Source organism: Vigna unguiculata, chromosome 1 (genome assembly GCF_037176805.1).
Source record: "Vigna unguiculata cultivar grain cowpea cultivar isolate G323 ecotype 2 chromosome 1, ASM3717680v1, whole genome shotgun sequence".
Lineage (NCBI taxonomy): Eukaryota > Viridiplantae > Streptophyta > Magnoliopsida > Fabales > Fabaceae > Vigna > Vigna unguiculata.
In genome coordinates, this window is record NC_140792.1 from 44,731,033 (window position 1) to 44,802,200 (window position 71,168).

The 71,168-nt window shown below is 29.1% G+C and overlaps 8 protein-coding genes and 4 non-coding genes across 14 annotated transcripts; 4 read left to right on the forward strand and 8 right to left on the reverse strand.

Annotated features, from left to right (window-relative positions):
- The first annotated feature begins 2,039 nt into the window (after nt 1-2,039).
- Nucleotides 2,040-6,159, forward strand: LOC114191959 (Zinc knuckle (CCHC-type) family protein). 2 transcript variants are annotated; one of them, XR_014995649.1, is made up of 6 exons: nt 2,040-2,186; nt 2,708-3,040; nt 3,519-3,972; nt 4,367-4,662; nt 5,150-5,787; nt 5,877-6,159. XR_014995649.1 is itself a non-coding variant. In XM_028081446.2 (6 exons), the coding sequence occupies exons 2-5, from the start codon at nt 2,738-2,740 to the stop codon at nt 5,486-5,488; spliced, it is 1,392 nt and encodes a 463-aa protein (XP_027937247.2). In that variant the 5' UTR covers nt 2,040-2,186; nt 2,708-2,737; the 3' UTR covers nt 5,489-5,512; nt 5,877-6,159. The 2 variants fall into 2 exon arrangements, 1 of the variants encoding a protein (XP_027937247.2); XM_028081446.2 differs by having other exon boundaries at nt 5,150-5,512.
- A 1,810-nt stretch (nt 6,160-7,969) lies between these two features.
- LOC114185316 (putative pre-mRNA-splicing factor ATP-dependent RNA helicase DEAH2) lies at nt 7,970-12,554 on the forward strand. The gene is made up of 7 exons (XM_028072979.2): nt 7,970-8,364; nt 8,563-8,765; nt 9,547-10,631; nt 11,033-11,158; nt 11,257-11,495; nt 11,612-11,730; nt 12,047-12,554. The coding sequence occupies exons 1-7, from the start codon at nt 8,089-8,091 to the stop codon at nt 12,171-12,173; spliced, it is 2,175 nt and encodes a 724-aa protein (XP_027928780.2). The 5' UTR covers nt 7,970-8,088; the 3' UTR covers nt 12,174-12,554.
- Nucleotides 12,555-15,794: 3,240 nt separating this feature from the next.
- LOC114191078 (putative glycerol-3-phosphate acyltransferase 2) lies at nt 15,795-17,631 on the reverse strand. The gene is made up of 2 exons (XM_028080244.2): nt 16,953-17,631; nt 15,795-16,868 (listed from the first exon to the last, which is right to left on the reverse strand). Exons 1-2 carry the CDS (start codon nt 17,586-17,588, stop codon nt 15,975-15,977), a joined length of 1,530 nt encoding a protein of 509 aa, XP_027936045.1. The 5' UTR covers nt 17,589-17,631; the 3' UTR covers nt 15,795-15,974.
- A 2,509-nt stretch (nt 17,632-20,140) lies between these two features.
- NFU1 (NFU domain protein 1) lies at nt 20,141-21,463 on the forward strand. The gene is made up of 2 exons (XM_028069682.2): nt 20,141-20,719; nt 21,024-21,463. Exons 1-2 carry the CDS (start codon nt 20,255-20,257, stop codon nt 21,210-21,212), a joined length of 654 nt encoding a protein of 217 aa, XP_027925483.2. The 5' UTR covers nt 20,141-20,254; the 3' UTR covers nt 21,213-21,463.
- A 972-nt stretch (nt 21,464-22,435) lies between these two features.
- LOC114182731 (myb-like transcription factor family protein) lies at nt 22,436-29,481 on the reverse strand. Of its 2 annotated transcripts, none has more exons than XM_028069667.1 (17): nt 29,223-29,481; nt 29,057-29,143; nt 28,891-28,956; nt 28,510-28,569; nt 28,364-28,420; nt 26,640-26,769; nt 26,457-26,524; nt 26,288-26,380; nt 26,142-26,189; nt 25,233-25,394; nt 24,875-24,985; nt 23,897-23,992; nt 23,672-23,743; nt 23,503-23,563; nt 23,371-23,405; nt 23,192-23,259; nt 22,436-22,962 (listed from the first exon to the last, which is right to left on the reverse strand). In XM_028069667.1, exons 1-16 carry the CDS (start codon nt 29,331-29,333, stop codon nt 23,200-23,202), a joined length of 1,317 nt encoding a protein of 438 aa, XP_027925468.1. In that variant the 5' UTR covers nt 29,334-29,481; the 3' UTR covers nt 22,436-22,962; nt 23,192-23,199. The 2 variants fall into 2 exon arrangements, with proteins under 2 accessions (XP_027925468.1, XP_027925475.1); XM_028069674.1 differs by having other exon boundaries at nt 23,156-23,259.
- Nucleotides 29,482-32,729: 3,248 nt separating this feature from the next.
- LOC114178153 (gibberellin 2-beta-dioxygenase 2-like) lies at nt 32,730-37,461 on the forward strand. The gene is made up of 3 exons (XM_028063898.2): nt 32,730-33,444; nt 36,178-36,523; nt 36,902-37,461. The coding sequence occupies exons 1-3, from the start codon at nt 33,059-33,061 to the stop codon at nt 37,190-37,192; spliced, it is 1,023 nt and encodes a 340-aa protein (XP_027919699.1). The 5' UTR covers nt 32,730-33,058; the 3' UTR covers nt 37,193-37,461.
- Nucleotides 37,462-39,615: 2,154 nt separating this feature from the next.
- On the reverse strand, nt 39,616-41,137 carry LOC114178159 (transcription factor MYB78-like). Its single transcript, XM_028063910.2, has 3 exons — nt 40,770-41,137; nt 40,554-40,683; nt 39,616-40,463 (listed from the first exon to the last, which is right to left on the reverse strand). Exons 1-3 carry the CDS (start codon nt 40,933-40,935, stop codon nt 39,929-39,931), a joined length of 831 nt encoding a protein of 276 aa, XP_027919711.1. The 5' UTR covers nt 40,936-41,137; the 3' UTR covers nt 39,616-39,928.
- A 2,764-nt stretch (nt 41,138-43,901) lies between these two features.
- Nucleotides 43,902-44,002, reverse strand: LOC114165555 (small nucleolar RNA R30/Z108). Its single transcript, XR_003599731.1, has one exon. It is a non-coding gene; the product is annotated as a small nucleolar RNA R30/Z108 (small nucleolar RNA).
- A 122-nt stretch (nt 44,003-44,124) lies between these two features.
- On the reverse strand, nt 44,125-44,234 carry LOC114165376 (small nucleolar RNA Z107/R87). Its single transcript, XR_003599697.1, has one exon. It is a non-coding gene; the product is annotated as a small nucleolar RNA Z107/R87 (small nucleolar RNA).
- A 2,918-nt stretch (nt 44,235-47,152) lies between these two features.
- LOC114165563 (small nucleolar RNA R30/Z108) lies at nt 47,153-47,253 on the reverse strand. The gene has a single exon (XR_003599732.1). It is a non-coding gene; the product is annotated as a small nucleolar RNA R30/Z108 (small nucleolar RNA).
- A 129-nt stretch (nt 47,254-47,382) lies between these two features.
- On the reverse strand, nt 47,383-47,492 carry LOC114165382 (small nucleolar RNA Z107/R87). Its single transcript, XR_003599698.1, has one exon. It is a non-coding gene; the product is annotated as a small nucleolar RNA Z107/R87 (small nucleolar RNA).
- Nucleotides 47,493-54,063: 6,571 nt separating this feature from the next.
- Nucleotides 54,064-55,736, reverse strand: LOC114180991 (transcription factor MYB2-like). Its single transcript, XM_028067302.2, has 3 exons — nt 55,399-55,736; nt 55,157-55,286; nt 54,064-55,012 (listed from the first exon to the last, which is right to left on the reverse strand). Exons 1-3 carry the CDS (start codon nt 55,553-55,555, stop codon nt 54,508-54,510), a joined length of 792 nt encoding a protein of 263 aa, XP_027923103.1. The 5' UTR covers nt 55,556-55,736; the 3' UTR covers nt 54,064-54,507.
- Between the last annotated feature and the right edge of the window lie 15,432 nt (nt 55,737-71,168).

Consider the following 71,168-nt stretch of genomic DNA (forward strand, 5'->3'; position numbering starts at 1 on the left):
TCAAGAATATGAAAAAATGAATGACAATATCATTTAGATATATGTATTTTCTATTATAATGATAACTATATTAAATTATGTATTAATTTTCACTGAATTAGTGACAAAAATGTTAAACATATAAATTGAGTATATTATTTTGGCTCCTCCAAAAATTTTGGCCACGATCCGCCACTGTCCATGGTGTTTTTTGTCCCAGTCAAAAACACTTTAAACTTTATCTACATTTCCTTATACATTTGTAGTATAATATTGTAAGATCTAGGTTAAATTTATGTTTTGAAGAGTGTAGGTGTATTTATATCATTGTGTATCTTTATGTTATTCTTATTTATCTTTTAGTAGTGTGATTCGTGATCCTCGAGAGTAAAGATAATGATTTTTTTAATTAATGATGCATTTTTTCATTATAAGGAAATATCTATTTAACCACAAACTTTAGTGACAAAAAATTGTTAGTCACTACAATAACAAATTTACAAAATAAAAAAATTATTGGTTACTAAAATAATTACTATTATGAATAAAAATTTATAATTGGTTTTTAAATTGATTTTTAAAATTTAGATAATAAGTCTTTGGCTACCAAAGAAAATTAATCACTAAACATTGTCTACAAATGTTTTTTTATAGCAAAAGAATTAGTTTAAGGTAAAATACAAATTTAAATAAACTTAATATTGTTAAAAATATGTAACAGAAATACCACTTTTAATAAAAACATAATTATAACATCTATATAAAAGTTAAATTTAATCTCAATTTGGAGGGGACGAAATTAAATTTGTTTTAAAAGACTTAAGATTAAAATGGAATCAAAATAACAAAAATATAAATTCAGTTGTTGTTACACATCTTAAAAAATATAGATCTAATTGAAACTAATAAAAATCTATAGAACTATTTTAACCTAAATTTGGCCTAATCGAAAACATAGGTTATAGGAACATAGTGTATTAAAGTTCTTGATATAAAATTGATGGAAAATGATAATTTAGCTATTTTTTTTAACAACAAACTTTCGATTTAGATAAAAAAAAAAGTATTATTTGATTATTTTATTTTAGTTAAAAAATAAAAATAAATTGATATATTTTAATTCTATTTATAGATTTTTTTTTTAACTTTATCAAAATTTTATTTTTTCAAAACATAATTTTCTAAAATTGATATTACTTTATTGATCTAAAGTGTTAGTTTGCTGTACATATCTTATAAAAAGTGATATTAAATTTGTTTATCGATATTACTTGACTTTTTTCTGAAGTGATATATTTATCATTTTATTAATAATCCATTTACTTTAAATATTAAAATAGTTTCCTACAAAATATAACACTGTTATACGATATTATGTATTCTTAATTTAAATTTTTTAGTTCAAGCTCATATTACTTAACACTTTGACTAAGTTGAAAAATCCTCCCACAATATGTATTTTTTGGTTCACAGTACTGTAAATTTTAAAAGAATTATCCACTTAAATGTGAATATACATTGACATATTATCAGTAAAATTGAAAGAATTTCGGAAAAGAAAACTCATGCACGTAAATTTTATATATATTTAGAAAAAGAATTGAAGAACAATATTCCCCTATACTATATTGATGATAATAAAAACATATTTTTATTTTTAATCATCTAACTAACAATAATAAATGTTATTTTTTAATATTATTATTGATATGTTCTCATATGATAAATATTCTTCAAATCAAATAGCATATTATATATAATAATTTAATAAATACATATAGCTAGTTTCCATATGTCTGTATGGGATGCACACTTACGTAATAGTTTATAAATAATAATAATAAAATTTATTTTTAAAATAACATTGAACCCGTGCAAATAAAATAATTTTGTATTATATTTAATCATAAATTATTATAATGTTTTGATTTACATTAATTATTTAAATATTTTATAATTTCTGTGATTGATTCGGAGTTTTTTTCTTCTTACATTTCTAGTGTGTTTTTTGAGCTGCATTTTCGGTTTATGATTATTATATATTTAATTATCTAAACATTTTATTTATATTTGGAGAAATGAATTCGGGTCGGGTTTGGGTATGCAACCCTAGGTAGAAAAATGTAGATATGTGGTCATTTCAGTGATTTATGGAAACGTAATCAACATCTCGCAGTGTTGGAGGATCATCTTCTTCATCCCGCACCGTAAGTCTTCTTCTCTCCTCAAATCAAATATCTTAACAATACCACTTCATCTTTTTGACTGCATGGTTTTTCTGCTTTTGCGCCTTTTATTTCAATGTTCGTATCGCAATCTCTCGTTGTTGCTGTTTCGACGCTTTTCTTCCCCTCAATCTTGTTATAGAGCGTTTTTTCGAATCAATAGTTAATCGAGGGACTGATAATACTGGCTTACGCACTTGTTCATGAATTTATGTTTGTCGCGGATTATTTATTGAACACATTCCTTTACAATAATTCTTGATGGTTTGTTATGCTATAATAATAGTTGGCTTGCATGTGTGCTAATTTATGGTTAGAGTTTGTTAAAATCTATCTGTTCCATTACAGTCGCACTTAGCTGAAATTGATCCACACAACTGTGCATAATTCTGTGAAGTTTACCATAAAATTTGTTCATGTTATGAGTACCTTTTTCTTTTAGTTTTTTTTTTTTCTTTATTTTAGTGAGTTTGAGGGTTGCTGCTTCATTTTTGGAAATGCAGGAGTTCAATTCAGTTAGTGTATATTTTTTGATGGCAAATAGACCTGATCCAGATATTGATGATGACTTCCGAGAGCTTTATAAAGAGTACACTGGCCCTCCAGGTTCTGCTGCTACGAACACGCAAGAGAGGGCAAAACCAAATAAGAGGTCTAATGCAGGGTCTGATGAGGAGGATGAAGGTCGGGACCCTAATGCTGTTCCCACTGATTTCACCAGCCGAGAAGCTAAGGTTTGGGAGGCTAAGTCAAAGGCTACTGAAAGGAATTGGAAGAAAAGGAAGGAGGAGGAAATGATATGCAAGCTTTGCGGAGAATCAGGGCATTTCACTCAGGTATGACAAGTTCCTCTACATCTCGATTATCAATTCTACACTCTGCCTGCCAACAGTTTCTATTTATATGAGCACTTACATGTATATTACACTTCACAAACCTACCCAGTGCTAACTGGTTGACTTTTAAGGTATTTATTTCTTGTTACAATTGACAAGTTCCAACAGATTTTAGTAGATTGGAGGGGTAAGAGATATTAGTTGTCCATATTAGTTTTGGGCACTAGTATCCGTATTCATGGTTTCTTTTAGTTCTTGTTGATGCGGTAGAAACAAAATCACATGCTGACACTTTATTATTTTGAAGGAAAGGGGGAGGCCATCTATTTTTTATTTTAGCATGATTGACTTTATTTATCATTTTAGGGCCTCGCGGTATTGTGAACATGATTTGTATATAGAATTGTTAGTCAACTTGAAAAAAAATATTATGACCACTTTCATTATTTGATTAATGATATTGTACTTCACAATGTAGGGCTGCCCATCTACCCTTGGAGCCAATCGCAAGTCTCAAGATTTCTTTGAAAGGATACCTGCAAGAGACAAAAATGTACGGGCACTTTTCACAGAGAAAGTTTTAAGCAAGATTGAAAGGGACATTGGTTGCAAAATTAAGATGGACGAAAAATTTATCATTGTCAGTGGTAAGGATAGATTAGTTATGGCAAAAGGTGTTGATGCGGTACACAAGATTCGAGAAGAGGGTGAACAAAGGGGATCATCTAGTTCTCAAATGACCCGATCAAGATCACCTGAGAGAAGTGAGAGAAGTCCGGTTAATACACGGTTTCAACGCTCTGAGCCCCAAAGGTCTCATTCTGGGCCACGGAATACATCTCAATTTCAACAAAGGTTTGGTAGGCAGGAGAGGGCTGTTGAAGACCGAATCCGGGAGGATGTTCAAAAGTTTGCTAGAGGTTCTCCACAAGGTAGGGACAGCATAGGATCTGTTTACAGCATCCTTAGAAAGCTGGTAATCTCATGTTCGTAGCCTGATAGGATTCTGTACACTAGTACTTCTATAGTAAAATTTATTCTGGAAGGGCCTGCATTGTATTCATTTTTCTCTTGGTTGTCATTTACTTGCAGCAAGAGGTAAGTTCTTAGCCTTCAAGCATTATCTCCGTCCTGAAGGGTTTCCTCCATTACGAACATATTTACTGAAAGGATTGGCTCCCATGGTTTCAGTATGAGAATATAGAGATAGTTTTTGAATTAAAGCTATGTTAGCATCTTGAATCAAGTGCAATTTGTTGAATTAAAGCAAATCATCTATGTTGGCATCTTGAATCAAGTGCTTAACATACTCTTCATTTCATGAAGCTTTTGGAAATAGTGGAGCTAGAGGTCGATCAAGCCAGTCAAGATCTCCAAGGCAGGCCCCTTTTACAGGAAACTCATATAGTTCTTTTGATGGTCGTAACCAAAACATGGGTGCTTTTAGGAATGATGGCTGGGATCATAGAAGAGAATCTGGTATCCAGCCTGGTCATCAGTTTGATTACAATGCCTCCCCACAGACTTTGGAAGAGTTAGAGTTGGAGTATAAGAACGAGGCAGCAGAGCTGATGAAAATTCGTGACAGAGAAGAAGATGAAGAAAATTTCAAGCATCGGGAGGTATGGTTACTTGATGCGTGCTATTTCGACATCTTAATCAGAATTAACTATCCTTCATTCTTGCACGTTCCATCTTACTGAAAGAGCAAAGTATTGAAACCTTTGGTATTATTGGGAATTAGGTTAGCCAGCTGCTATATTAGAAGTGTTTTGTGTGATAATATTTTTATTTCAGTTAAGTTAGTGGAGTCCCAAAGAATCATCTTCAGTGCTGATGTTGGTATTTGTGCTTTGATTATGAGAATAATAATTTGTAAAAGGCAACTGCTTGTAACTACCTGAACTTTGGTTCTGTGATTTCTTGCAACTTAGTTTGTATAGCAAATTTTTATTATATATATACCTTGGTTTTGCAAGGGAAGAAAGGTAAAATCGGAAGATATGCTGTGTCTTTAGTACTGAGATTTTAATTGCCACAAATTATTATTTTTTTGCTTTTTTATACCACTTCATGATTTTTAATTTTGATTTTATTACTGGAATGAAGGCTATTAAAGATTTGAGGGAGAAGTACATGAGCAAAGTTGGCTTGGTAAGGGCTACACATGCAAAACAGTGGGAAGATTTCCTTCAGCATGATGCGCAGAGGTTTCAACAGCAGGCAGTTCAACAGATGTCTTCTGGTTATCGAGGTTTTAAACAGCAGAGCTTTCCTGAATATGATGGGTCCTCTGTCAATCCCCCTCCCTATCCTGGGACGAATATACCATTGGATTCAAGGAACAGGTTCTCAGACAACATGGAACCTTATACTACTAGGCCTCATGATAATTTTGGTGAATTTCATAGGCGTGGAGATTTTGCAAAAGCTTACAACAGATATTAAAATTCTCTATATATCAATCAAGTGGTGAGTTATTCTACTCAGTCTGTCAAACCTACGTAAAAATAGAATTTAACATAGTCTAGATCTTTGGGTTCCTCTCAACTGTACAGTAAAACTTATTGTCTCATTTTAGTAAACACCACTAATCAGATTTGGTCATATGGATCTGGGCTCAGGGTTGGATTGATATTCTGTTTAATTCATTTAGAGTATATATACGTGTACTAAGGACCCACAGTGTGATATTGTCACATAGAAGGTGCTGATTTTGTAAAGACCATAGATTGTAGTTGACAAAGGTATCATTGCAGTTTATTATAGTGGATATTGCAGATTTTTTTATTCTTTTTCAGTCATAAGCTTTAATTTTGCTTCAAAAAACTTTCAGGGTCCAGATTGCTCGAGTAGGCAGTTTAATGCAGTGGAGGACATAAGGTGGGTAAGCATGTTGATTAATCTTAGGATTGGGATGGACATTCATTTCAGTTGACGGATCCAGTTTTGTTTTGATATATAGTTGCTCAGTCTTGTTAAGAACTTTGCTGTTAGTTGTGATGCATTCGGTTATTTTCCTTAACTGGTAACGTGCTACTGCATCTTGGATTGTGTTACGAAAGATCCTTTGAAAGATTGTTTGATTTTAGTAGAATGAAATTTACGTTTTGTGACGACGCAGGTATTTGGTGTACCCTTTATGGTGTGCCATACTGATTCTCTAGGTTTGTTTTTTCATTCTTGATGTAAATTTCATAGTTATTATCGAATGATTTTACCCACAACGAAATTGTTTTCTACAATAAGTGGTATCAAAATGTGTTTATTTTTAGTCTCAAATTTGGCATAAAAGTCATGAATTTTTTATTACAATTTAAGGAAGTATTTTCGAAAAGCGGGAATGATTAGAAAAAGGTCGTTCAATTGTGCAAAGGGGCATTAACAACTGAAGATTTCGAATCCTGGCCATAAATTTTTACTTCACGAGTATGAGACGATTTAGAAATATATATTTTTAAAATGTATTCTGAATTATGCCCTCCAAAATGTACTTCTGAATCTAAAGTTACATTTAGATTACAATCCAAAATATATATTTTTTAAATGTATTTCAAATTCTGTAAAAGATAATGTACTTTTGGATCCGGGTTTGTAAACGTATTTCAAATTCTGTGATACAGAATGTACTTTGAATCCGGAATTGAATTGGAGATTGCACAATCTCAAACACATTTAAAATGTTTATTTTTCAATGTGCTTATCGGATGTCGAAAAAAAAAATGGAATACAGTAAACATTAGCTTAAAGATTTTTTTTTTCACTTGACCGAATAGTTTTGTATTATTTAATGAATAATTTTGTTTGTTTAGAATCTCTTATCTAAAATGATACACATATTATATTTTTATTTTTTGAATAAATATAATTTTCGTTAAATTGTTACGAATTAAATTTAGACAAATTGTAGTCTATTTTGGTTTTAATTTGCAAAAGAATAGAAAGAGCGAGTTTCCACAATTTCAGTCTTATTTCATAAATCTAAATATGGGTTTCTTTTACTTGGTCCTAAATGTATATAACTTCCATTAATTCCCAACCATAATTGGCTATTAGACTTTATAATTGCTATACAATAACTAGAAGAAGAGTTTCGTTAAGGGCATTATTTTTTAATTTTTTTTAAACAGGACCTTGACATTCAATTTATACCTTGACCGAAAGTCCATGTTCGGTTGTTATTATTTCTGGATCGGTTGTTATTATTTCTGGAAGTTCACATCCCGTATTGCATTTTAGTTTTTTTAATTTAATTATTATTATTTTTATATATTTTATATATTTTATTAATTTATTGTTGCTTATAAAATAATATAACAATAAATAAAATTATAAAAATATAAATATATACTAAAAAAATCTATAAGGCATTACAAAATGAATTAAACAAAATAAAAAATATATTTAAAAAGTATAAATAAACATTAATTTTTTTAAACATAAATTATAAAATAATTACAAGAACAATATTTAACCTAAACTTAAAACGCAAATTACTAACCTACAACTAGTAAAAAAAATAACTACAAAAAACACATATAATAAACAATTTAAATCAAGCCATAAAAAATTTTAAAAAATTAAGATAAAAAATTTAAATTTAAATATACAAATAAATAAAAGCATTCAAATATTCGTAAAATAATGAATTAGATGTATATCATATGTCCAATTTCGGAATGTTGTTGTATGAGGTGAAGCGAGTGGGGTAAAAGTGTAAAAGGCAAAAAGGGTAGTTTCGAGATTTTAGAAATTGTTGAGGGTGCAAAAGAAAGGTTGGATGTGTAGGGAGAAGCCCCGAACATTGTTATCCAAAAAATGGTTTGGCCCATGGGAAAGAGAATTAGACGCCCATTGGGCCGTGACAAAAGATAATGAAAAACCGTGGGCTGAATTGTAATTACAGAGATTTCATCTTCCTCGCTAGCCATCAGCATTAGGTCTGGTCGTTTTATAATTACACACAAAAGCTAAGCCCTAGCAATAGCATCTTCGTTCCTGCACCAATTTGGACGGATCGGAGTTGGGGGATTAGGGTTTTGAATTTGATGGGTACGGAGAGAAAGAGGAAGGTGAGCTTGTTCGACGTGGTAGATGAATCTGTAGCGAAGATAGCGAAAACAAATGGCGGCGCCAATAACAGCGTTGCCAATGCTCTCATCAATCGCTGGAACGCAAGGCCTTACTCTCAAAGGTACTTCGAGATTTTGGAGAAGAGAAAAACCCTCCCCGTTTGGCACCAGAAAGAAGAGTTCTTACAAGTTCTCAAAGATAACCAGACTTTGATTCTTGTCGGTGAAACTGGTAGTGGCAAAACCACTCAGGTTTGTTTTGTCCAACTTATTTATATTTATAGATTGGTTATTTGTAGTATCATAATGTCTTGTAGCGTGCTTTAGGGCAATTTTTTTGTTTTATCTTGATAGACAAATGTTAGGACGATAAATGTGTTGTCTAGGTTTTACTATGTGTATATGTCGCTAATTAATGAAAGGTTTATTTTTTATATTTTGGGGTCGCAGATTCCTCAGTTTGTTTTGGACGCTGTCGAGTTAGAGACTCCAGACAAACGTAGGAAGATGATGATTGCGTGCACTCAGCCTCGGAGAGTGGCTGCGATGTCTGTTTCGCGTCGTGTGGCTGAAGAGATGGATGTAACCATCGGGGAAGAGGTTGGTTACAGTATCAGATTTGAAGACTGCAGTAGTGCGAGGACAGTTTTGAAGTATGTTTAGCTTGCTATGATATTGTTTTCTATTATTCTATTATTAACAAGTCCCCGTGATCAAGGATCCTTGGTCTGTGTGTCTCAAAAACATGTTAGCCTCTTAAAAGATATTCATGCCTTAAGAGTCTGTTTGGTTCGACACGGAGGACGGGAGGGATTTTAATTAGATATTATGTTTGATTGAGAGGGGGGAGAGGAAGCATTTTAATGTGTGTGTGTGGGGGGGGGATAGCTCTGTTTTTAATTGGTTCACAATGGAGTGGGGCGTGATTTTAAAAATGAATTTAGTTTCACACGTTATAATTTTGATGTTGAAAAAGTAAATAGATTCTCTTTTCAGTACAATTGTCATGTTTTAAGTAACCATACCCTTTTTTCATACTATTTCTATATATATTTAAATGATTAAAAAATGCATATTGAATTCAAAATATCATGCTATTATTACTTTGGTTTTATGGCGAAGGTATAGGTAGTATATATAGATAGATAGATAGATAGATATCTATTCTATGTATTATCAAAGAAAAGAATCATTGGCACCAAGCGTGAGGAAATGCAATGTTGATAAATTGAACCAAACAAAAAATTCTAAAACCATTCTCCCTCCCCCGTCATTTTCCTCCAACCAAAACTATATAAAGGATTAGTCATTGGCTCTTGTTATGGAGATACTGCGGCACAATATTTTATATTAACTCTAAGTTTGATATGCTTTGTCTATACTTTTGTTTTCTTTCTGCATTATTTCATCCGGTCTCACAAGTGGATTTCACAGGTATCTAACTGATGGTATGCTCTTAAGGGAAGCAATGACAGATCCGCTTTTGGAACGGTACAAGGTTATTATTCTTGATGAGGCTCACGAGAGGACTTTGGCCACTGATGTGTTATTTGGCCTTCTGAAAGAAGTGCTTAAAAATAGACCTGACTTGAAGTTGGTTGTTATGAGTGCTACTCTTGAAGCTGAAAAGTTTCAGGGCTATTTTTTTGGTGCCCCTCTCATGAAAGTTCCTGGAAGGCTACATCCTGTTGAAATTTTCTACACTCAGGAACCTGAAAGGGATTACTTGGAGGCTGGCATTAGGACAGTGGTACAAATACACATGTGTGAACCACCTGGAGATATACTTGTCTTTCTGACTGGAGAGGAAGAGATAGAAGATGCTTGCCGCAAAATAACAAAAGAAATTTCTAATCTGGGAGATCAGGTGGGCCCTGTCAAAGTGGTACCCCTGTATTCTACCCTTCCTCCAGCTATGCAGCAGAAGATTTTTGAGCCACCCCCACCCCCACTGAAGGAGGGTGGAGTTCCTGGAAGGAAGATTGTGGTCTCAACAAACATAGCAGAAACTTCATTGACAATTGATGGCATTGTTTATGTCATTGACCCTGGCTTTGCTAAGCAGAAGGTTTATAACCCACGAGTTCGTGTGGAGTCTTTATTAGTATCACCAATATCAAAAGCTAGTGCACATCAGAGGTCTGGGCGTGCTGGAAGAACTCAACCAGGGAAATGCTTTAGACTTTATACAGAGAGAAGTTTCAATAATGATCTTCAGCCACAGACCTATCCAGAAATTTTAAGATCAAATCTTGCCAATACAGTTCTTACTTTGAAGAAACTGGGCATAGATGATTTAGTGCATTTTGATTTCATGGACCCGCCTGCTCCTGAGACATTAATGCGTGCATTGGAAGTGTTGAATTATTTGGGTGCACTGGATGATGATGGTAACTTAACTAAGCTAGGTGAGATTATGAGTGAATTTCCCTTGGATCCACAGATGTCGAAGATGCTTGTTGTCAGTCCTGAATTCAACTGTTCAAATGAGATTCTGTCAGTTTCTGCCATGCTTTCAGGTAATTTTCTTTTTTTATTTACATTGTAGTCTGTCCAGTATCCCCCATAATGTTAAGACAATGTAGTTATGCTGGGACCCATTTTGAAATGGACTCCCTGCTGTTGTGCTTGTGCAAGAGGATAATCTTGTGAATATGTTGGGGGATGTTTGACTGCTTACACGTGTGCTTAGTTGCACATGAATGTGGTCAGATAGGTGTGTCCTGTTAGGTTGTCATCAGCAACTGTCTTCTCTGGGTTCCATGCCCCCGGTTGGCATGCACCATAGGATTCTAAGTAAGTGCTGATGCATTAGTTGCAGTTTCTCAGTATTCTCATGAAGCAAATGGTGTGGTGTCGCCTCTATGCATCTGCTGACCTACCGTGGACCTCCTCTGTGATAATCAATTTCTTTCTTTAGTACCCAATTGCTTTGTCCGGCCTAGGGAGGCTCAAAAAGCTGCGGATGAAGCTAAAGCTAGGTTCGGGCACATTGATGGAGATCATCTCACGCTGTTGAATGTCTATCACGCATACAAACAAAATAGTAAGTAGTTATTTTTTGGTAGCTCGTATTTTTATTCAAGAACAGGTTACATTATAGATTTTTTATATTAACTTTGTTAATTGTAAATGTTTTTTCAGATGAGGATCCCTCTTGGTGCTATGATAACTTTGTTAATCATAGGGCATTGAAAGCAGCTGATAATGTTAGACAACAGTTAGTGCGTATCATGTCCCGGTTTAATCTGAAGCAATGCAGCACTGACTTTAATAGCCGCGACTACTATGTCAACATAAGAAAAGCTATGCTAGCTGGGTATTTCATGCAGGTAGCTCATTTGGAGCGTACAGGACACTACTTGACGGTGAAAGACAACCAGGTTTCTTAAGATGAACTGCGTTTTGTCTTGTGTTTTGTTTTTGACATCATAGGAGCTAGACTGTCAGCTCTATTATTGTACTTTTATGATTTCTAACGTTTATGTTCTGTTCGTAGGTGGTGCATTTGCATCCATCAAATTGCCTGGACCACAAGCCTGAATGGGTAATTTATAACGAATATGTTCTTACCAGTCGGAATTTTATTCGTACTGTTACAGACATACGAGGGGAATGGTAAGATTCTTTCTTTGTTTATGGATTGTTGATCCTTGTTCCATCAGATGCAAAGTCTTTAATACTTGTTATGTTTAGTGATGTTAAGTGAAATTCTGATGAAAATGGGAACTCGTATTCATTCAATTAAAATGGAAACTGCACGATGAAAACACTTAAATATAGTATTCAGACAGATACAATTTGTGACTGAAGTACATCATCAGAATTTAGAGGGGAGGGAGTTGGATTTGTATAGAATAGTGTTTTTTCTTAATATGATTTTGGGTCGTCTAGTATTTTTCCTTTTCCTGACATGCTATTCTGATTTACACAGGTTGGTTGATATAGCACCACATTACTATGATTTGTCTAATTTCCCCCAATGTGAGGCAAAGCGTGTTCTAGAGAAACTTTACAAGAAGCGAGAAAAGGATAAGGAGGAAACTCGGAGTCGCAGATAAAAGTCTTAGTAGCCATCCACACTTTTTTTTTGCTTTTGGATTTGGATTGGATATTTCCTCTTCTGTCACTGAGACTTAGATCATGATTCCTCGTAGCACTTTTGCCATTTACCACCCTTTATTATTAAATCTGAAAGGAATACTGATTGTCAGTAGTGTAGTTAAAAAGGAGCTATAAATTTATGTACCATTGCTAGAGTAATAGTGAACAATTTTTTAATCACCGTCCATCTTCTGTTGTATCTTAAGCCCAAATTTGTTTTTGGATTTTATTCTCGTTAAAGGATAGATACCCCTTATATGTCTGGATGTCGGAATTCATTATTTGAATGGTAGTATCATATATACTAAGTCGAGAGTGTTTATTATCACTCTAATTTATCTTTTTGGCTATTCTTTTATTACTACTTGTATTGTTACTCGTTCTCTCACTACTCGGTCGTCACAGAAATGTGGCCAGTTTCCAATTATCGTGCAGTGTTACAGCATATACAATGATGCACTCTTATAAGCAACTACACAAGATTCTTTATTTCATTATGCTCCATTGTGAAGAGTTGGAGTTTATAAATAAGAACCTGTATAAGAGTTAGCTATTGGAACTGGTTGTAGGATTTTAGTTAGATTTGCCAGAGGTAAAATGCGAGTTACCATCTAAAATTATTAGATTAATAATGTGGGAGTATATTTCTATATGAAAATTTGTGATCCTCTATATGAAAATACTTGTGTTACATCATATTTTTATTTTTATTTTTATATTTAAATTTTTTATTCATTTTGATCCTTATATTTTTTTTTAATTGAGTCTTTTTTTATAAAAGATTTCATATAATATATTTTATTATAAAAATAGAAATTAAATTTAATAAATCAATATAAAACCAAAACGAATCAAGACTTAATTATAAAGACTAAACTACTATTTAAATTTTTTATAATTATATATTAATTTACGTAAATAATAAAAAGAATGTAGAATTTAAATGCTATTGTTTCTTAATTATACGTGTCTTTACTGAAATGCATACCTAGACGTTAACAACCAATTCAATAATATTAATTAATAATAATATGATAAAAAATTACTCGTAATTCAAGAGATGATGTTTTACAATAAAAGTATATACTGTATCGTCGACAAATCTTTAAATATATTAATTGAGAAAAAGATTGATATCCAGTTAATAATCATTATAAGAATTTAAATATATAATATAAAATAATAATAAATGTACTTAAATGATTATATTTTTTGATATTTTGAAAAAAATATGAACCACATATTTTATGCAAGGAGGTGTGGATATATAGAATGATATTTTTGAAAATAATGGCATAGTATATGAGAGTAAGATTTGACGACAACGGTCACAAATTAAAATATTAGAGCACACCCCACTTCATTTAATTTGATATCAATTTGATGTAACGACTCTAACTGTCATGTCGGATTACGTAGCTAGTAAGAACCAGATAATTTAATTTAGGAATGAGTTATTTAAATAAAACAAAGTATAAATATTTAATAAATTAAGTTAAACTATGTATAAATAGAAAAGCTTAATTATTTAATTTTCATTTTATAAAAACTATTATCTATCTAAAATGAATTTTTCTCTATTTTTTCTTCGTCTTATTGAGTTATGATCATTTTTATTTCAAAATCCTATTTGTCTTTGGGGTGCTAAAAAAAGAGGAGAAAATAATTTACAGATTATTATTTTTTAGTTTAAATTTCTCTTTATTTTTTATTTTGAATTAGTTACATATTGAGTTATTTGAATGTCTAGAAATAGATATTTGCAAAAAAAAAAAAAAAAACTTTATAGATAAAGATGTAGTGACACTTTGGTGATATGAACTTTCTGTGTTTAAATACATTCATTATCTGTAGTAAATAAGGTTATATGTGTTGGAGTAAAAGGGTTATTTTTGTTTAAAAATTGATGGAATTACGAATTTTAGGTTAATAAATGGTTTATTTGGAGTAATTTGAACTTAACTATATTGTCAGAATCTTGGTATAATGGAAAAACTATACACCATAAGATATCGAGTTCCTTAGAGATATTTTTGAATAAGAGTTAAATGAGTAAAGTTGGTTTCGAAAAGTCTAATAAAGGTGTTGATTTAATAATTCAATGTGAATGAATGTTGTATTTGAGTTTGACTTATCAAGACTAATAAAGCTTAATGAAGGGAGTACGATGATTAAACAGATTATAATTGTATCATATGATATTTTTCACTCAAGCAAATTTTTTGTTGATTAAGTGGAATTAAAACCGAGAGTTTAAGTTGATGTTAAGTCAATTTTCGCTATAGAAAAATTACAATAAAAAACCATCTTATCAAGGGTCTATTTTTGTTCAAGCATATATATGTTTATATGTTTGATCAAGTGAAGGAAAAGTATTTATTTTTTCTATTTGTTTTAAAAGTACTAGCGTAAACACAGGCGTATTGCGCATGTGTGTAAGCATTTTTTACATATGTGTGATATTATATTAATAGGTGATAATATTGTAATGTTATTAAATTAATATATAAAATAAAATTATATTTATTAAAAATAAAATGAAATATATAAGTAAAAATGAGAAAATAACGATTGATAAATAGAAAAAAAAGAGAAGAAACAGAGATAGACGATTATATAAAAAAAAGTTTGTAAAAATAACGGTCAATTTTCAAAAATTTAATAAATAGTTATATTTTAAAGGATAAAATTGAAAATTTAAAATATGGACATAAAAGAGGAAATCCTCATTATATATTGTTATAGATATTTTTATCATTAAATGACATACAAATATATAAAAAAAGATATTGAATTGTATATTTATTTAATTGATTTACTGTTTTTATTTAAATAAATTATGTTGTATAGAAAATATAGTTTAGAATGATATATTTGTGTGAAATGTATGAATTTGAGGTTTCTATATGAGGTGATATATGTGGATTATAGTTTCAATTTATATATCAAACATAAAAACCTTGCAACATAAATTCTGGCTTCAATGATATTTTAAGTGGAGGTAGATTAAAATATTAAATTGTGAGAAACTAAATGAAAGTTTATTGTATTGTTTATAGAGGTCTTAAAAATAAATTAAAAAATGTTTAAATATGTATATATTTTAAACCTACGTACAATTAATGGTCTATGTTAAGATTTACATATACTTCAAATACTAAAAAGAGTATCAAGTGTTAGTTTCTGAATGTTACAAGTCTTCTATAAAGCATTAGTACATATTTCATGTATATATAGTATATGTATATAGATACAGACATATCTATATTTAATATTTATTGAAATGATGATAAATTGAACTGATTTATGTATTTGTTGTTAACATATATTTTTTATTATAGTTTAGCTTCGTGTGATGACCGATGTAATGAGTGTGTATCTTCGAGAATAATTATTAGATGATTGTGAATGGGTGATTGAGTTTAATATCTATTCTAGTTCTAATTAATGATTATTAATTATCTTATTTAGCCTTCTAAAAATTATTTATATAAAAATGGGTCAGCACATAAGTATTGGTGGTTAAAAAATATTTAATAATTTCTTAGAACTGAAGGAATGATATTATAATCCAGGAATAAAAATAAATAAAAATATATATGAATAATGCTCGATTCCAAGATAACAACGAAGACAGATGGCGAAAACACAAGGACTACAAGTCAAAGACACTCTTTCCCAAACTTTTATTTTTGTCTAGTTTCCATCACAAACGGTAACACGAGGCAATAAGCACATGCAACAATAAAACGTTTTGATCATACAGTCCTACCAGTTTTTGTGGTTGAAACCGCACCCTCGTTACCTGCTAAAACCAAGTACTTGTCTTTTCGGTTAAGCGTGGTGCATTCAAATCCCAGAACCCTCCCAATTTTCCTCGATACTTCATTCGCCACTTCAAATCTCGCTTCCTCACTCATTCTCCCACTTCGTAGTGAAGGTGACGACACATTCTCAAGCAGCTGAACAGAGTAACAAGGTGTCGGATTCATCATGAATAAAAGTGGGTCCAAACACTTAAGACCCCCTGCAGTTGTGCCGTGAAACATTGTCACTCCACAATCCATAGCCACAGGAACTATTTCCTCGCACAGTTCCGAAAACAAAGGACTGAACCTTAATAAATACGCTTCTCGACACGTGGTTCCTTCCGGACACACAACCAGGTCACCGTCTTTCAGCAACCTTTTCATCATCTCTGCATCCTCGTCGCGGTTCCTCGTCAAACGCACCGTTTTTATCGGTGCGAGTATCTCAGACATTTTGCTTAAACTATATGTCACAGCCACTAGGTCTCTCTTTAAAGTGAAGGCTAGGTAGAGAGGGTCCAACAATGTTCTGTGGTTGCATGCGTAAAGATTACCCTTCAGTTTTTGTTGGTCTTTGGTTTTTTTTGGCTCTGATGTTGTGAGATGAAGGCCTGTGAATGCTAATAGTGGTGATGAGATGTTGTATGGAAGTGAAACTCCAATTATGATCCTAATCAACGCAATGAAGAAGCCACAAGGAACCCACGTGAATAGTGCAAGAGTGGTTAGTGGTGTGGGTTTGAAGGCTAATCTTCCGTCGTGAAAGATTAATGGCTTGGGGTATTTGTCTTTTGCTAGGGTTTTCCAGTTTTTCTTCTCGGCTTCTGTCACCATATACACCTCCTAGGTTTTGTCCACAACAGAAAAATCAAATAACAAACAACAAAGAAAATTGAATTGATTGGGAACGGAGTAAAAAAGACAAACCTTGCACGAAGAAAAGAAGGAGTGGCCAAATTGTTTCTCGGATCCTGATACACCAATCATGTGGGAACAATTTATTTTGCCATCGTGAACAAGATCCAGATTATCATGCATGCAGTTTCTCTCTTCCATCAACCCAACGTAGAAGCCATTGAACAGTTTCATCTCCCTTCCCACAACAAAATCAACCTCCAAATACTCCTTCAAGAAGCTTTCCACCATCACTCTTGGCAACTTGCTCAACCCCACTTTTCTGCGACATTTTTTCAGCACCTCGAACATTTCTGATCCAACATCCTCCAAGAATAACTTAGGCAAAACGGCCCTTCCCACTCTGCAGCTATCTTCTTTGATCCCAAAGAAGCATATCATAACCATGATCTTTAGACTCGTTTCATCATCGACTAAACAAATAAAAGGGTACACCAGAAGCAGAACCATGGCTCTTAAGAGCCCTCCTGCTTCAAATGCAACGAGCATGAAGTATGGGAACATTGAAGAAGATTTCAGCAATGTACCTTCTACATCAAAGACTAGAGTGTGGTCATTGAGATCTGAACGATGAAGCAGAGAGTGGAAGCTCTGGTATTTGAATAGACGAGTTGCAAATGTGATGTTACTAACACTTTTTCGAACCATCTTTTAATATGAAAAGAGATTTGAAGAAAACTCACTCATCGCCATTATAGTAACTATACTGTGTATATATACTTGCGTCAAGACAATAACACCTTCGAATTTTGCTATTATTACCAAAGTATCCTATTGGAGTTTGTTTCCTCTTATGGTGACTAATTAAGAACTTACTGGCAGAACAAGTGCGGAATAATTTTATTTCATTTTGAAGAAAACCGATACATATGACTTCATAGTTAGGAATCTCTACAAATTTGGAATGTATGCCCTAGGAAATAAAATTTTTAAGCGTTACAATTTATTTATGGCACTCAGGTTACACTCTTAAGTTCTCAACCAAAAAGAGTTATGTCATGACTAATAACTATAATTTTTAATCTAATAATAAATATTCGATCGTAACAATCGGTATCAAAACAAGGTCACAAATTTGATTATCAGTGAAAAATTGTTACAACTTGGTAGGTCTAGTCATAATTCAAGATAGAAATTTTCCTAACTAATGAGTATAGTTTTTAATCTAGTGATAACTTATCGATCTTAATAATTAATAGAATTAAAAAAATATTATTGGATTTTTTAATACTATCTTTGCATTAAAATTATATTATATTGATACCTTAAAAAAAAACACTTATATTTTTAAATTTTTTAAATATTAATCATCGATACATCTTGAAGATACAGCAAAGCGAAGAAACCATCCAACACAAAATCCACATTCCCTTACTTCTCCGGAAAAGATATGGGCCATTGATTTGCAAGCACACCATACGTTATTTCAAGTAGAAATATATTAATGATTAAAACTATTTTATAATTATAAAATTTCAATTGAAAAATATTGTTATACTTTTTGTATTTATAATTTGTTGTCAAAATTGTCATTATCAAAAAAAGTTCTCTTACTAATTTAATAATGATAATTAATTTATACTTTAGTATGATTTGTGGTGTGACAATCTATACACAACATTAGTTAGTGTCCCATGATTTTTGGGACCAAATATGAAAAGGGGCAGGGTTTAACATTTAACAAATATATATTTCTTTAATATGATATGAAAGAATATGATAAAATTCACACTCACTGTTATTATTTTTTAAATTTGAGGACCTTCTCTGTCTGGAGAGAGATATTACTTTCTTTCCTGAATTTTAAATAATAATAGAAAATTAATAACAAGTGGTTCAGTTTTCAGGTTTTCATCTACCACGTACGTGACATTTAATATTTAGGTATTCAGTACTCTGAGTAACATTTAAGTCTTTTTTTCTTTATATATTTAGTAATAATATTTGAGACTCATAATATAACGTAAGGTTTTTCTAGACACTCTCCAAGTACAGAAAATTATATTTTAATTATGTGTAATCATATAAAATTTTTAAGTATTATTTTTAATTAAAATAATTTCATTAAGTATAAAATTATTATTATATTTAATAGAAAAATTTTAAAGACACATTCATTTAGAACTAAAAACCAATTAAATAATATTTCGATTATTCTACATAGGAAAGGATGCCCAACAACTATTTTCTTAACATAGGAAATACGTTAAATCGTTTGAAAAATATATTTTACCTATTTTAAATTTATTATTCAAACCCAAATACCATGCTACTGATATAGAGACATATAGTCACCGACATATGTAATATATTGAAGATGGACAAATATATAAAATTAAAAAGAAAAAATATTTTATTTTTATATATAGGTTCATCGTCATATATACATAGCACATGGAGTTAGGACAAGTCAACAATTTTTTATTTTCACATACTCTTGTAATTTTGAATACTCTCTTTAAAATTTAGAGTCGATTTCAAATCTTATAAATGCATAAAATCATTTTATATTTTTAAAATTAATGCATATAACTTCATTAAAATTTAAATTAATAAATTTTAATCTTAAAATCTTTTACAATGATATTATAACTCAAAATATTTGTACTCAGTCAAAACATTTACGTCACTTTTTTATATCACAATAATATGTTTAAAATCTTACGCTAACATACTTTTTTTTAGTTAAGGTAAATCTAAAAATGGTCTTCAGTTTATATATATAATATCTATTAAGAAATTTGAATGTATCAAGAATTTGAAATTTTAGTTTATAATTTTCAGTGTTGAGGAAAACCCATATTGAAATAAAATGAGTTTATACTACAGGGATTTATGCATTTTTTATCAGCCAGAGGAAACATATCATAGATAAATTACAAAAGGTACTAAAGATAAACCTCTCCCCAATTCTCCACCTTCTTCTTTCTTAAAACGACATCTTTGTGTAATTCTGAATAGGTTTTTAATTTTCATTTTAAAATGTATAATATAAAATGTATTTTTTATTTATATTCTATAATAGACAATTTCAAATATAAAATTATATTTCAGATTATAAATTCTAAAGTACAATCTTTATGTTATGGAATACAACTTTTACATTTGGATTGTGTATTGCTGAAGTTAAAATGAAAGGAGGGTAAAATTGAGATTTCAAAGTGTACAGAGGTGCAGGAAGAAAACCATATGGAGGTGCAGGAAGAAGCTAAGCAGGCCGGTTAACACGAAAGACTAAAACCCAAACTTTAACTAAGTTGGGCTAATAGGGACGCACTTCTATCTTTGCTGTGATTGTTTCTGATTCTGCATTTATGGCCATGGCAGCTCCAACTCTGACCTCAATTCCTTCAAGAACAACCTTGAATCATCAAATCCATGGCCTTCAACTAAAATTCTCAGTTTCCACTTTCAATCCTCCAATCCAAAATAGAGGAAGGAGCGTTCGAATCCGATTATCATCTTCCCCCAATCACAACCAGAATCAGTCCTCTCCCGGATTATACTCCGCAAAGAAATTCGAGCTCACCGCATCCAACGTAGACCTGGTTCTCGAAGATGTTCGCCCTTACCTCATCGCAGACGGTGGCAACGTCGACGTGGTCTCCGTCGAAGACGGCGTCGTATCTCTCCGTCTTCAAGGAGCGTGCGAGAGCTGCCCCAGCTCCACCACAACCATGACGATGGGAATCGAGCGCGTTCTTAAGGAAAAATTCGGAGATGCCGTTAAGGACATTCGCCAAGTCTACGATAACCAACCCAAGGAAACTACCGTCGAGGTCCGTTTTATTTATTTTCACCAATGAAACCAAGAATAGAATAGAAAACTTTTAAAATCCGATTTTCAAAATACGAATTCACTTTTTAGTTTACAAGTTTAATTCAGCGTAGTGATTATCAGAATTTATTCAAACATGTGGTGGTCATAATTGCAATTTATAGGATACTTACTCATTAATTGACATAATTGAACTTGGTGAACTGAAACACACAACTGCAATAATGAAGAACATTAGGGTATGAAATTAAGATGAAATGAGTTTGAAGGTTGTTACCTTTGTGGTTTGTATTGCGGTGGAGCAGGCTGTGAACAGTCATCTTGATGTACTACGACCGGCCATAAAGAACTACGGAGGGAGCGTGGAAGTGTTATCCGTTGAAGGTGAGGAGTGCCAGGTTAAGTACGTTGGACCTGACTCCATTGGATCCGGAATCAAAGCAGCCATCAAGGAGAGGTTTCCAGACATTCTCAATGTTACCTTCTCTTCCTAGCTACCACCAACATCATCATCATCATCACCTTCTCTGCAACTATGTCTTAATCTGTTCTTCACTTGTAAACCATCATCCTCAAATAAATGTAGAGTTACCAGTAGTGGAGGGAATATAGCAGTTCTTTTCATTGTTTGACTCTTAAGTTTGGATTGGAAACTTCCTCTGGTAAATGTACTACACTTCTTATGTATGTATGCTATTGTCTCTTCTTTTCTTTGGAATGCTAAATTTTAATTGATTGGTGATTAGTTTTTACTTTTGTATGAATACAGCTATTTTGATATATGATAAGTTTTTAGAGATAAATTATGTAATAAAATAATTGAAAGACTAAAGATTTCCATGCTTATAATCTTCAGAACTTCTTTAGTGATTTTTGTCCTTTAAGAACTAAATTGGGTCAAATATTTTTTCTTAGATTAATTGGGCTTTTATTCTTGGTATTTCTTACAAAATACAGAAAAGAAAAAAAACAGTTCGGTTTTAACTTCAAATATAATCAATCAAAACATCATGACATGCACTATTTTTTTCACATATCTCATCTTTCTCACTCCCGTAATGAGAAGCACAGTGCCCACACTTCAAAAAAATCAACATCAGAGTTTTGATGTTAATTATGTTCCCAAGAATTGTTGCTCGTATTAGTATTATCCCATGGTTTAAAAACAGTAAATAAGTAAACATTCATTAAAAATACAATTTGTCTCCCCTTTCCTTATCTTACTTCCGAACATTCTAGCATAGTGATTTTACTAATTTCCTCGTGTGCGAACTCAAAAATTAACTTGCATTGAGAAAGCGAATATCTTTAGTGCAGTTTCTTTTCTTTTGTTAGTGCAAAATTTGAAGCAATGATTACCATGCGTAAGAATACGGCTCATGGCTACACAACAGGACACATTATTACAGTGTTTATGTTGTTAACCCACCAACAGGCTTGCAAGAAATACCTGAATAAAATCTTTCGCTTAACAGATTAATATTTTAACCCGTCAATAATTATTTGTTTGCGTGTTTTCAAGAAATACCTTAATTATTGCTCGTCACTTGTATTCTCATTTTATATTTTCTTTTCATATTTCGGTAGCTTCGATAAGGGTTGTCTGCGGAGAAAAGGAGTCAAGAATATAGAACAAACAAAATCATTCCAAACAAGGGAAAGAGAAAAGTTCATCAATCGGCTACACCTGGCCTTAGTTCCTATGCTATTCCATGAATTTTCCAAGACAACAGCAAATTTAAATTAAATTATTTTCATATAGTTTGAATTATCACAACATTTTTTTCATTGGATGTGCAAGTGTGCAAACGATTAGAAACATACATGAACCGATGTAGTCGTTCCAATTGCTCCCAATTTCAGCATTCATAAGCCTTCAGAGACATCCGGAATTTCCATTTCTAAACTTATATACATGCATATCCAAATTAGAAGCCATTTTTGTACCTGGTATGTGGTATCCCTACAAAGCATTATCAGCGTGAGAAATAAAGTCCAGCTTCTCAGGACATGCTAAAGATGGGAGATTCATTCATCGCAGGGATCTCAAGTTTCTCTTTACATTGAAGACCAAGAGTGGCATAGTCTAAAATTGCAGGCCGAAGTAAACAGAACTGCAGTTGGACTAAATATACCACAATCAGAATTTCCAGGTGTTGAGTTCAAAGCCAGTTGCCACATTCATAATTTTGATTGAAAAAATTCTTGGAATTGAAACACCTTTTTTTTTTTCTCGGTTGCCACCTGGGGAATAACATGCAAAACACTTTTCAATAAATACAATGCCTCAACAAGCCTTGTTGTGCTAGTTAACAATAGAACAGAAAATTGAAGAAACAAGTACCATAAGGATGCTGAAGAAGCAAAAATATTATATTACAAAAGCACACAAATGGTAAGGATGAATGCTAAATTATAAAAGAACGATACAAACTACCAGTGTGAATCATCTCTGAAAAATATAAGCTCTCACCAGAGGAACTAGAGATCTGTAGCCTTTAGTTTTCTAGGTCTTTTATGAGCCGATGGAGCTCCAGGTGCCTGCAAAAATTATAATTTGAACAGATCAATAATAATGCACTACGAAAATAGTCCACATGTAAGCGGGAATCAAGCAGTGAAGAAAATATTTAGACAAACTTTGTAGTGTACCTTACGCTTTTGGTCCTTTTTGCCAACCCTTTCCACTGAAGCCATATTTATAAACACGGTTAATAATAAATAAACAAAAAACTCATCAATTACAGGAAATTAGGTAGAGCAGGTGCAGACAAAATCTATTACCTCCAAAATTCATTGCATCTGGAATGAATGTCCGATCCTGATCCCCAGCACGATGTAAATGCTGTCAGTAGTTTTCAAATCACAGATTCATGGTTAGGGAAACGAAATAGGATAAAAACAACGAAAGCAATAGAAGGGTAAATAGAAAAATAAAAGCCAGATTTCTAACCTTAGGTGTGCCAGGTGTTTCACCATATGACCCATCACGAAAAGAGGAACCTTCAGCCTCTTTATATTGAACCTGAAACAAATATTTTAGCAAGTAGTTAAATAAAAGAAATTGGCGGAAAGCAAGCCAATATTGATTTTGCTACTCCTTGAGAAAAATAAAGCTAAGAAAGGCATATGGACATTCTAAACAGCGTAATCCCCAAAACCACAGTAGCAAGAATACCTGTTTCTGGAGATTAAGCCAAGTTAGTATTTCTTTTCTTAACTCAAGGTGCTCCGCACAAACAGCTTTTGTTGGAACTCTTGGTTTCAAGTTGACCTGCAATCATAGTAGAACTAATTAAAAAGGAAGTGCACATGTGTGTGCCCTGTGCACGGATCACTTCACAGTAATTAAGAAATTTTAGTTAGTCATTAAATTTGTCAACAATGTGTATTATTTTTCCAGAATTACCCTTAAATTATTGGGATCGCATTCTCTTAATCTCTTTCTACCCAATTAACTAATGTATTTTCACTTAAGTAATGACTATTTGCATCCTATAAAGAGGTAAAGGGAATGAAAGAGGCAGCTCTGACTCGTGATTACCCTTTCGTGATGAGTCCAAGAAATTAATTTACTGCATTTATTATTTATTGACTAGAAAAAACTGTCTAGTAATTAAGGGCAACTTTTGAAAAAAAAAAGTTAGTTCAGTAAAATAGTTTGGAAGGGGCCTTAAGCATACTAAAAGGTTCCCTTGAGACAGAAAATATGGAAAAAGTGCTTAAGAGAGATTATTTAATTTCTCGGCTAATTCATTCATTTATAGGAACCCCTACATCAAAGATGTATGAAAAGTAATGATCAACCTACACATATATGTAACCTGTTCTAACAAGTTAACCATTCAACTAAGTCAAACAATTATGATAGGTTCCTATAGAAAAACAAAGGAAGTACTAATTAGTACTCAAAAGATATTTGTTAAGTAATAAACAAGTGCAAAGTATTTAACGGAAAGTACAACAATTAATACAAAGGAAACTTAAAAGCGTTTATTTTTCATTAAATAATGTTCATTTTTTAATCCTTAACAGGTGTCTAACGTTTCCTTTATATATTGTTACAATTACATATCAGTGAATACCATATGAATACCACGGACAAACATATGAAATATCTTAACTATATTAAAAGTTCAAGTGAGTAAAGACAAACCCCAAGGTCTTGCAAGGTTTGCTCAACCCGTTTGATAGTCCGAAGTCCAGCAGATGAGTTTGCAGCTTGCACCATTTGTTCAAGTGCATATGTTCTCAAATATACACGTAGCTGAAACATTCCTCGTCATTAGACTATGTTTAATGTAGTAGGATTAAAAATTTGTGAAAGTAGCATCTAAAAAAAGTCATTTGAAATAGTGTGATTAGTGCAAGATCAAAGTTTTTAAATATTGAATAGTAACATTCCTGGTGAGCATGAAGAGAATGAGCTTTGGGAAATGGGAGGTGTTTAGAACAGAAGTGTCAATGAAGAGAAGGCACAGGCTGCATCACTGAGATCCTTCTATATAACTTACCATGCGAAGAGAAGCTAGAGTAGATGCATTATCTGATAAAGTAGGAGGCGCAACCATTGGTGGAAGTTGCACATTCGATGGAGATACAGTTTCACCAGGGACAGCCCTCTCTGTAGCTTCTGCACCAGCATTAGGAGCAGCCAAGTGAGACTCTTCAGCAACCTACAACACAAGATAAAACACGTGTCATCTGAATACATGCAAAGCTCCAAAATTTCTAGAGTATTCCATGAGTAAACAAAGAGTGAAGTCTATCCTACACACATTTGTGTGACAGTGGGGACAGCCCGTATCCACAAAAGGCATCCTTCAGTACATGGTTCAATATAGGGCAATGTTGGTAATTGTTTTTTAAGTCTCATTTCATTAATTGCAACAAAAAGAAAAATCCATATACATAAATAGTTAGCTCAGGCACAAAAAGAAAGTCCCTATAAATGAATTGGCTCACAGCCAGGGGTGGAGCTTGGTGCACAATTGATACTCTCAGCTGGAGCTAGTAACTAGATTGATTCATAATGACATACACAAACAGGTGCTTGTGCATCTTAAAGTGAAATTGTTTTATAAATTCCATGAATGCTGCTGTCCCAAATTGGTTATTGTGAACTGTGAACAAGCAATTCAATGACAGCCTTTCAACAAGTATATTACTGTCAGTAAAATTGAAAACTAATAAGGTTATGAGTACACAGCTCTAGTTACCTCCTGGCGCAAATGAAATGATAAACAGCAGAAAATTTTTCTATGAAACTCAATTAAATAAGAACATTCCATATTAGTCAAAGGTCGTATCACAAACAATCAAGAAATCAGAATTAAAACATTTGAAATTGATTCCTTATAATAATTCCCCCCTCCACAAGTAATTAATGGCATTATAGAAAAGCATTCTTTAAAAGAAATTACCTTGGGTGGAATGCGAGATTCAGCTATCCTTTTTGCTTCAACAAGAACCTGCATAAAAGAACAGAAGTAGGTATTATACCTTATTTTCTTTGAAGGTACACATATTGCAGAAACTAATGACTATAATCTAAACAACAGTTCAAAACCTCTTCATCTCTGCGTTCTTGTTGCCTTGTTTGAGAGAGGACCATGGACAGTGCTCGCTTTCGCTCCATTTCTTGTGAAACATTATACAGTTCCTACAATGGGGAAGGACAAGTTATCACTATGATCAGGTCCAGTGTTCAAAAGCAGATTAAAGTTTTTAAACTGCACCTTAACAAGAGGATGTGCTGCAACATCCCCAGAAGATGGAGCTCTAGCAACCAATATAGCCCGCGAAACTACATCACAGGGCATGAGATAAAAGGTCATGTGAAACATATTACCATAAAATCAAAATAAAGTATAATAAAAAGAAACATGCAGCATATAATAATTGGTTGAACAAATACATACCACTATAATATCTATCCTTTAATTCCTCTACAGTTCGAGATGATGGAAACCTATCGGCTATTACAACAAATCGGAGATCAAATCTCTCGCACAAGTCAAATAGTTGATCAGTCTCCTCTTTGGTCCACATCTACATATGTAAAGTACAATCGAATAGAGCAATGCACTTAAGACATGATAAAGATTGATCTAAAATATAATTAGGATTCAATATTACACGAGTTGACTTTCAATTATGAAAAGCACACAGCATAGTTGCAGTTAAGGGTAAGAAATGTTACAGATGAAAAGCACAATTTAGTGTGTACAAACAAAGCATATGTGAAGTTAAACTAGGCTCGCAGATACAGATCATTCCAAATTGATCACAAATATGTCCCTGTGTTTATAGTTATACCAATAATCATTTTCTGTATTTGGGAACTAATCATCGTGATACACAGTGTAAGGAAAAAAAAAAGTATGAACTCACATACCCATCCACATAGTTAGCTATCCAATTCAAAAGATAGATTCTTTTGATTGGAAAAACCTAAGGATAACAATAATTCAAATTCTGACCTCTAGCATTATCTTATTCAAAGGCTTTAAAGAGTATCCAACATTTTACTATATCATTCTACAAAAACCACCAACTCCATCACGAACAACATTAGGTATCCTATCAATGTGGAAGGGAATAAATCTTCCTAAATTCTCTTACATTAATGTACAGATAAGCTCAGGCAAGACCAAGGGTCAAACAAATTTTGTCACATCAAACCAAAAGGTATTTCTCTCAAGAGACACCCCTCAGCAACGGTAAACAAGAAATTTGGCCAAAACCAAATTAAGCAGTGTTAAGTATGGTTCTAAATTCTGATGATCAAATTAATAGAATCCTAATGTTGTTTCATAGAAAAAAAAAAACACTAATCCAACTTCACACTAAACTTGAGACTCAAGGATGTGAAATGGAAACCAGGGAACAGAGATGTGTAGTTGCATAATTGAATAGGGAGAAATAAGAGAACTATGACCCCCCAAACAGCGTTAGTGGCACACTAGAAAACCCATCCTTGCCCAAGCTAGAAGCTCATAGTAATAACAGAAAGACATCCATGAATACATGCATCTCACTCCTCCCCTACCACCCACTATTGGTGGTCCCACAAGCTAAAACAGAAAACATAACAAACCAGACTAAATGTATTTTATTGCTGATTTTCTTTTATGTTTCTCCAACCATAAAATCCCTCCACGTCCTAGGGATGTTTGCTTATCTCATCATTAAAAGTTGTCTATCAATCCATCTATATTTTCAGACAAATTTTCGTTAAACTAATGACTGAAGAAACCACACAGAAATAACATGATATCCTTCTCTTCTAGGAAAAGAACTTCCCATACTGTGATTTATAAATACCAACATAAGTAAAAAGCAATGTAACGCTTAATCGTGTTAACCAAGGTAGTTGAATTGGGATACAAAGTGCATCACCAAGGTACAATGTAACCCATAAACCAATTTGCATCACCAGACTTCTAAATCATATCAAAGTGGTAGTATTGTAGCACGTCCTGTGTGATACTAACTACCATGGTGTTAACACAAATTAATTTAAATGGAGACCCCACTATCACAACTTGATACACCGACTAAAATACGTATGGGGTAAACATTATAGTTTGAGTAATTCATTCATAAATTTACATAATAATATACATTTAGACATGTTACCCACAGGATTTGTCAAATACTTGTCATACTCCTCATCTGTGTATTTGATCACATCAACTGCCTGTACCAAAGCATGTAAACTAACATTCAATCATACAAAGAGGTATTGGCCAAAACCAAATTCAAAAATAAAGCAGGCAAAGCATTTACCTTATTATACTTGGCAAAAGAATAGTCACCCGTAGGAGGAACACCATTGACAACTCGAACCTGATTTATTAGACAAATTACAATTACTCGTATGCTCAAAATCAAGAATATGGTTAAGTTTCTTGTTTAACCCTTGTACTTGTCTCAATTTTATGTGTTAATTCTATACAAGATAACTGGAAGCCTAGTTCCTAGACAACTTTTTGCAGCAGTTTATTACCACGACAGAACGAATTTTGGTAACAGTAAAATACCATCAAAAAGATTCAACGCATGTGTGTCATTGAGTAACTAAAACTTAAAATGGTAACAACTACAGGAAATAATTTAATATTTTAACCCACATAATATATAAAAAATTATACTGAGACTATTTCTGACCCAGTGGTAAAGTTGCAGATTATCTTTACGAGCAGAACTGGTGAAAGGAAGCCACTGCCAAGTGATCTGAAGAAACATAGAAAAGGTGAAAATACTCAATAAACTAAATCACTGAACTAATTGAGCATTGTCAAAACAAAACTAAAAGAAAAAACGAAGAAGCAACCTTTTCGAGAGGAGGAGGCTTTTTCTTCAATTGAGAAGCTTCAATAGCAGGCATAAGAGGGGCCAACCCACCTGTAAGCGCATACACCTACAAATAAAATTCAATTGAATTGAATGCAGTGACCATACACAAAATTTTGAATACATGTTATTGTTGAAATAGGTACCTCGCGCGAAATGCCATCAGGTTTTCGTTGAGACTCTTTGGGAGGTCGAGACTTCTTCTCAAGAGAGGGGAATGAGTTTTTTGGCAATCCCAGGATATCTTTGGCATCCATAATTCACAATTATACACACAGTTAGGGACTAGTTAGGGTTTCAGGATCAAGGTTGGAATTTGGGGAATTAAACAGGGTTGTTCTTCCTGTTTCAGTTTTCCCTCTCACTTTCTTCAGTGTCATATTAAAATTTTAGAATGACATCTTAGCGACGTCGTATTGGTTTCCTTGTCATGACTGGGTTTTTCTATTTTCTCAAACAAAAATACACCAATTTCATTAATATATATTTAGTCGTACTTATTTCATGAAATTATAAAAAATAAAAAGGTTGTTATCTATTCATCACAAATTCTGAGAAAAAAAAATATTGTTTAACTCTACATTTAATTATTGACTTAAGTAATATTTTTGTCTTCTAATTTATTAGTATGATTTATTTTGATCTTTTTATTATTTTTTATTCAATTTAGTTCTTTAATTATTTAAAGAAGTTTAATTTGGTTTATGCCAATAAATTCACATTAATACCATTTCCATACATATTATATAATATTTTATATAATTTTCAATTTTTTATTATTTAAAAAAAATCATATGTCAATAATTGTATTATATATCAATTTGAAATATTTTTTTTAATTTTTAATTTTTTTTAATTAAAAAAGTGTCACACAGCAACTCATAATTTGCCGAGCAAAATCCACATTATCATTTTACCTTTCATGTTAAAACTTAACTCATTTTAAATCTTTATTAAAAAAAATGTCTCATAAATATTTTAGTTAAATATTTAATAACTAACTTTTATTCATTAAAATATGAACACAAACTTCATAGTTTTTCACTAATTGAATAAATATAGAATAATAACGTTGACATATATATAAACAATTAAGTAGAAATATTTTTCTCTCTTAACTTTTAAAAAAAAGTCTCATTAATATTTTAGTTAAATATTTAATAACTAACTTTTATTCATTAAAATATGGACACAAACTTGGTAGTTTTTCACTAATTGAATAAATATAGAATAATAACGTTGATATATATATATATATATATATATATATATATATATATATATATATATATATTTAAGTAGGAATATTTCTCTCTCTTAACTTTAAAAGAGACGAGTCTCGTCTTTAAGCATTCGTATTTTCATCTATCACTTTAAAAAAATGCGTTTATTTTGTTGGTACCGAATTATTTCCACATATAATGGAGCTTTTGTAAAATTAAATTACAAGTTAACTTAAAACTTCAATAAATGAAAAATTATTTCACCTTTTCTTTTGACTTGTTTTAAGAAAAAAAAAATTCTATAGATATTCACGAAGATCAAAGGGTTGTAAATAATTTAAATTGTCATGCATACCACTTTTGGATAACATGCAAGATAATACTTTGAGGAAGTTTTAAGTAAGAGGATTGATTGATTTGAAAAATATTCAGAAAACTTTAATGACGACGTTGAGATATTAAAGGAAGATTGTCCACACACATTGTACTTAATTTAATCTTGGAAAATTATAATATCTGTGTAGAGTACATAATCCGTGGTTTAATAAATACTAGTTGTATCTTATAAGAAACTGTAATGGAGAGGATCTTCTAACAAGAGTTTTTAAAATTTTACCATTGGTTATTTTTTCAGGGAAGTGAGTTTACTAAGAAAAATAAGAGAAAGTATTACTAAAAAAATTATAAAATTGTAATTGCTTATAATAGAGCAAAACTTCTAAAAAGTTGACCTGGGTTATTTAAAAGATAATAAAGTGAAATAAAAACTGATAGATGTATACAATATTTTCCCTCAACTTGTACGAGGTGGATTTTATTTCTTTTTAGGATCTCCCTAAGATATACTTATTTTAAAAAAATTATCCTAAATAAATATATTTTCACTCTGGTTCTCAAATTATATCTGATTACTGTATTCTGGCATAAATTTTTTAATTTTATATATATATATATATATATATATATATATATATATATATATATATATATATATATATATATATATATATATATATATATATATATATATTTGAAATTAGGAAAAAGAGAAGGAAGAAAACTAGGTATTGTTCATTGATAAAAATTTAACTCAAATATCGAATTTTCAACCTATAAATAGTATAAGTGTCTAGTTTAGAAATTAAAGTAAAAAAGAGTTTATTCAAATATTTTTTAAATGAATATATTTTGAGAAAAATAAACTATCTTTTTATCCTATTTAAGATATGCTAAATAAGTTTATTATCTTTCACGTGCTACTCTTTTATCATTTTCTTTTCATTAGTATATATGAAAAAAAATATTTTATTTCTATATTATTTTATGACACCAAAGACACTTATCCTATATTTTAATTTTTTTTCTTGTTCGCCGTATGTTGCTGGCCTAATTTTTTATAGATTATTTTTTAAAAAAGAATTATCTTAATAAATCTTATCCAATACTCTTTAGTCAACTAAATTTTAATATTTTTTTATCGTCTGGGATGAGAATTTCTTAACGAAAACCATAAAGAGATTTAGATTAATAATTAAAGTAAGGATGAATTTATTTGAAGATTTTTTTAATTGATGATATATTTTGAAAAAAAATCGTTGACCCTCTAAATTAAAAATTAAAGTGAGAATATTTTCATTTAGTTTATTTTGAAGAAAAAGAATGCGTTGGCCGCCATCAACATATGGGTCCTGCATACTACAAAAAGTAAACCTAAAATATGGGTCCTTCATTTTTTTTTTCTTTTTCAGTGAATGTTTAAATCTAAAAAAGGTCCTCAAAATCTGCAAACTTTTTTTTTATGTGTGTTTGATGAGGACGATGGAAGCGAAGGCAATGGTTCGTATTCAATGTTTCCAGTTCACGCCCTCTATTATTTTTTTGTTTCGCTCCCAACCAGTTCAATAACTCATTCTTCAAAAATTATCAACGTCCTTTCCATTTTGGTGGACAGTGACACAAATAAGAGAAAAAACAAATTTAAAAATAATAAATACAACATCTCATAAAAGAAATGTATAAATAAATATAATAATTTTAATATTTAACATAACATTCACAAATTACAAATACCAATACCTTTTTATTTTTCTTTTCTCATCTGTCAAATCACCTATCATGTACATACTTTTCTCTCATTTTTCTCATGTTTCAAGATTTAGACAACAAAGGCTGTCCCAAAGCATCATCCACCGCTACGAATGCAGTGGCAGTGATGAACCAAAAGTGTAGAAAAATATAAAAAAGGAAAATGTTTTATTGTTCCCATAAAAAGTGAAACAGCTTTTATTATTCCGATTCACTTTGAAAATCTTATACACATACGTACAACAAATAAAAGATAAATAAAATCAATAGCTACATATAATCTCAATTATGCGATATTAAGTAATGAAATTCCTTGCATTAATTATAGTATGTATATAAATGTTGACGCAACAAACTTTTTAACAGTTCTGCTTTGCGTCTCGCATTTTGCCGTCGTTCTTCCTTCGCCGATTAGAGATGAAAATGGAGAATCATCCCTAACTGTTTCAACAAGGTTGGTTTATTGACCTAAATGTTCTCCGTACACTAAATTTGATTTTTCAAATTACAATTAGTTTAATTAAACTTCCTTCGATTATCTATATATATACATCTAATAGCAGTTTTGTGTAAGCAAGACCTAGTCTATAGTCTATACCCTCCGCCATAGGTAGCTGTGGTGCATCGATCAAATCAAAACAGATATTTTCTCTTATATACATACCGTGACAGCAATGGTTGTGGCTTCTCCAACATTCAGCAAGATAAGTTCCAATAATACAAAGGCAATGAGAATCCCAACCATTGACCTATCCATGGAAAGGTCACAGTTATCGCAAACTGTGGTGAAAGCCTGCGAGGAATACGGTTTCTTCAGAGTGGTTAACCACAATGTGCCGAAGGAGGTTATTGCCAGATTGGAAGAGGAAGGTGCAGAGTTTTTCTCAAAATCCAGTCACGAGAAGCGTCGGGCTGGGCCCGCGAGCCCATTCGGTTACGGCTTCACCAATATTGGGCCCAATGGAGATATGGGTGACCTGGAGTATCTTCTGCTTCGTGCTAACCCTCTCTCCATCGCTCAGATATCCAAAACCATCGCTAACGACTCCACCAAGTTCAGGTTCCTCCCTCTTCACTATCATTTCATTTGCCTCTTCTACACTTTCTTTCACAAAACGACATTAACTAACCCAAAAAAATATTATATTTTCATGCACACTCTCTGACTTGAAACTTCCACAATACAAACTTAACTTCATCTTTTCTATGTTTTTCTCTTTATGAATCTCTATACAAAAATCCTAATGTTGGCATTTTTGTTTATAAATTAACCAATTTCATCTTTTTTTAATCCAACATAAAATAAAATATTAAAGGCTTAAAACGAGTAAATTAAACTGAATATAGAAAACAAGTTAAAGAATAAAAAGAGCAAAGAGTTCAGTAAAAAGAAAAACAAATGTTTTATCGTTACCCTAATTTTTATTTAATTTTTTGAGATAAAAAATTGTACAGAAGTAATTTATTAATTATGCGTGAAAGAACATAGATTAAGAAAGTGGGTGAACGTTGTAATTTATTAATTTGTACAGTCCTTCTTTCTTAGTTTCTTAATTTTTCAACTATTGCTCTTTGACGTATTACACTATATAGAAAAAGGAGATTTTTTGGGTCTAAATTTATTTTATCTCTAAAATATAAATTTTACAAAGAAAACAAAAAACACTTAACTATTAGTTTAAAGAATTTCTGATTGAAACTAATTACTCACATTTTAAATGTAGATATAATTTTAATAAAATACATAATAACAAATAAAATCACATAAAATAATATATATATATATATATATATATATATATATATATATATATATATATATAATATGTTATAATATAACAAAGTTATATGAAAACATAATAAAAAGATGTCATGGATTTTTCCAACTGTAATATAAGACTCTTTTTTTGGTCATATTTTTTTTAATTTAATAGTATTTTTATCTTTATAATTGTAGTAATAAAATAATAGCTCATTTCTACTTGTTTCCTTTATATGGTTTAAAAGTAGTTAATGTAATTTTATTTGTTAAATTTATCCTCATTTTTTCTATTTTGCTCTTTGATAATAAAAACGATAAAAGAAAAACGATTATATAAATAAATATTGTCATCATTAAATATTGTCATCATTATGTTAATTTAAAGAAAATGATTACAATATTTTTTTTTATGTAGAAATCATAATAATTAAATAGTAAATAAAGAAATTGAACTCTTTTTATAATATAAAGACAAATATTATTAAACATATTCTTTAAATATTACTTAAGTGAAATATAAGCTTTAGCTTTATTTTTTTCTTTTTATGTTGAATAAGTTTTTTTTTTTTTTATGTTGAATAAGGTAAACATCTAAAACTTATGTTAAATCAACTCAACTTAATTTATTTATAAGTAAATTTTAAAAATGTAATTTTGATCGAACCAACGGCAGGTTAAAGGGAATAGTTTTCTTAATTTAAAAATTCTGTAGCTTCATACTTTTTTTTTCTTCGATTTAATTAGGACGAGTCAACCCAATTATCTTATCTTCGATCTTAGATTTGTTTGGATGGATGGGAGGAAGGAAGGAAGGGAAGTGAAAATTGGAGAGATATAATTTATATAAATGAAACGAAAGTAAAAATTAAATATTTAATTTAGTCATTTATTAATATATTTTTAATTTACTTTTTAAGTCTGAATTTTAAATAGTTAAATTAAGTAGGTATGTTTATATATATATATATATATATATATATATATATATATATATATATATATATTATAACAAGTAAAATAATTGAAATTTTTATAAAAATAATATTACAATTTGATTTTTAAAATTTATTTTCTTTAGAAGAATTAAATATATGTTTATATAATTTTAAATCGTAAACTTGTAAATTAGATGTATAAATTTATCATTAAAAACTAGCGTATATCAATCCGGTATACAATGAATAATAGTTACATGCATAACCTTTTATCTGCTCTCTTTTATACTTCAACAAGTCCAAACCAGTGGAAAGTAGGAAGATTTACTTGTTTAAAATTAAGAAATGACTGTATTTAAAGGTTTAAATATCGTATTTTATTGGTTTTAAAGTAATACAAAAGTGATACAGTATATGTGCTGAACACATACCTTATAAAATTATATTAGCATTTTAGTTTCATAAATGGACCATTAAATAATATTTATGAGCACTTGCTAATATAGTGGAAACAATCATCCCCTTTATGTCTACATATTTGTTATATTACTAACTAACAGATAATGCGTTATATTAACGAATATAGACCAATTTAAGATACAAGCAACAATTTGTGCACCATCTATGTAATTAGTGGAACATGTTAGATAGTTAACTCGCAGTAGACAAATAAAAATTGAGAATGAATGTGATTGTGATTGTGATTGAATGGGGCTAACTGTGATATGAGGTTGGGCCCAATGGCCCATCACATGAAAGAAAAGTTAATTGTACGACAACCATGTTACTCTTTCAGAGTTCATGAACCTTCGTTAGAGAGGACAACAACAAATTCAAGTTATTCGTGGTTGCATAAGTTGCATCGGTTTCTCTTCGTACAATCCTGCGAGCGTGACTATGTTGTCCTTTGGTTTCCCCAGAATAGACCAAATCTTATATCACTAACTAACAAGTTAGTAACTGACAAACCCAAACAAAGACATTTTTTTTTTCTGAGCAATATATTAAAACATAGACGTTGGGTGGGTTTCCAAATTAGACGTTGTTGTTATAATGTGTTATTGGTAACCATGTTACTGTGTTTTGTTTTTGGTAGTACGGTGGTGAAGGAATACGTGGAAGTGGTAAAAGAAGTAACGTGCGAGATTCTAGATCTGGTGGTTGAGGGATTAGGGGTCGGAGACAAGTTTGGTCTTAGCCGTCTCATCAGAGATTATGATAGTGATTCTGTTCTAAGGATGAATCACTACCCTCCAATGAAGGTGAAGCGGAAGGGTAAGAAGAATAGCATTGGTTTTGGGGCGCATTCTGACCCTCAGATGTTGACCATCATGCGCTCCAACGATGTGGGTGGCCTTCAAATTTACACCCGTGACGGACTATGGCTTCCTGTCCCTCCTGATCCCACTAATTTCTTTGTCATGGTTGGCGATGTCTTGCAGGTTCTTTCCTTTCTCACTTTTACTATTCATATCCATTTTGAGGATAGAAAGATATAAATATCATTAATTAATTTTATAAATTATTTTAAATATTAATACGGTGTTATTAATTTTATTATGAAAAATATTTTATAAAATATCGCTTTTTAAAAGTTAGAACTTAATCGACATTTTTTAAAATATTTTAAAAATAAATATCAAATTGACATATTAAAATAATAATAAATATAATAAATATCGGTGGATATTATCTGATTAATTAAACTATAATTATAAAATAAATTACAATTCTGACGTAAATTACAACAACTAAGAATCATACACATAGATGGTCATGCATTGATGTGCTTAACATAGAGTGATAAATTTTGTGTAAAGGTTATGACAAATGGAAAGTTCATGAGCGTGAGGCACAGGGCATTGACGAACACATTGGAGGCAAGGATGTCAATGATGTACTTTGCAGCGCCGCCACTTGATTGGTGGATTGCTCCTCTACCGGAGATGGTGTCGCCACCAGAAAATGAAAGTGTGTATAAGGGCTTCACATGGGCCCAGTACAAGGAAGCAACATATTCTTTACGCCTTGGGGATTCACGACTTGATCTCTTCAAGGCCCACTTAGATACCCATCTTCTCTCTTCCTCTCAATCTCAGTTTCAATGTTGATATCATGACTCATGACTTGACTTGGGATTAGTAAAGACTGGGTAGCTTTTTTTTCTCCTTTTTTTTTTGGTTTGGAGTATTTTTATATTCTTTTAGAAGTTCAAGTTAAGGATTTCTTTGTTTACAATTGAAAGTGTCAATTGAAGTGGTAGAACTATGAGAAATTTGACACCACTGAAGTCCATTTATAATTCACGGTATTTGTGATATGATGGTAATCATCACACATCTAAATTTTCAATGTAAAATGTGATACTATTATTACAAACAACGACTCTATTAGTGATTAAAGGTCTTTATATTAGAAACATAAGCAGATGTTTTGAACACGACAAAAGGAACCTAGCTTATTAATTCCTCCTTAAGAAATGGTAAATGTTTTCCTTTTTCTAGGTCATATTAGTTCTTTCCTTTTTCATTACTTTTTTTTCTCATTATTATTTAATTCTATTTATTCGTATTATAATTTATTATTTTAGTATTTTTTTTTATATTACGTATTTATTCTGTTCAATTATAAAACAAATTTTTATACTTACATTAAAATGTGTATTTTCATTCATTTAATAATTTTTATTTTAATGTTCATAATAAATCTTGACGATTTATTAATAAAAATAAGTTAAATTCAAGTAAGTCGAAATTGGACATATTTTTTTTACAACTCTTTAATCTTTAATATTTAAATTACATTCTTCTTATGATGTTGAACAATAGAACATACTTTAAAGTAGGTTGTAATTTTGTCTATTACTATACTGTTTTTAAGAATTTTTTACTTGCCATTAAAATGTGAAAATGAAAACGAGAGTATAAGTGTCATGCGAGTGATGACTACCAGAGTAAGAAAGAAATGACAATTACTAGAATGAGGATAGATGACAATGCAAACAGGGTGGTGTAACGCGAGAGTGTTGGGGAGAAAGAAAAAAAATTAAACTTATCATGCTGGTTATCGGAAGAATCAACATAATATTTTTATTTTAAATTTACAATAATATAATATCTCACTTTTTTATATATGTTCAATATGTAACATAAAAAATCCTGTACTTTATTACAAAAATTCATCACTCTTATTTTGTACATCGGTTACAGGTATAATTCACATAGCTCCGTCATATTTACAACACTACTAGTGTTTCATTTATTGTGATGTGTAGATTATAACTGATATAGTAAGATTTTCAACACTATTTCACCTTTATAAAAATATATATAAGATATTATCCGTCGTAAATTTTATCTACGAATATCTATAAATATGAATATTTTTGTCATTCCTAATTATGTTTTTAAGTCAATATATAAGATATCATCACAGAGTGTAACGTAAATTTGTGCCTGATGGTAAGATATGCAATAAAAAGCTAATAAGTTAAAAGAAAAAAAATATTGATAAGAACTGAAGTTGTTAATGTAGATTTTGGCTGAGTTGTGCTGTGACCACGAATGGGACAGAAGAATATAAGAAAAGCGAAGAAAGTTGAAAGGGCAGTTAAGTGTGAACAACTCAAAAAAAGGAAGAATTAACAATTTTGTTTCAAAGGTTGCGGCCGTGAGTGCCTCAACTCTAATAACCACAAACTCATCCAATTTCTTAACTTAATTCATTTAATGTCAAACAAACCTATGTCACCTTCTCTTTCACTTCTTCTAGATAACACATTATAGAAAAATCGTAACTTCCAATTTACTCCTACTTTCCAAATTATTTTTCCATTTCTTTCCCTAATAACCCAACCCAACTTTTTAAGCTCAAAATTATAACAACTCATATTTTGTGAACTTTTAAAAATCCTTCACCTCTTTGTTGCGGGTTTTTGACTAACCGCATTGTAATCCTCGCATCGATGGGGATAATTATTTAAATCACTTTGCTTATCTATGTTTTTTCCTTCTAATTTTGTGATTTTACTTGTGTAGGCTTAATCTTTTTGAATGATATTGACTGTGAAGAATTTAAACAAAAAGTCAGAAGATTTACATTAAGTAAGGATGAATGGGACCAAAAATATATATATAAAAAAACCATAAACTTAATGTCATAAGAATTTGGATTAGAAGCAATGTTAAGTTTTTGATACATGAGTTGACTTATATATTAAAGGGTTAAATATGTTTTTTGTCCTTTAATTTTTAGTGAATTTTAGAATTACTCTATTTTAAACTTTAAATTAATTTAGTCATTCATCTTTCGAAATACATGGATTTAGTCATCTTAATCCAACTTTGTTAGGTTTATTAGATATTTTGTACGCATTTCAGGATTGAATTTGAGTTGTTTATTTTGTTTGACATATTTTTATTTTAATGTTAAGCCAAATGTTATTATGAAAGACACTTGAAATGTCAAATAAATTGAACAAGATTGGATTAAAACAACTAAATCCATATATTTCAAAAAACAAAAGACTAAAAAATAAACTAATTCCAAAATTCACTAAAAAGTTAAGATACCAAAAACATATTTAACCATATATTAAACATACATTCAAATCTCTCATGGTACACACTCTCACTATTGTTCCAACTTTTTGAAATTTTAAAATAAATAATAACAACTTAAGGAGTCAATGTGTTATTATCTATTTTAAAACTTATTCTAATTGTTATTATTTATTTTCAATTAGAATAAAATTAGAATAACTTAACTTGAAAAAACATGTTTCACGATTGTTACAGTTGATGAATTACGAGGAGCTTCGCAAGTTCTTTAATGGAAGTGTTAATGCGTCAGAAATCATCAGCGAGCTGTTGCTGCAAGAAGCAAATATTCTCCTCCGTCCACAAATCAACGCCACCGAAACCATTTCCTGTTATCTCCGAGTACCCATAATTTCTCTCTTCCCATACCCTGCTATAACCTTCTTCTGCACCATAAGAACACCAACTTCCACCACCCACTAAACTATAAGACGCGCCGGAGTCAGAGAGAGAGGGGGCGTGGACTTCAACCGCCGATGAAGCCTCTGACACCAAACCCGCGTTACTGGCAGTGGCGGTGGCGGTGGCTCCACCACAAGGGTCGCTGTGGGCTTTAACGTTGGAGATTAAAGCGGTTTGGGCTTGGCCTGATGATGATGATGAGGCCTGTGCCTGAATCCGCTCCAGCATACGTGGCATCCACTCAAAACGCAACGTGTCTCTGAATTGTTTGCTGTTCACGTCACATTTCAGTTGCTTAGCCTGCTTTACCACTCTCGTTCTCCAGTAGTTCTTAATCTCGTTGTCTGTTCTTCCCGGTAAATGTTCCGCTATTTTCGACCACCTAAACAAATACCACAACACCACTTTAACGTGTTCTGTGTCATGTTCAAGAATAAACACAAATGGTGATAATGATGATGATGTATAGTACCTATTGCCCCATCGGGAATGGAGGTCAAGAATCATGAGCTGTTCTTGGAGCGTTATGTTCCCGCGTCGAACGTTGGGACGCAAGTAGTTCAACCATCTTAGTCTGCAGCTTTTGCCCGTTCGTTTGAGACCTGAAGTTGAGAGAGACAAAGATTATAAGACGTGTTTTTGATTTGATTAATGATTCATATGTAAAAAGACATGAATGTTTGCATGCCTGTGTAGCGAGCGACAGAGTTCCAGTGACCTTCACCGTGAACTGTGATGTAATCGAAGAGAACTGAATCTTCTTCCTCTGTCCATGGACCTTTCGTTATTGACATCTCCTCTTCACTGCTTCCATATGTTCCCGATGACCCGTTTTCTGATAAACTCCTCTCCATCTCGGAAATCAGAAATAACGTAACTGTTCTGTGATCTTTCTTCTGTGTTATACTTTTATGCGTGAGAGAAGGAGATAGAAAGAGTTGAAAATATGGTTAAGTAAGAATGGCAGTGAAATTAGGGGATTATATAAAGAGTTTTGAGACCAAAGTTATGTGTCGTTTAATTTAGGAGGATCTGCACTTTTGGATTGAAGTAATTTTCTATACCAAAACCCTTTTAGTGGGCTGCTAAATAGTACTGCAACTATGAATTATTAAATGATAAATAGATATGAAAGTAGTTGTTATTCCTTAGCTTTTTGTGTTTTATAAAGTTTGACCTGGGATTTAGCGTTGACTATTTGACTTCTGGACACGTTTATAGGAGAAGTGGACCTTAAAATATACTGTTTTTTGAAGAAAGCGAGTCAAATACAGAGTTAGTTTTGGTCAGCATTCTGAGTCTGAGATGGAGAAAAATGGAGGGGTCTTGTATCTAGCCAACTTTTTCTTGCGTCAACAAATTTTGTGTACCTGTTTCAGTAAATTCGAGTTGACACGTTCTACGCGATTTTGCCAAACCTTGCTTATGTCAAAATTTCATTTGTGGACCAAAATATTAGGCTTTATTGACGCCGACTTATATTAATTAATATAGGAGTGAAAATGTTTTTTTACAAAAAGGGTGCGAATTTAGAGTCATGATTTATAACTCGAATTTTAGCTTATAATTAATAACTGTGTTAACAAAGTAAAATGTTTGGTGTTAGTAACAAATGTATCAGTATTTGACTTAAACAACGTCATTGTATAAAGGTACGTCTTATTAAAAAAAGAATTTTTCGGCTTACAATTGAAGTAATGCATTCCTTCATAAATTTGAAAAGAATTCCATTAAATAGTTCCAATTTATATTATTATGGTTTTCCACTTGAATTTGAAAATACATAGTCATCTAGAAAAAAAAAAATGAATTTCCAATAGTATACACTGATTTCTAGAGAGTAAACACAAAATTATAAAAAAAAAAATTGTTGATATGAAGTTTGTGAAACTTAAACTCTGATGATTAACATATATCATCTTGTGATATTTTGTTTTCGATAATAATATAAACCATCGTATGTAATTATAACATCCATGTATCTGAAGAGAAGACTTATTTATGTTCGTATTATGTGGTGGGAAAAGAATGTCTATGAATTTATCGTTACCAATATCTGCCATCAAACACGTTCATTAAGATTCATACGAAGGGTTGACTCCAAAACTTATAAACTATAATACTATATATATATATATATATATATATATATATATATATATATATATATATTCATATACATAGAAGATATAATTACATATGGTGTATATTATTATTAACAAAATAACAACGTAATAAAGTCTTTTCTTCAGAAGTAACAATTCAATTGCGTAAGTCAATCACATAAATGAATTATCCTAACCGTTAGTGTTCTGTTTCATGGACATTCGAAATAATATAAGTGGGCCCAAGTTATTGGGCCTGATTTAGTTAATAATAGATTTGGTTCATTATTCTATAATCAGTTATAATCTTGTAATATTGAGTTACAAAGTCAGTTTTAAATGGTTTCAATTTATTAGGTTTAATTAATTGTATAGTACCCAGTTTGGGGCTAGTGTGTCAAATAGGTACCCGGTTTTAAAAAAATGTCAATTATAACAGTCAACGTCACTGTCAGATGTCATTGTGTTGATTTTCGATTCAGGCCCCATTTATGTTTTTTCGTCAAAAATTGAAAAAAAGGATGTGATTTTTTAGTTAAGCTAATATTTCTTCTTTGGAATATCTGCATTCCAAGTCCTCTTTTCTTTTCTTCTTTTTTCATTTTTTCTATTTTTTTAATAACTACTTTTCTTTTAGTATTGAGATCCTTTATAGTTTCAATGAAAAATTTGTGATGTTTTTTCGTTTCAATTTAGTACTTAAATAGGTGTAATTAATTCAATTTTGACCTAATAATTTTTAATAATTAAAATATCTTTTTATAAAAATAAAGTAATTAAGTATAAAAGTTTTACAAAAAAAATATTTGATATTTATATTAAAATTTAGTAGTAAAAGTCATTTTTAATAAAAAAAATTAATATAACAATCATACCAATAAAAATTTTGATTTAAAATTAGTAAGAGACAATATGGTTCTATTTTAAAAATAAAAATTAATAAAACATGAGTACTTAATAAAAATGTCACGTGTCATTTTTAATTTTTTTTAAAAAAGTTAAAAATAAATAAAAAAATAAAATAAAAATTTAAAAATTTTTTAAAAAAAAAAAAAAAAAAAACACAGATTGAAAATCTGGGTCCCCAATCTTGGGTACTAATTAAACCTTAATTGTAAGGTGTCAAAATCTTGTAATACTGAAGTGACACAACCATCTCATCAGGATTAACAGAATTTCTTTTAATATTATGAAATCTTAATCACAATAAAACAATTACCAACACATCTCACTTGGTGTTTTTTTTAATTCACAAATTTCAATCTACTTTTTTAAATATCCAAATCATTAAATGAAAATTATTATATTTAATATATTATCTTCAAATTTTACATATATTAATAAAACTTTTAATTTAATTTTAATAAAAGTAATTAACCTTTTATCTACAGCACCACATTACTAACTTAAAAAAATAATGACGTATTTAGCTCCTCAGTTTGAAATTGATATACATAGCAATTTTAACTAATACAAAATAAATATCAAATAATCAGTGAAACTGAAAAAGAAAAATCAAAAGTTCAGAATTCAAAAGGTTTTGGAACCGAAAAAAAATAAATGGAGGTCTCAGACGATGAAAGAACATCACAACCTAATTATAAACCAGATAATCAGCCAATGTAGGCAAAAACAAAGCATCACTGACCTCAATTGTGATTCAAAATAAAATGAACATAAAACAAAAAATAGGTTAGATTTAGAGGGGAAGGATATCACTCAGTGGTGGCCAAGATATTATGGTTCGATTCTGCCAGCAACTTTCCTCAATTTCAAATCTCAGAAGAGGGAGCTTTGAATCCTCATCGCGATAACAGTTTCCCCCAACAGTAAAAATGGTTCACAAAAATATTTATAATCACCGACCGAAAACAAACAAGTGTACATTTCAACAAAGTCAAGAATATAAATAACTATGATAATAATCAAAAACCAAAAGATCACTCAGTTCAGCGGGGTAATCGACACGCAACGCTATCTCTCGAAAGAGAGAAAGCTCTGCATTCCGGTCTGTTGAGCTTGAATTTTATGGAGTCATCACCGTGATCTTATACGATTTGTATAAAGATTCATCGCAAAATAAAACGTAAATCAAGTATTGAATAATGAAAACAAACAAAAGATGTCATGTACAATTAGATTAGACGAACTATTACTCCGATAGGGTGCGCCGTATTCTCCGATGCAGAAATGTGTGTAGCTCTGGAGGATTGTTTGCACATTCTGAATTTATAGGAAACATATTAGGGTTTCTGAGAAAACGAGAACAACGGACCATACGCAGTCGTTTCTAAGCGATAATACCTCGTTTTAGAGATGAGTGGGCCGGGCTCTATCATTCGCTTGTTTTAGTGGGCCGGGCTCTATCACTCGCTTGTTTTTCTTTAGTAACCAAAACGAAGAATCCAATTCCCTTAGAATTAATAAGTTTTCTTATGACACCCCCCATGCAATTCTGACTTAGCCTCATATAATGTGAAAATTACATTCCAGAAAACCTATTATAAAATATACGCGCAAACGCATAGAAAGAGTAGTAACAAAATTGTTGGAAGTAAGAGAAAAAGGTCCTAAAATGAAATGTTTTCTCTGTTTTTTTAAACTTGATAACACTTTTTAAGATGAAAACTATATAAGATCACTTAAATACGTTCAATAGACATGACAAATATAAATACGAACGTATCATTATTTTACAAATAATAGAAATAAAAAAGATATGAAATGTATATCAGATTATTATATTTTAAAAACTATTTTAATAATAATTTTTGCAGCGATCATATATAGATTAGAAAATGCTTAATCTCATTTATATTTAATAGAGTTTTAAAGGGATAAAAAAAAATTAAAATCAAACATTTAAAAAGTAAATAATAAAAACTAAGGATCAAAAAATTGATATTAAGTTAGACAAGGTTCAGGAGAAAACTCAATAATCTTATTCTGTAATCATGTCGTAACCATGTAATAATAAGGTATAAAGTTAGAATATGTAATATTCAAACACACAAAACTAATTAACCAAGATTAAAATAATTTCTATTAATATATGACTTTTTAGATTATACAAAAAAAAGTTACGAACGCTTCTCATTTTTTTTTAATTTACAAACTTCATCCTTATTTTATAAATATCTAAATCTTTTTAATAAAAATAAAATAACAACATTTCATATATATATATATATATATATATATATATATATATATATATATATATATATATATATATATATATATTATCACAACTTATATTTTCTAAACAAAAATCTAATACAAAATTTTATTCCAAACAACTTCAATGTCTAAGTCACTTGAGAGAAATCCATTCAAACTTTGAAGATCATGATATTGAGTTGGTGATGGGATGGAACCAAATATATCATTGAAGTTGGTGATGAAAATGTAATGAATGAGTGTCAATGTAAATACACTTTTACATCCAACCATACATGTATCTTTTATATGTCATTATATCTTTGTGTAAGTAGTGATTATATAATCTAATTTAATCACAAATTATGTATCTGAAAAGTGTTAACTTTTTTATTATGAAAGATTTATAGTCTGTCGTAATCTTTTAAAGATAGAACGATCACTTGTTAAAAAATTTAAATGTAAATCATTTTTGTAATTTTAAGTGTTTAATTGATGTTGAAATAAATGATTATAATCATTAATTTTTTCATTTTTCATTGGTTATAAAAGATTCATAATCTCTTGTAGTCTTTGAAATATGTAATCTTGCTAAAAGATTAGAACATGAATCAATTTTATAATTTGAAGTGTTTAATTGATGTTGAAACAATGGACTCTGGTCATTAAATTTTTCATGGTGAAAATAATGATTTTTGGATAAAATTATGGTTGTGTTATTTTTTTTTTCAACTCTCATAAAGAGGCAATACATTTTTTATTCAAAACAACTCTAAATTATGATGATATAGTACTGTGACTTTTAAGTAATTGACCTGTGTATATTAAAATACATTTAATATTGATCTTAGTAAGTACCAACCAATGGAGTAAAAGAGATAAATACTTAGCTTAGATGACAAAATTACTAGCCATTGTAAAAGTCATTTCCATTTATAGGAGATGAAACTTATGTTTTTATACAAATTTCTACTACTTAAATCATGCTATGTAATGTATTTTATTTTTTTTTTGATTGATTAGTTTCATATTATTTGGACAAATTTTATACATGTTTCCACTAATTGTAAAATACTACAATCCATAAATTTTGTTACTTTTGTAGATCAAAAGTAGGTAAGATTGTTTGAACAAGTTATTTTTGGTTTTCTTTTTAATAGTCAAATAAAATATTTGACATTTGAATCATAATTTTGGTTAACTTTAATTGTCCTTATGTTATATTTGTCAGTTTGTCGGTCAATTATATTACATTAATACGGTGCTTCTATTTTATATATTATATAATAGTGATTTATTAATTAATTATTTTATTGTTAATAAATAAAGTAATCAATAATTAATATTATAGAATAAATCAATATTAATATAAAATTACATTATTGTTGGTCCAAGATTTTTAATATTAATTAATATTGAAAATTTAAAGTTAAAAATATTTTTAAATTTAATATTTCTAAATTGAACTATTAAGTGTTAATTAAATATTTTAAATTGATTAATAACTTTTAAACTTTAATTTAAAAATTTCATATAATAAAATAAATATTATTAAAATCAATTTTAATTTAGAGAATGTATATATTGAAAATTCAATTACTTCATATAAATATGAAATTAAAAATTCAAAGTATTTGATATTTTTATTCAAAGAAACTATTTTAAAAATATATAAAAATATAAAAGAAAACACATTAGAAATGCTCCATCCAAAAAGGATTATAAACGAAAAAATTAAATCAATATAAAACAGATATTAGTTGGAATATAATTCATACAGGCAAAATAAGAGTAGAGGGGAAAGAAATCACTCAGTGATGGCTAAGATTTATGGTTCGATTCTGCCAGCAATTTTCCTCAATTTCAAAACTCAGAAGAGGGAGCTTTGGAATCCTCATCGCGATAACACTTTCCCCCCACAATAAAAATGGTTCACACAAATATTTATAATCACCAAACGAAAACAAACAAGTGTAAACTTCAACAAAGCCAAGAATATAAAAAACAACGATAATAATCAAAAACAAAAATAGAACAGATCACTCAGTTCAGCGGGGTAGTCGACACGCAACGCTATCTCTCGAAAGAGAGAAAGCTCTGCATTCCGGTCTGTTGAGCTTGAATTTTATGGAGTCATCACCGTGATCTTATACGATTTGTATAAAGATTCATCGCAAAATAAAACGTAAATCGAGTATTGAATAATGAAAACAAACAAAAGATGTCATGTAAAATTAGATCAGACGAACTATTACTCCGATAGGGTGTCGCCGAGTTCTCCGAGGCAGAAATGTGTGAAGCTCAAGAGAATCGTTTGCACATTCTGGATTTATAGGAAACATATTAGGGTTTCTGAAAAAACGAGAAAAACGAACCATACGCCGTCGTTTCTAAGAAATAAAACCTCGTTTTAGAGATGAGTGGGCCGGGCTCAATCATTCGCTTGTTTTTCTTTAGACCAAAAAGAAGAGTCCAACTCCTCAGGATCAATACATTTTCTTATGACACCCCATGCATTTCTGACTTAGCTTCATAGAATGTGAAAATTACATTCCAGAAAACCTATTATAAAATAGACGCGCAAACGCATAGAAAGTGTACTAATAAAATTGTTGGAAGTAAGAGAAAAAGGTCCTAAAATGAAATGTTTTCTTGGTTTTTTTAAACTTAATAACACTTTTTAAGATGAAACTATATAATATCACTTAAATACGTTGAATAGACATGAGAGACGTAAATATGAACGCAACATTATTTTACAAATAATAGAAATGAAAAAGATATGAAATGTATATCAGAAACTTATATTTCAAAAACTATTTTAATAATAATTTTTGCAGCGATTGTATACAGATGAGAAGTTGCTTAATCTGTTTTATATTTAATAGGGTTTTTAAAGAGATAAAAAATAATTTAAAATCAATCATTTCAAAGTAAAAATAATGAGAAAAAAATTGATATTGTGCTAAAGAAGGTTCAGGAGAAAAGTCAATAAACTAGAATGCTTTTAAACTAAACTATAAGTAAGCTTAATTAAAAATATATAAAATAAAAAAACGTTTTATTAAACTAAACAATTCCTTATGTTTTAAAACTTTTATTCCCATAGTAATAAACTTAAAAATGTAAGAGTTTATGAATTAACATCCGAATGTACACTCCATGTGTTGAAAAAATACTCAAAATTTAATTTCAAATGCAATAGCACTAAAAAGTGAGCTATGGAGGCCATGGAGCCATCGTGTGAGAAGTGCTAAATATCATTCTCAGCACAAAAACAATGTTTAAAAGCGACAAAAGAAGAGGTCAACTTTCCTAATGAAACATATTAACATATTAAAGGAATCACACATGCAACACAATTCTTGCTTCATTTACCAAAACTCTTCTTTTCCACGTTAAAAAGCATATAGGTTTAACAAACGTATAAGCAACTGTGAGTTGTGGTCGACCCCATCCACACCTTTCACAGTTTGTGGTAGTGTTTGGGGTTTAATCTTTAAACCTGTCACACAATAAAACATTTGAGGATAATGTTCTCTACAAACAAAAACATGGTTTTTTAGTATATATACGTTGAAAGTCCCACATTGACTAGAGATAAAACTATTTCATAATATATAAGTGAGGTGCAAACCTCACTTTAAAAGTTGATTTTGTGGGGTTGAGTTAGGTTTAAAGTTCACTTCTAACAATACAATACTTGAGTATTATATTTTGTTTAAGATTATAACCTTATAGTTTCGATTAAACTTAATAAAGCAAGCATGTTAGTCTAAAATTAGTCGACTCAATCATCCATCCAACTAAGCAAAGTGTAATGTCTTTTATGGCTTTGAAAAACATTCATAAAATGTCTTATTCATAGGAAATCTATGCCTATAACATTATTCAACAATATGGTTCTGTGGAATGTTCTTCCAAATGTTTAATATGATAGAAAAATGAGATTTTGGAGCTGAATATAATGGTCAACCTGCGAATGAATGAGCACCAAAGTTCATTGAGAACAAATGCCATTATCTAAACAAAAGTTAGTCGAAATATTCTCTTGGTCAAAAAAATTTCTGTGAATCTTATATATTTATTCATCCTACTTGATTTATTCTACGAAAATTTGACGAAAATATTTTGAGGAAAAAAAATGAATTACTGAAATCACAGAGAAATAAAACTATATTTTATTCTAATCTTATTCTATTGAGTTGTTTCCGCATCATTGCACTTTGTATTCTGAAGAGATAAATGAATAATGGATTTGACACATTCTACGCAAAGGATATGTTCCCATGTGTGCTGTGCATGAACACAGTAAAAATAAACCAAGTGTGTGCTTGGGATCTACATCCATTGAACCAAAATTATGCTGTCACCACTTTAACGTACACTCATTTCTACATATCTTTTCATTTTTACCCTGCGTCAAAGGTTATTTACTTAAATTAGCCATGTAATATTTAAATGCTAATAACATGTTGGTTTAATAATATTAGATTTATATGTAACGGAATATCTTGACTAACCGTTTTTAAATAGTCAAAATAATATTTCTAAATTAAGCATAACTATAAAGTCGTTATAATTTATTATCTACGCATAGTAAGGGAATGTATAAGGAAATTACACGAGAGTCTATTCATTCTAATTGTAACACAACACCCTTATTTTATACATTAATAATAAATTTTTAACTATTTTTTTTAAATTTTAACTAAATAAGTTTATCTACAAATAAATAAAAATTCATTTTATTTAATAAATATTGAAATGCATAATTACTTTTTCCTAAATATAATTTGTCTAACTTTGTCATTTAAAATAAATAGCACATACTTTTTAACTTTCAAGTATTTTTCAGAATTATATATATTTTTTACATAATATATTATTTAAACAATGTTAAATATGTTTTTGACAGTTAATTTTAAATGTAATAAATTAAAAGTGATCTATCTTTGAAATTTTGGACAAGTTAGTCTTTCATATTTAATAATACACGTGAATTTAGGTTTTTAATATAAATTTTTTATGCTTATTTAATATTTGAAACTTGTTTTTTACACTAAATCGAACTAAATCTCTAAAGAAAAATTATTTATTATTTTCACAAAGAAAATAGAGATGAAAAGATATTTAATCTTAAAAATTGAAAGAAGATACCAAACTGAAATTCTTAAATTAATAGCAGGGCACCGAACAAGTGGTTCCGTTGCGTGTTTCAAATGAAAACTATCACTGTGCATTTTTTTTTCTTTTTTAAAATATGCGAGTGGAAAATGAAAAATTAAAATAAATTGAAAAGTTACTCGATATGCAGTAAATGAAAGAAATATATATATATATATATATATATATATATATATATATATATATATATAAAGAAGAATAAGATAAAAAATAAACACAAAATCAAAGACACTGTACGTGTATATTAACAATTACCCTGTAGTTTGGGTGTTTGCGAATTTATTGTATTAAGGAGAAAAAGTTATCTTATTTCATCCATTTGTGTATAACTTTACCGTTAAATTCCATCAATACCTTACCTACAAATACAAATTTATCAGTTATGTTTTTAAAAGATTTTTTCAAGAAATTATTGCAACTTGTTTTTAGATTATATTTCTTCCAACTTGTTTTATCTTTATATAGGTTGAGGTTGAATAATAAGTTTAATTTGAATAATTCAAAATTCTTGATAAGTTCAGATTAGGCATTACTATTATATTATGAAGATTTTATTAAAAAAAACGAAAAACATCTGTGAAACAAATTTTACTATGTTTTTTCTTTTAATTTTGAATTAGTTTAGATAATACTTTCATCACTTGATTTACTAATTTGTTTGAAGTCTTTTAATTCTTCCAAAAAAAAATGGTTTTTATAATTAAATTGATACCTTCAAATTACAATTTTAAACTAATTGATCAAATCAAATTCAATTCTGTCGTTGAATTTAACATAAAAAAAGAAAAATTAAACTCAACTCAATATTTTATTTTAATGAGATGGATAATAAGTTTGTCTAAATAATACCCGACCCATCCTCCTACCAACCTTAAAAAAATCATCATTTTCTTTATGTGATTTCAGTCTTTAACATAACTAAATTAGTGTTGTGAGCTTAATCTTCATTATTTGATCTCTCTAATATCAAACTCCTATATTATTCTTCCAATACACACGGCAAAAAAGAAACATGTAATTTAAGATATAATTACCCTTACATAATCACATCATTTTACTAAAAAAAATTAAAAAATAATGAATCAAAAATTATGGATTAAGATATCATTATCGAATCAAACAATAGAGGTATAATATAACTTGGGCCTTCCATATATAATATTTTGAAACATAAGCAAATGCTATACCAAAATAAAGGAAAAGATAATTGTTCACACTGCTGCTGGCAAATTTGTATCAATTACAAAACAGAAAACACTATTGCCAGAATCTACTAATGATTTTTAAAGATTATGTTATAATTCAACATATTGGAATTATTATCACCGAATAAATAAACTTATAATATATTTTTTTAATTTAATTAGTAATTCTGAAATTGAACATCAATATACAAATAAAATTCAACGATGGTCTTATTTGACACTGAGATAAGGATACGGTTAGTGTTTAATAAAAAATGGTATTATACAAATAAAAATTGTACAATACATGACTAAGAATGGAACCAAGATCATCTCAACCTGTATTTATCATCAATAATACAACAAGCTAACGTTACCATATGAAAATTAATATGATATACATTTTTTAAACATCTCTAAAATAAAAAAGTATATACACATAATATCTCATATTGAGAAATTAAACCTCAATTCAGTAAAGAAAATAACTCGAACAAAAATTAAGAAAAAAACATCTCGGACGAAAGATAGAAGAAATTAGGATCTTATAGAAACATGTCGGTCGTACACAACAACAAAAATAGTTTGTGCTTAGCACAGGGATGTGCAAAGAAAAGGACGTAGTAAGATCGGCATGAGAATCGTAGTGATTTGAATGTTCAATGCAAGTGAATGTGCACATCACTTCTCTATGCATTGCATGTATTAAAAAGAGTTGAGGTTGAGAAAATGTATATGTAATGAAAAGGTGAAGCACGCGCAAGTGTTGTGACAGGATGATCCATGGTAGGGACAATTTGGTCGCCAAAACATTAGATGTCTTCTTATCAACACTATTCTAATTCATTGCTTTCACACCTCTCCTAAATGAATGGAACAAACACAACATCGCTACTCAAAATTTACAATCTGATTTTGGTTATTGTCAAGTATGATATATTCATTTACGTTATATAATTAGAATGTAAATTATAAGTTATAGCCAAATATATATTTATTTAATTCCATATTTTATATATTTAAAGTGTATTTTTTAATATGAAAAATAATAATTACTCAAACATAACATTAATTTTAAATAACTTTTAAATTATTAAAAAAATTTAATGAAACTTAAACATAACATTAGACTAAATCTATATTTAAAAGTTTTATATTTAAATAATTTCATTTAAAATTTTAAAATATAAAAATATCGACAGTAATTAATGGATAGCCATATATATATATATATATATATATATATATATAACATATATTTTTACAAAAGAAAGCGGTAGGCACGAGTCCAAATCCTCTAGTGATTTTTCTTATACTGTCTTTTGTTGTGCTCTTAAAATATACTCTTGTTGGTATTTTATTTATTTTTTAATATATTGTAAAACATCGAAATGATTGTCCATCAGTATATTTTGAAGACACAGCAGAAGAAACACAGAACAACCAATAAAGAATTCAATAGACACTATCCATACCCAATCTAACCTTTTTAGTGGTAATGACAAGTCAATTAATTGATATTTTATGTCCTCTACATCTTGGACTTGGAAACGACAACAACTCATGTTAATGAATTAACATTTCTTAAGAATGATTTGAAAAAATTAATCAAGGAAGTTACTTTTACAATTATAAATTAGGCATACTCTTTAAGGTTTATTCATAAAACTACTTTTATTGAACGGAGAAATTTGCATTTTAGTACCATCTCTCGTCTTGCTATTGAGTTATAGTGTATTTATTCATATTTCTATAGTATTTGATGTATTTTTTTTGTTAAATTTTCTATCATCACTCTTTTGTTTATTTTCTTGTAGAATGGAAAGGTTGCTTGATTAATAAGAAAATGAAACAAAAGAAAGGTATCGGTTTGTAAAAAGTGGAAAAAAAATGTACATGTGCATACAATTATTAAGGAATATTATTATTGAAAAGACTTCCATGTGAATTAAACATAATTTGATCTCTATTTCTTATAGTGGCTCAAATGCTATCAGTTTTGCTCTCTCTCAGTTTTTTAAAGTCGTAAGAATGCTTTTTCTTTTTTATGTTGAAGTTTTCATTATAATACGAAATCTCAGTTATATGATTTTAAGTAAACTTTTCCGTGCTTGGTTCTATGTTGAATATAAGTTACCAGTCCAAAATTAGATAGCATTTGATTGGATAAAAAAGTTATCCTGAGTTTTATTTCTAACTTGTTTTCATAATATTAAGCAACAAAACACAAATCACGTCGACTTAAAACGAGATGATAAGCAGAACAAAGTTTACGGTAATTTACGCTTAAATTAATTTTATAAACGTCCTTTCAAACGCAGTGCATCGTAAATGAACTGATGCTGATTTGAGTTTAGCCTGTTTCCACAACGACAAAGACTAAAATTCATGTTCTTTCATGGGAGCGACATCATGAAATTTATCGAGACAATATCCTTCTGGATTTTCGAACTTTTAACTACCTTCTCGCTGAATCAAATGTCAAGCACAAGCGTGACCATGCATAAAGCAACATGAAAAATGAAAATGTAAATGTAAAAGCAACTCCAACTCCCTTCTCTTTCACGATCTCTCTAACTACAAAATAGCAGAGACCGAATAACAATGAGAAAGAAGCTTACTTTTATTAGTTAAAAAAGTAAAGGAAAAGCCAAAGTGCATGTATTTTTCATCTCTAGGACAAGCTCATGGAACTGACCCTTACGCAGTTTCACCTGCGAATTTGTACGTCAAAGTCACCGAATTAGCACACACAGACACACTTGTCTGCTTTCTCTGGCTTTAACTTGCGTCACGCAAGGAAATTGTCTTTAATTTCCAGATCATCACAAAGTTGCTGCATAAGCCACAGATTCTCATCATCCCACAAACTCTCCATTGAGTCCCCACCACCAAAAGGTAGCGTCATATTCCCCCGTGCCATGTCTCGGTCATTCAAATTTTCACACAAGCCCGGAACTGAAACATTATGACCCAAATCTTCAGACTTGGCACTTGATGATTCCAAGGCATTGGAACCTGAACACGAACCGTGGAACCCGTTTTGGTGATGGAGCGGAGGGGTTGGGTTCGGGTAAAGTTCGGAGGGGGACACATGGAGCGGGTCGTGAGTTTCCGATGACGGTTGAATCCGCTCAATCAAACGGGGCATCCACACGTAACGTAAGGCATCTTTGAACTGTTCACTGTCGACGTCACACTTCAGATTCCTTGCTTGCTTAAGCACACGAGTCCTCCAATAATTCTTTATTTCGTTGTCCGTTCTACCGGGAAGATGCCGAGCAATTTTCGACCACCTACGACATATTATATAGCGCACTAATTAGCGTCTTCGTGCGGATTTCTCAGTTTTTATTCCATGTTATCCACTAACTCGCAAATGAAAAAAAAAAAAAAAGAACAAGAATATATTAACCGAGAACATGTTCCAGTTAATTTACCTATTGCCCCACCGAGAGTGAAGGTCCAGAATGGTTATCTGTTCCTGGAGTGTTATATTTCCACGACGAACATCGGGCCGCAAGTAGTTTAACCATCTCAGCCTGCAACTTTTCCCTGATCTCTTGAGGCCTGCACACGTTTAATTTTACATTATTAACAAGATAATAACTTGATCTATTTTAGAATCCACAATGCTGAGAGTGTTTAGTTTGATAGCGTATATGGAGAGAGTAATAAGTGCCTGCACAGCGTGCGACGGAATTCCAGCGACCGTCGCCGTGGGTGGCGACGTAATTTTGGAGAAGAGCGTCCTCTTCAACGCTCCATGGACCTTTTCTAGTGTCTTCACTATTCTTCACCTCTTCTGCGGACCGTGATTTCTTCTTGTTAACATCCATTATGTCTCTTATTTATATATAGGAACGCAAATTATTAACATAGTGAGAGGATAGTGTTTGGGAATGAGACATACATATACTTTGGGAGATGAGTGTAAGTGAGCGATATATTCTGTGGGGATGAGACAAGACAAAATAGGAATGAAGGAGATGGTTTTTTTTGTTATTGTTCTTCCGCTGTCAAGAACTATATAAATAGCTCCCAGCGTCACCTTTCTTTGTCCGGTTTTTTTCATTTTTTTATCTGTTATTTAAGAAATTAACTTATTTTTTCCGCTCACGTACACCGGTCTGACTAAGTATATGTAATAATAAAATTAATTAATTCTGAAACTGAAAAGAGAAAATAACTATTTTAATAAAAAACAAAGCATTACTACTTGACACAAAGTTAAAAGAGACTTTAACTAAAATCTCGAAAACTAAAGATGACATAAAAGATAATAAGATAGTCCTTTTCTATATTATGTACTTTTTTGTAGAAACATGTATCTATATTAAATGTAATGTAGATTCTTTTTTTTTGTATGAAAATTTATTAATATTATGTTGGAAGGACACATTTCATTTTATTAACGTACATATTCTTTATAAATTTTCATTTCATTATTATGCCATAGAATAATCATTTTATCAATATTTTTATCTTTACCGGTATTTTATTTTATCAATTTTAAAAAATAAATTTATTTTTTTGTCTTTAATCAAAATACCTATTTAAAAAAAATATTTAAGACTAAAAAATAACTTATCATAATTTAATAAAAAATTTGAAAATATAATTACTAAAAAAAATTATGATATTCAAGTCATAATTAAAAATCGATTATAAAAAATCACATAATACAATATTTATTTTTTTATTAATATAAAAAAATAAATATAAAAAAGTTACAGGATAAAACATAATGTTAAATATTATATAAATATTTCGCGTGATACAAGAGATAATTGCTTGTTTCTTCTTTTGCTTGTTTCTTCTTTAAGAATGAACAGAAGATTTGAAAAATGATGGCAGTAATAATGGAGAAATAATGACAGAAATAATTAGTTTTTGTCTAATTTTTCTTTTTTCTTTCCGTAAAAAAAAACATATAAGTATAAAAGATGAGTACAACATGTAAAAATTTTTAAAAATAATAATAAAAATATAAAAAATATCTTAATAATTTTTTTATTATATTTAATTTTATGTTCTATTATTTATTAACATTAAATGTTGCATTTTATAAAAAAAATTAAAAATACCTAATTTAACTTTAATTAATTTTTCAATGTACTACTACTCAATTTTAAATTTATAAAAGAAATAAAAAATACTTAATTTAATTTTAATTATTTTTTCAATATACTACTACTCAATTTTGAAAAAAGACATATAATTTAAAGAATTTAAAAATACATATAATTTTAAAAAAAATTCAAAAAACACCTACCCTTATATAGAGATGGCAAATAAACCCGTCCCCGTGAGTATTATCCGAACCCGTCCCCGTTTTGACGGGAAATCCCCGCATTGACTGGGTATGGGTATGGGTTTAGAGAATCCCCGACTTTTTCAATTGGGTATGGGGATGGTTATGGGTATGTACATATCCCTGCCATATCTCCGTCATCATTTAAATTATTAAAATATTCACAATTAATTAAGTAACCCTATATATATATATATATATATTTATTTATTTCTCAATTTTTTATTTCTTCCAATTATTTGAGTTGTCATGAAATTCATTCACATCTCCAATATATTTTTCATCTTATCATAACATTTATGTAATTATATTAAAATTATGTATGTCAATTACAAATTTTTTATATCTCATATTTGAATATTTCTATTATTTTTTAATATTTTATTTATTATATATTTTTCTTTCACATGAGTATATTCAATATTCTCAATTTAAGTGTTTAATAGCCTAAATCTTTCAATTACTAGGTAATATAAAAAAAAATTCTTTACTTATTTTTATTAATTTTTGTTTCATTTGAAAAACTCTTTTGTTTCGCTAAAACAATTATTTTTTAACCATTGAGTATATATATTGATATTTGAAAAGTGTTCTTAGATGTCTAAGGTATTTTTCATCTTATCATACCCTTAATTATACATTCGTTTTCCTTTGTATGATTTCTTTCAATAGTTTCTCAAATTGTTTATAAGACATACATTCGTTAATTTTTTAATATTTTTATTTGTTATTTATTTTCATCATGTAGAATACTATTTCAGTATATTTTATCTAATTATTTTTATTTTTTAACTCATTATATCAATCATACTGTAATTTTTCACTATAATTGTATAAATAACTTTTATTTACTACAATACCAAAATTTAATGTAATTGCCATGAATATTTTTTTATAACCATCCAACATATATTGGAGTTCAAAAGATACAATAATCATGTTAAATTTGTTTTATTATGTTTATTATTTGTTATTTGCGTCATTTTGATTAAGTGATGTATTATCATTTTTATTAGTGTATAAAAAAAGAGATTAATTAGAATTTAAAAAATTGAAGTAAACAAACATTTAAAATATACTTTAATTTGAATATTTGTTTTCCTTTAAATTTTTTTTAAAAATATTTTTAAATTTTATCAACTAGGTTTCATTAATGTTTGCAGTTTGCAAATCTAATAAATGTTTTAGTTCTCATGAAATTTTATTTGGTATTACAATATAAAATATAAACAATTATAATTTATTTGAAAGTATTTGATATCAAAGAAACAACCATCCTTCTAATATTAAATATTTGATAATATTATGTTTCCTTTACCGTAAATTTTTTTTATTTTATACAAATTAATTAAAATTTATATTGAAGTTAGTAAGGAAACGGGTACGGGTATGGGTACAAGATTATACTCGTTACCCAGTGGGGATGAGGATGGGATAAAACTTTGATACCCGTTGGGTTTAGGTATGAGAATGTGTATGAGATAGTGAAACCCGTCCTCGTCCCACCCCGTTGCCATCCCTACCCTTATATCCTCCACCACTTTGTTTAGTAAATTGATATACTGACATTTATTATTTTCGAATATCTAGGTTTACTTAATACTAATTAAGTCAAAGAATATTTTACAAATACATCACTCTTTGGGACTGGGTTCTAATCATCACTTGACACTTGATCTTGTATAAGAACCAGATGCACAACTATATGGTGACAGGGGAGCCATGGCTCCCCCAATTTATTTTTTTTTGAATTTTATATATATATATATATATATATATATATATATATATATATATATATATATATATATATATATATATATATATTTATTTATATATTTTTTTAAATTATATTTATATATTATTTATATTAAGTTTATGTAATGAAAAATAATAATAAAAGATAAAATAAAAAAATTAATGGAGACATTGATTTATAAAAGAGATTAAGATTTTTTTCTGGCTATAAGATCTTTATACCATGTAAATTATCATGAAAGTGTGTGAAGAGAAATAAATACAAAGAGATAGATTGGAAAATAGAGGTTGGGAAATACATAGATTGAGATTGAAGTATATTTTCTTGCATGATCTCTCACGTATCAAAGTTAGTATCTTATTATGATTTATGTATGTTAAATTTATGATTCTTTTTAGGATGTTTATCCCAAATTAATATAAATCCTAATTATGATTTTAGGGATTCTTTTATGAAATTGGTATGAACCCTAATTATAATTTTTCCAGATTATTATAATATTTAATTATGAAATTTAGGGATTTTGTGTTTTTCGCTGCCTATGGTAATTTTTTTTTGAGTTTTGAATTTATACAATGTTGCTTATTTAATTAAAGTGGTATGAGTTTTGTTATGTTTTACATTGTGATAATTGTGATTTGTGAATATAAATTTAATTTTTTCTAAATAGGCGAGATGTGATAAATTTATATTAAAAAGATTATGATAAAAAGTAAAAAAAATGATTCTTTTTTTTAAAGAAGGTTTGTGATAAAGATGAAAAAAAAAATGCATTTACGTTAACTAAACGAGAAATTTTATGAGAAGCAGGAATTCAAGACAATCAAGAATAAATCTTTAAAGTTCTTAGAGTTATATACAATGAATTTAAAAATGCGATTCGGGAAAAACGGCCTCAAATGTGACAATACCACCAAATCAAATTAATGAGGTTATCTAAAATGGTATTCATGATTTGGTATCATGATATAATAGCATTATATAATAGCGAATGATAATATTTTTTTAAATTCTACTATTATGTGAAGAAAAAAGATGAAGAACTTTTTTCTGACTAAAAAAAATTATATATAACAAAACTAATTTGGCACCCCTACATTTTTTGTTCAAGTTCCGCCACTTATAAGAACGATATATTTATATTAAAATATTGAATATTACATTAAAATTAAATTTTGAAATATTTTAAAAAGTGTGAAACATGTTTCATCATAGTATAACATTACTAAATGTAACATGTTATTTGCAACTTTGAACTTATCTATTGGTCTTGCTCATTTCATGGACTGTAATTAATTATTGTCTGGGTTAAATAGACCTTTACCAAATGCAATTCGGTATAATCCACTATAGTATCAACCCAGTGACTAAGATTCAATTAATAACATAATAATGTCTTTTTATCAGTCTAACATAACATAATATGACATTAAAAGTTCAATCTTCTATGTTGTTGATGTAAACAAATGCAATTTAATATGAAGTACATTACACCAATACTTTATCAGATTTTTTTTTATATTATACATAATTTATTGTTTTTTCTTACTTTGGTATCAATTAATTTTTTATTATAAAATAATGATTTTATTTAAACTAATTAGAATAATCAGGACCAGATATATTATACAGACTTTTTTGTATATATAATATATACTTAGAATTTATATATTTTAATTTGAAAGAATTAAGATAACCCTGATAATTCATAATTGTTTCAAATATGCTATATTGAAAATTAAAATAACTAAATAAATTTAATTTGTATATATTATTTTTAATTTGTATAAATATTTTTAATTTTAAAATGTTCGTATTGTGTCATAATCTTGTTCAATAGACTAAGATAAAATAATACAAAAATAATATTTAACTTATACTAATTAGTTAGTATAAAAGTATATATCATGGACAACGCTATATAAATTTATGGTATAAGTATCAATCGTTGAAGATGATAAAATCGATATTTTAAGGAACGTGAAAATTATATCTGTTATTGTTATTTACTTAATCAAAATATTAGATTAATAGATAGATCATTGTCCAAAATTTAACAGACGATTTCAATTCAAATTTTAAAATACTATCATAATAAAGTAATTAAAATTCAAAACAATTTTTATGTAGTACAAAAATGTGTTCATTTTATACAATGAGTTACATTAAGAAGTAGGATTATATCATCTCTACTTTTCCTTCTCATTAGCTTTATTCACAAAGTAGACTTTATCATTGTAATTGTTAATTGTTGTCACTCTCACAGTAAAAAATTATAAACAATATAAAAGTCGTTCTAAAAATCAAAATCAATTGAGTATTACTTTGGACTATAATGCACTGAATACTACATTTTGTAAGTCCCAAACAAAACAACACTCTGTTTCACAGTGTTTCCTATGTACCATCCTATTGTGTTTCTCCTTTGTGTAATGAGAGAGTTGACTTGTTATGGAAAAGAGGAATGAATCCAAATCTAAATCTTCCTCGAAATTCAACAAGTTCTGCACATGACTTTTCTTCCTATAAATATTTTTAAAATTAATATTTATTTAATAAACATTTCATCCAACAAATGTTTTGTTATAGACCTTTTTTATAAATTACAAACACCTTTGAAATAAAAATACTGTTTAAAATAAAATTTATTTAAAATTATGTAGAAAAGTGTGAAAGAGAAGGAAGAAATTAAAATAATTTGAGTGTTGAAATTTATTGAGTTACTTTTTTAAGTATCATGGGTAAAATAAAGAATATTCACATTTTTCAGGAAAATGATTTTGATTTTAAAAAATATCTCGTTTAAATAGGAAATTACACCATTCTTTTGTTGATAATTTTTAAAGAAAAGCTTACATATGCCATGAAAAGCTTTTCATTAAAAATATAAAAAAAATCGTCTTTGCAAGAATTTTTTGATTTCAAACTTTCCATAACGACACCTTTTTTTATGTAGGTATTTTTGCATTATATGTTTTTAATGACTTTATGCCACAATCAAAAGTAGAACAGTAGAAATTCAGTCAAGTGAAAGGTGTACCAAAAAACATAATTTATTTTTAACTATTTGAATTTTATTTTCATTATTAAAATTTCATTTATCAACCTTAATTCAGTTTTATTTTAATTGAAATTCATTCAAAAAGATGAAAGATGTAGGAAGAAAAAAACGTATTCAAATTTTAATAGTTTTAATTGAAACTTCATTCACGAAGAAAGAAAATAAGTGTTCTGCGACTAAAAAAAGGTGAATTCAATACCAATAATAAGGTAAAATTTGTATGGGGTGATGTTGAGGCTGATAATACTAATAAGGAATAATTTTGACATCTCAATTATACTCTCGCATTCAAAATATGTGTATGTTGTTAAAAAAATTCAAAATACATAAACCTCGTGATAGAATGTTGAATAAGACAATAAAAGGTAAGGTATGTGTGCATTCTCTTTTAATTCCGGTTAAACAATAATAGCAAATTAAAATTATATCTGAGACAGGGAGTTAAGCATTTAATTACAATGATTTTAATTATTGTAAAAGTTATATTTACGATTAATATCATTATCAAAATGTATACATATCCTTTTTATTGACCAATTAGACGTTAAATTATTGCACTTCAGGGTTAGAACACTGCTAATTTCAAGAATAAAAATATAATAATACTCTCCAGATCGCTTGCTAAAGGATAAACATGTTTCCATGGGCAAAAGAGAAGGATTAATTAAATAGAAAGCGAGAAAAGAGAATAGATCCATTGACTCCTTTTGCACATTGACATGAGTAGAGATCTCAAAATGGGTTTTAACCTACGAGTCAATTCGGTTTATCATAAGTTTGAGTAAGGTTCAGTTGAAAAATATTTAGTTTTTCTTTTAAAAGTGAGTTGAACTCAATCCGACTCACTTAAACCACCAATATTTTTTTTACAATTTTTTTATTTTTTTAATAATTATTTACTACTCCTATTTATACATGTTCACAATTTCATATTTTTAAAAGCTAGAATATTGCTAAATAATATTTGAATAGTTTGAATGTTTAATTAATTTGATTGTTAAGTTATATACATTGATACTTTAATCTTTAACTATAATCTTCATAATAAATTATTCAATCAACCATCTTATAAACAAATTTTTATAAATTAGCAGGACAAAAATATATAATTATATTTATTTAGATTTCGTTGAATAATATGACATAAAATGTGAAATATTAGTCATGTTTTATTGGATTTATGAATACTTACAAATAAATAAATATTTTTTTTATGTAGGTTGGTAAGCCAACCCACTTAATCCATCAACCCGTGGCGGATTGAGTCAAGTTGTAAAATTTTTGATTCATTATAAAGTGTATCAGATTGGATTCACTCATTTTCAACTCGATTTGTAGTGAGTCAACCTGTATGAATCGGGTCAGGTCCCTTTGACATATCTAACAGTGAGATAGTCATCAAATTTTAAACATATTTTCTTTAATTTGTCTCACAAGGATTTGTTACTTTTCTATATAAATGCCTCTTCTAAATATTTTATATATTAATAGAAACTGGAATTTGGGAGCTGAGGATAAGGTCAAAAGTCCGAGAATTAAAAAAAAAAATGCAAATCTAACAGGGAAAGGATGAGCATTGAACACACAAAGTTGATCGAGAATAAATCCCATGACCAAAACAAAACAAAAATTAACACAGACGGTGGATTTGTGGTAGTCCAATTATTCCGTTATGGTCAAAAAACCTTTTTGTGGATCTTATATTTATTCACCCTACTCATTCGGCATTGACCACACATATACTTGCATAGTGAAAAGGAAATGCTATTTTTTAGTAGCGTAAATGGTTTCAAAATACATACAGCTATATATATATATATAACACATTATAAAGCACACATTAGCAACTACGTTTGTTTATGTCGAGAATAGTTAAATTGTGAGTCAAAAATCTCATATTAGATAGAATAAAAAAAATAAATATTATATAAAAATAAAAACTCATAATACTATATCTTAAAGTTTTAATATAAAATGATATCAAATATTTAATATATGTAAAACTAATGTCATATATATATATATATATATATATATATATATATATATATATATATATATATATATATAATTACAATCATAATTGTAACCGTATATAAAAATAGAAAAATGATATTTTAATCCATTTCTTTTTATCTATTTTTAATTCAATATTGTAATCATCATTAGATAACCTATTTGAATTCTTTTTAGTGATGTGATGTGACAATCTAATGATGATTAAAATAATAAATTAAAAGTGGATAAAAAAAATGGGTTAAAGTATCATTATCGATAAAAATATAACCCATCAGTTTGTTCGTATTAACAATTCTAAATATTTATATAAATGATTTGCACTCCTTGTATATTTATTCCATTCCTTCCGTATCTAACAAAGGTACAAAACCGTACTGTTTGGAAAATTGGTATGAAAGAAAGAAGAGCGAGAGTACTTATTCATTGGTGTGGTGTAAATATATTCCCTTTTCTTATTCTGATCTCCCACTATGATTTCACTGTGTATTGTGGAAACCGCAATTGTCTTAGGATTCTTTCCCAGGCAGCATCTGCACTTGTTTAGAAACTAAACAACAATTTTTTTAGAACTGACTTTTTAGAATTGATATAACTTATTGATTTTGTATAATTAATTTATAATATAAAATTTTTATTTGTTTATGTATAAATTGATGATAAACATGATGAGAAGAAGTGAGGTGTTTGGATATAGATCCATTGAACCAAAAATTGTGGCACATAGAGGTATTTGAAGCTACGTAGGTTTTGATTAGGCTATAGAGATGATTGGTTGAGTGTTGAGTTTGTGGTGATGAAAGAGGAGGGTGAGGATGGAAGAAAGGACATAGTAATATCAATTGAGAATCGTAGTGATTTGAATGTTCAATGCAAGTGAATGCGCACATTAGTCAAAACGTGTCACTCAGTTCAAGTGAGTACAATTCTGTGAATGAACAAAATATGGAAACGTGTGTAGAGAAACAGTTGAGAAAATTGTAGATGCAAAGGTGAAGCACGCGTCAAAATTTTGAGCTCCCTAATTGGTGACACTGAATCATGGTGGGGGCATTTGGTCGCTAAAAACGTGAAATGTGTTCTTATGAAATATAAACAGAATTTTTCGATTACTTAACAACTTTTTCTTATAATTTCAAAATATTATTTTTTAAATAATCTTTTATTTTATCTTTTTTATTTTTAATATTTCAAAATTATTTAAAAGATGACATTTTATGTTATAAAAAATTATTATCAAAATTTAATAATTAAAATATCATTCTGTTAAATAATATTATTACAGAATTCATTTTTTTACGTCACATATTTTCTCATTCCCCAATGAATAGGACCAAATACAGCAGAGAAATTCGAAATTAATTTTGATTACCGTAAAACAATTCAGGCAAAAGCACTATGGTGTAAACTTTTAGAAAAGTTATCGAAAATTAAAAAAAAAATCACAAAAGGTATGACAAAATAGTTTTAGAGTTAAAATAGTATCACCTAATGTAAAATACAATGAATTAAAATCATGTCAAATTGACATTATTTCAACTTGAAAATGTTATACACTAAGATTGTATCACTCTAATACAAATTCTTCTCGATAAAATTGTATTAAAGTCGCAGTTGTATCTATAATTATTTTTAAATCTATTCATTTTAATAATTTTTTAAAAAAGTTACACTAAAATTATATTTTTGCCAACAATTCACATAGTCTTAATTCTCATATTTATTTATGCTACTTTTTATGTTCTTTTTCAATAATTTTTTTTAGGATTACAAAAATTGACCTAATACCGGATATTTGTGTAGTTTATACAAAATCACGGAGTAAACGATGTTGCTCTCATCCTTTAGAAAGTTAAAAATAATAATATTTAATTGTAATTAATGAAATGAAAATCGTAAGAATTTACTTTTATGAGCATAAGAGGGAAGATTTTGAAGTTTATGAAGAAAAATAATTGTTTTAAGTTACACTCTAAAGGTTGCAAAGAAAAATAATTATCTTTTAACTTTAAAACATAAATTATTTTATTTTTTTATGACTTTTCTTTAAATTTATTTTCTTATAAATTTTATATGTTCTCTTCTTCTTCCTTTTCTTTATATGGGCTCTAGAATAGTTGAGATGAGACTTAACGTAACTAAAGAAAACTTAGAATAGTTGAGATGAGACTTAACATAACTAAAGAAAACTTAGCTTTTATCGATTTCTTTGAATTTCAAGTTTTTCATTTTTTTTTTTAATGTTTGGTACATACAAGGTCAATTAAGGGGAAGATATATTTATATCAGTTGATGACATATTTATTGCGAAGAATTTCCACGTTTGTAGTATTAAATGACAAACTAGTTAAAATGGTTGATATTGTAACTTGTTTCGGCAAATAGTGCAGAGAATTAAAATTCTCCTATAATTTGGATTTTTTTTTTCTAAGAATGAAGTGTGAGTTTCAATCACATATTAAGTAAAATTATATTAAAACTGAGAACCATATAAAGATAGATTCATAAATTTATTATTTTAATGTTGCAAAAAATAATATAAAAATCTTCTATATGATACTATATTCACTAACATCAATATGGGATCTAAACTAAATATATTTAGTTGAAAGTTAATCTTAAATATTTAATTGATGTTTTTTTCTTTTAATGTTTTGAACAATTAATGAATATTTTAATTATTACTATTAATTACTTTAACATAGAATGTTTTAAAATTAACTTTCCACGTGTTGTTTTCTTTCACATTGCTTTAATAATTGCATTGAGAGTATTATAAAGTAAAAATTATTATTATTATAGTTAACATTTATTTTGTATCATGAATAATTTGTCAGAGAGGTTCACTTTAATACTAGTCTTAATTTTAAGATATTAAAAAAGAAACAAAACTCACTTAGTTTTAAAACTCTTTTAAATTATAAAACAGTTGAATCTAATGCAACATTAATATTTAAAAAAAAATGCTGAGTTTATCAATAATACTGTCTTTATTTAAAATGTAGACAAATTTCTTACTGAAATAAGTGCAAGTGCTGCTAACAAGAAAAATGTATGTTTTATTTTTGTCTCTAAATTTTCTCTATTAGTGTCGAGTTTAGTTCTGTTGTGTGTTAATCTTACTGATCTTCTGGAACAATTTGTTATTTTTTATCGAGGTACGTTATTAGAACTTCACAAAAATATTTTTTTATATAAGTTGTTGTTAAAGCATCATTTTAAATATAAATTATGCATAAAATATAAATTTAGAATTATATACATTGTTATAAAATATCACAAATTAACAAATAGTATGAACTTACGAAAACCCTTGGACAAAATACACATGATAGAGTAAATCAAACATTATTTTCAATTAATAAAATATTTGTATACCAAACCGGCTTTTAGGCCTACTCTTATTCCACTTAGAGGCCCAGCTTCTATCGATCCGTCACAGTAGACCGTCATTCTGGGCCGAAATATTTCTTCCTGTACCTCCATAATTTCTAACTGCGTCCTTTATATTTCAAAAATAACGTTTTACTTTTTGTAAAATCAACTTTCGCTTTATTTACTTCATAAAATTTCCAAAATATTTTTTTTTTCAGAATTTTTAGAACACGATATCCATAATGAGATTTTTATAACAAGGTTTTCAGAACAAGATTTATAGAATATACTTTCTGAAACACATTAAATACATTTCAGAATCAGTTTTTCAGAACAAAATATTTAGAATGAGTTTTCTAGAATACATATATGATACATTCCAAAACATATATGATATTCTAGAACAAGCTTTCTGAAACAAGCTTATTTTCTTCTTCCTCTTTTCAAAGAGTGCAATGGTAACAACAGAGAACAAGGTGTAGTTGGAGGTGGCAGCAGCGATGATAGCAAATTACAACAAGGAGGATATTTTTAACTTTTTGCTGAGAGTATGGAGTGCAGGTACTAATCATGGGGTGCAGGAAACAAAATTCATTTTTGGGCTCACATAACCCAAGATATTATGCAGGGCCTAGTACCCATACACTAAAAGCTTTGATATTCACACACAAGTTGAGACTGATGTATTTACAGTACACACTGAAAATTTTCATCGTGTATTATATATACTTTTGAGATATGTTTTCTTTAATTACTTTTAGAAGTTTAAAATAAATCTACAGTTAATTCTACGTACACGTAATTTATATTAAAATAACATAAATAAAATAAGATTTTCCTTTTAAATACTAATTTATATAATTATGGTATAAATAATATTTTTAAATAATATATCAACTTTAGAAGAATAATCAAATCAACCGTGATACATATTTTAATAAAAAGTAAATTATATAATACCTAATTTAGTTGTTATTAAGAAGGATCATATGTATAACTCAATTAGATGTATAAAAATCCGTAGCCGTGGGTATCTACAGATAAAATTCATAATGAGTAGGAGATTAATATTATAAATGGATATCCGCGGATAACGGGTGTGAGTATTTTTAATACTCGCATGTTCACGGGTGGGTATCATAGTATCTATACCTGTATCCGCTATACTCTAATTTAAATTAAAAAAATGATTAAAATATTAACATATTGATTTTAAATGAGTTATTTTTTTATCAATTAGTTTTAAAAAAATTTTATTTTTTTGTAAACAGTCATTCAACACTATTTAAATGAGTTAATCAGACTTTGTTTAAAATTTATAAATATTATATATTGTATTTTATTTGAATTTACGATTAAAATTTATTGTTAAATATTTATTTTTATTTTTTTATAAATATTTATGAATATCCATAAATGTTAAAATATTATGCGAATACTCACATAATAGATAACCGACAAATATAGATATGAATACAGATACAGGGAAGCTGTTATCCATAATCTACAATAGTCTATTTAAATTATAATAAATATATATTTTTTGCATAAAATAAAAAGATAATAAAAGTAAAATGTTTGTAGTATGGAGATTGTGGATGAAAGGGAAACAGCAGTTGAATCCACATAGAAAGATTTTGTGAAATAATATTTTGCATTGATAAGGAAGGGAGAGAGATTCCAAAAGTTCAAAATCTGATGTTGACACTCTGACGGTGGCTCAACACACATGCGAGGCATATCTACCATGAATTAGATACCATACCATACCATGGTCCCCATCATCTAAATTTATTAAAAGTTAAAAATTACAAGTCGATTAATGAGAAGTAAGAGGGATAAAATTTTATTTATAATAAATATTAATACAACGTAAAAAATTTATTTAAGAATTGCTGGAAAGAACAAGAGGCACACATTTCGAAAACTGTGACTGACATTTCTGTACTAAATAAAACAATGAGTTCTGACGGATTTTGTTGTAGCAGATTACTCTTGTTTCATTGCGACATGCTTACACCACGTGGATTATTGAGTTCCTCGGTTTCTTACGCGTGGACTCTCATAGTATTACACTTCATTGCATGTATATATTCACATTTGTTGTTTTGTTCATCTCATCAATGTTGTATAGTGTTTCTTCCAAACTCGATCGATCCCGAGATATAATGCAAGCCCAAAAGTGTCTAGATCACTATTTTATAAAGGTATTGCAATCAAATCATGTATTAGATGATTTTATATAACACAACTTTTTTTAATGGATTAATTACGTCAAAATAATTCGTAATTTTTTAAATATTTAAATACATTAAATTTGAATTGATCTTGTTTTAAATTGTTTTACTTCTAAATGTTTTATTAGAATAAAGTAATCCACACTTATTATTTGATATTTGATATTTACTTCTAACATTGCTCAAAGATATTTTTAAAACATTGTTTGTTTGCATTTTTTTGTAAACATTCCGATGGACTAAGAAATTTACCTAACTGACGCTACCAAAAAAAAAAAAAAATCTTAGTTAATGTCATTGGTAAAAATTGACCTTTAGATAAATTCTTAAACTATCTAATTTTAAATAATTCAATTACTTTGATAATTTTTTTAGAATTTTATTTTTATTTTATCTAAATAACACATTTCATCGCAAAACATTTAAATTTATCGTTTATCATCGTAAAATTATCCATAAAAACACACTTAAATTAATATTTTTTTACAATATCAAAATATCTTATTTCTTTTATCATGATAATATCTTATTTCTCAAAAATAAAATAAAAAATTCCCATATTTTCTATTTTATGTATTATTAGTTTCATTATTTTTTACCTACTTAAATTTTTAATAGAGTTTTATTTGCTACCATCATATATCCATTGTGAAATATAATATTAAGTATTAGAAGAAAGCATCCATGCATCATTGCGTGCAATCGAAGGTGATCTTACTATAAAGGTGTTGTGGTGCACCTCTTCCTCATATACAAATCAAAAAAGAAGAGTATGAAAACAAAAGTTAGAAAAAGTGTTGTAGGTTTATTTCCTTTTCCTTCATATTAAATCTCATTATATAGCAACTAAATTGGTTTCGTTGCTAATTCTATAAATATCATCAAATTGTATTTTTTTTTTCAGTAACTTTTGTAGTAACCCTAACTCTGCATCTGTTAGAATCTCTTATTCCAATTTTTTTTATTATTTCTTATGATCTACTTATTTAAGTTAATGGATCTTATGATATTGTTAGTAAAATTTTGTAGTAGATCTTATGATACATAATTCTTTTTATTTTTTCTTGTTGTGAATATTATATTATAAAAACATCAAATGAATGTGTATTATTTTGTTGCTAATGTCAAGTTTCATAAATTTAACTGTTTTTCATTTTATTTATTGTGTTAGTTTACTTTTGTTGTGAGTGTGACTCGTCACACCTAGGTGGCATTTGAACGGTGAATTAGATGCCATGGGTCCTTCTGGGATCACATATGCATCACAAAGGTCCAACTAACTTAATTTTTTTTATTTTTTTATTTTTTTCTTTTTGATGTGACCTACCATCTTTGGTCGCTTTTCTAAATTTTGTTACAATTTTTATGCATCAAATATATAAAAATAATATTACTCTCAATTAAGAAAAATATGTATTAGCAGTGGGATATTGTTTTGTCCGCAGAATCATAGTCCAGTGAAATCAAAATCATTTAGTGAAATAATTACTCAAGATAACTCGTAAATTTCAGCTTATAGTTATTTGTGTAATCTGAGACAGACTTTAATGGAGTAAAATTGTTGTTTTGATCAGGATTATGTTGGTGATTTTGATATTTTTTTAACTTGTGAGAGTGAGAGGGAAATCGTGTTCAACCATACATAAATATTGAGTGATAACGACTAAAATAAAAATATTTATATTTGTCA

Bases quoted from the DNA above. Each gene is read 5' to 3' on its own strand.
- NFU1 (XM_028069682.2), top strand. From the start codon at position 20,255: ATGGCCATGGCAGCTCCAACTCTGACCTCAATTCCTTCAAGAACAACC. The intron at 20,720-21,023 runs GTCCGTTTTATT...GCGGTGGAGCAG, and splicing joins CCAAGGAAACTACCGTCGAG to GCTGTGAACAGTCATCTTGA.
- LOC114191959 (XM_028081446.2), top strand. From the start codon at position 2,738: ATGGCAAATAGACCTGATCCAGATATTGATGATGACTTCCGAGAGCTT. The intron at 3,973-4,366 runs GTAGGGACAGCA...CATTTCATGAAG, and splicing joins TGCTAGAGGTTCTCCACAAG to CTTTTGGAAATAGTGGAGCT. The intron at 4,663-5,149 runs GTATGGTTACTT...ACTGGAATGAAG, and splicing joins AAAATTTCAAGCATCGGGAG to GCTATTAAAGATTTGAGGGA.
- LOC114182731 (XM_028069667.1), bottom strand. From the start codon at position 29,333: ATGGATGCCAAAGATATCCTGGGATTGCCAAAAAACTCATTCCCCTCT. The intron at 28,957-29,056 runs GTTGCTTCTTCG...ATGTTTCTTCAG, and splicing joins AGCCTCCTCCTCTCGAAAAG to ATCACTTGGCAGTGGCTTCC. The intron at 23,744-23,896 runs GTATTCTTGCTA...TATTTGTTTCAG, and splicing joins GGCTTAATCTCCAGAAACAG to GTTCAATATAAAGAGGCTGA.
- LOC114191078 (XM_028080244.2), bottom strand. From the start codon at position 17,588: ATGGTTCGAAAAAGTGTTAGTAACATCACATTTGCAACTCGTCTATTC. The intron at 16,869-16,952 runs GTTTGTCTTTTT...GACAAAACCTAG, and splicing joins CCTTCTTTTCTTCGTGCAAG to GAGGTGTATATGGTGACAGA.
- LOC114178159 (XM_028063910.2), bottom strand. From the start codon at position 40,935: ATGGAGAGGAGTTTATCAGAAAACGGGTCATCGGGAACATATGGAAGC. The intron at 40,684-40,769 runs GCATGCAAACAT...TCTCAACTTCAG, and splicing joins CTCTGTCGCTCGCTACACAG to GTCTCAAACGAACGGGCAAA. The intron at 40,464-40,553 runs GTACTATACATC...GTATTTGTTTAG, and splicing joins CATTCCCGATGGGGCAATAG to GTGGTCGAAAATAGCGGAAC.
- LOC114180991 (XM_028067302.2), bottom strand. From the start codon at position 55,555: ATGGATGTTAACAAGAAGAAATCACGGTCCGCAGAAGAGGTGAAGAAT. The intron at 55,287-55,398 runs GCACTTATTACT...AAACGTGTGCAG, and splicing joins TTCCGTCGCACGCTGTGCAG to GCCTCAAGAGATCAGGGAAA. The intron at 55,013-55,156 runs GTAAATTAACTG...AATATGTCGTAG, and splicing joins CACTCTCGGTGGGGCAATAG to GTGGTCGAAAATTGCTCGGC.
- LOC114185316 (XM_028072979.2), top strand. From the start codon at position 8,089: ATGGGTACGGAGAGAAAGAGGAAGGTGAGCTTGTTCGACGTGGTAGAT. The intron at 10,632-11,032 runs GTAATTTTCTTT...TTCTTTCTTTAG, and splicing joins AGTTTCTGCCATGCTTTCAG to TACCCAATTGCTTTGTCCGG. The intron at 11,496-11,611 runs GTTTCTTAAGAT...TTCTGTTCGTAG, and splicing joins TGACGGTGAAAGACAACCAG to GTGGTGCATTTGCATCCATC.
- LOC114178153 (XM_028063898.2), top strand. From the start codon at position 33,059: ATGGTTGTGGCTTCTCCAACATTCAGCAAGATAAGTTCCAATAATACA. The intron at 33,445-36,177 runs GTTCCTCCCTCT...TGTTTTTGGTAG, and splicing joins AACGACTCCACCAAGTTCAG to TACGGTGGTGAAGGAATACG. The intron at 36,524-36,901 runs GTTCTTTCCTTT...TTTTGTGTAAAG, and splicing joins TGGTTGGCGATGTCTTGCAG to GTTATGACAAATGGAAAGTT.